At 30.5% G+C, this 51,257-nt stretch overlaps 6 protein-coding genes across 6 annotated transcripts; all 6 read left to right on the top strand.

The window, feature by feature from the left end:
• Positions 1–765: 765 nt before the first annotated feature.
• LOC123203920 (ankyrin repeat-containing protein BDA1-like) lies at positions 766–2,398 on the top strand. The gene is made up of 2 exons (XM_044620409.1): positions 766–1,445; positions 1,519–2,398. Exons 1-2 carry the CDS (start codon positions 795–797, stop codon positions 1,777–1,779), a joined length of 912 nt encoding a protein of 303 aa, XP_044476344.1. The 5' UTR covers positions 766–794; the 3' UTR covers positions 1,780–2,398.
• Positions 2,399–11,037: 8,639 nt separating this feature from the next.
• Positions 11,038–12,792, top strand: LOC123203917 (ankyrin repeat-containing protein BDA1-like). The gene is made up of 2 exons (XM_044620406.1): positions 11,038–11,796; positions 11,875–12,792. The coding sequence occupies exons 1-2, from the start codon at positions 11,038–11,040 to the stop codon at positions 12,622–12,624; spliced, it is 1,509 nt and encodes a 502-aa protein (XP_044476341.1). The 3' UTR covers positions 12,625–12,792.
• Positions 12,793–16,793: 4,001 nt separating this feature from the next.
• On the top strand, positions 16,794–18,490 carry LOC123203919 (ankyrin repeat-containing protein BDA1-like). Its single transcript, XM_044620408.1, has 2 exons — positions 16,794–17,550; positions 17,630–18,490. Exons 1-2 carry the CDS (start codon positions 16,819–16,821, stop codon positions 18,320–18,322), a joined length of 1,425 nt encoding a protein of 474 aa, XP_044476343.1. The 5' UTR covers positions 16,794–16,818; the 3' UTR covers positions 18,323–18,490.
• Positions 18,491–26,413: 7,923 nt separating this feature from the next.
• On the top strand, positions 26,414–28,172 carry LOC123203918 (ankyrin repeat-containing protein BDA1-like). The gene is made up of 2 exons (XM_044620407.1): positions 26,414–27,182; positions 27,261–28,172. Exons 1-2 carry the CDS (start codon positions 26,457–26,459, stop codon positions 28,002–28,004), a joined length of 1,470 nt encoding a protein of 489 aa, XP_044476342.1. The 5' UTR covers positions 26,414–26,456; the 3' UTR covers positions 28,005–28,172.
• A 21,234-nt stretch (positions 28,173–49,406) lies between these two features.
• LOC123204355 (ankyrin repeat-containing protein BDA1-like) lies at positions 49,407–50,045 on the top strand. Its single transcript, XM_044620960.1, has one exon. It carries the CDS (start codon positions 49,407–49,409, stop codon positions 50,043–50,045), a length of 639 nt encoding a protein of 212 aa, XP_044476895.1.
• On the top strand, positions 50,041–50,841 carry LOC123204354. Its single transcript, XM_044620959.1, has one exon. The coding sequence runs from the start codon at positions 50,125–50,127 to the stop codon at positions 50,839–50,841; it is 717 nt and encodes a 238-aa protein (XP_044476894.1). The 5' UTR covers positions 50,041–50,124.
• Positions 50,842–51,257: the final 416 nt, after the last annotated feature.

The following is a 51,257-nucleotide window of genomic DNA, read 5'->3' as shown; positions in this document are numbered from 1 at the left end:
TTTATTATATTTTTCCTCCTACATTTAAAAATTTAACAAATTTATGAAATCAAAAGTTTGAAAAATAAACATTTTCCCTCAAGAGTTTTCCAACCACCACTGTCATCTAAGTTCTCTCCCCTTCTTGGTTTGTCTCTCCATAATGGTCCATCCACGACCATAGTTGATCAACGAAAACTTATCTTTGTCGTATAATTATATATTAGAGGGTGAATAAACATTAAGGTCTTTTTACCATAGGGTAATAGGAAATTTGGAGAAAAAAATTTAGATCTTTTGAAATTTTCAAAATATCATTCTACCCCAATAGTTTTAAATATTGATAATTATACATTAAATGATTGAACAAAATATAACCAATTATAAATGTAAATGTTATATTATAATTATTGGAGTGATATAATACTTTTAAAATATACGAAGATTTGAAAAGATTTTAAAGATTAATAAATAAATTTTTAAATATTTTTAAAGATTAAACTATTATGTTTTAAATGTTTGCGTTAAGTGAAAAATTAATGTATGTTAAAATTATTATTTCAACATTAAACTGCGAGTATTTTCAAATAAATTTTAATTTTTTATGAGAAAATATTATTTATGTCAAATCAGAGGAAAAAACTGTTTTTAATCCAAACCTTTGGGTGAGAAAATGCTACGTATGTATATTTTTTGAGAGCTGTAAGATAACACGTACCAAGTTCTCTATAAAAATGAAGAATGCGTTCCTTGTTCTCTGGTACTACAAGATTTGCAATATTGTTGACTACCCTAATTTGAAGAAAAATTGTAGAATGAGAATCAACTGCTTGGAAGATCAAAGGTTGAAGGGGTTACAGGATCTGGCCGAGTTAGGAGACGTCGATAAATTATTTTCAGTACTCACGAAGGATCTATATGTTTTGGAGGATGTTGAAAAGATACCATTAGTGACTACTCCCTTACACACAGCTGTAAGCCAAGGAAAGATCCATTTCGCCAAGGAAATAGTAAACTTAAAGCCATCATTTGCTTGGAAGCGAGACGAACGAGGGCTTAGCCCCCTCCATTTGGCTTTGGAAGGGAAGCGCCTGCAGGAACGGCAGGATCCTCGTGATCAAAATTTGGAGTGGGAGTTCCAGGAACTTATAACTTGGTTGATTAAACATGACAGTGGGCTTGTCCGTGTTAAAGCAATGGGATTGGTTACTCCTTTGCACTATGCAGCTCAAGTAGACGATGAATCCAGCTTGGCTGAGTTTTTGCATGCTTGTCCATCATCAATCGAAGATTTGACTGTTAAATCTGAAACTGCTGTCCATGTCGCCATAAAAAAGGGGAGTCTCAAAGCCTTTAAAGTCTTGTTAGGATGGCTTCAACGCGTCCACAAACTGGGGATCCTGTACAGGGAGGACGAAGAAGGAAACAATGCATTGCATACAGCAGTATCTGCAAGTAAACCTGAGGTAAGCATCCGATATTCCTTCTCATTTTCTTTACATAAGCTTCTAATATTTCATTTTCTCCTCAATAATGAAGATGGTGAAGCTGTTGCTTCGACATATGGGAGTGAATGAAAGGAACAGTAAAGGCTTGACAGCTTTGGACATGTTTAACGATCGCCAAGGTCAAGGTTCGGTAGATGCAGCAGTTGGGGACATTCTACTTGCTGCTAAAGCTAAAACTGCATCTCAACTCCATCGTCCTTCACAAAAAAGTTCACTAGGCGAGAAGTTTTCAGGTGGCTTATCGTATTCAGAAAAACTTCGGCTAACCTTTCGTGGATTACCAACGCGCTGATAAAACTTCTCTTGAAGTCCGAAACGTACTGCTTGTGGTAGCTGTATTGGTAGCCACAGCGACCTATCAAGCTGCACTAAGCCCCCCCGGAGGATTTTGGCAAGACGACGGCAATCTGCAGCCAGCAGCCAACAACGCTAGTATCAGTAACACCAGCACCAGCACCAGCGTCTTTGGTACAGAGCCTCCTGAACACCGTGCAGGGAAAATGATTCTGGGGTCTCCACTCCAATTATTATTTTTGACAACTAATTCTTTGGCCTTTGTAACGTCTTTGTGCTTAATTTACACTCTCGTAGCTGGGCTCCCATTTTACGCTTTAATTATGGCAATGATAGGTTGGATGGCACTTTCGTATTGTTGTTCTATTTTAGAAACTTTTTACTCCACCGACAGTATCGTTGCAACGACTTGCTTTTCCATTTTTCTGTTTGTAAGTGCTCTTGCTGTACCTTTTTATGCCTTTATTTTAAATGCCTTAGAATGATACTGCCACGAGACGTGTAAACTTAGGAACCTAGGAAGAAAAGTGAATTTATTTTTAGCAGCCGCTCGATTATATTTTGTTGTTAGAGTCGGCAATACTGTTCGTAATGTTATTGTTGCCCGTGCTTTTAATATATTTAATGAAGTTGTTTCTTTCACCGTTTTGATGGGATTTCAACACGTATCAAAATTTTATAAGTAGGATAAAATCTTAAACCTAAACTTTTATTTTAGAAATTATAATATTTTATTAATTTTTAAAGTGGTTATATCTTAATTTTTAAAGATATTGTTTGTTTTTTTTTAAACCTCAGGAAAAAAAAAAGGATTATAAAACAGATGTATTTGAGTAAAATTACAAAATCTTATTGATTTTTGAGGCTTTTTATTTTTTCAAACGTGTTTATTTTATGAAGTTTGACTCTTTTAAATGAGTCTATTCTTTTTTTTTATTGGTTATTATATTACATTATTTTAAAATGAATGGTTTGATACGGAAAATAAACAAATTAACATGATCCATGCAATTCCAATTTGTGCTTAAATTTAATAAAAAATGTTCTTAAATTAATGATAGTAAAAAAAACAAATGAACCTTTCACATATTAATTGCAATATAATGAATAAAAAATAGGCCAAAGGGCTTATTCACATCCAAGGCTTAGTACATTATTAAACTTTTATTTACAAGATTTTAAAAATTCAAATACTTATTTTTATATTAGAATTCTCAGTTATCATTAAAAATAAAATTATCTTTTAATAAAATATTTAAAAACCTAAAATTTATCTCATTTTTTTCTTTTTAATTTAAAAAATTAATAATTTTTCTTTATCTAAAGGTTTGAAAAATTATTATTTTCTCTTAGGGTTTTTTTTTTGTCACCTTTTTTGTTTTGATTGATAACTAACACTTTTCATCCATCTTTCCATTCCAGCTATTGGGGAGGAGTTGTCAGCATATATAAACAAATTATATAATATGAATCACTAAACCATAAAAATAAGTTTAAAAAAGGATTAAATAATTGCATAATAACTAATTATTATTAAATAATAGAGCACTAATTTAAGGTTTGAGTGAAACCATAAATTTCTTCTTGGGGCTCATCCTCGTATGAAAATTGAGTAAGAAAACACAAAGGGGGTTTTCCTGCTGTTGAAGAGGATGTCGAGGCATAGGAGATCGATAATCATCCACTGGTAGAGTGAGTGAATTGGGGATCTGTATACTGAAGGGGAGCAATCTTAGCTGTAGAAGTTTGAATTTGTTTGTAAGCAGTATACCATCTTTTTGGGATCAATTCTTCAAGTTTTTCTTTAGGCATCTACTTCGGGACAAGAGTATAATATGCCTTTCGATTTGTGTCAACTGTGAGGAAAATTGCATCATGAGTATTTTCAAGGGTAGCAATATCAAGAAAATGATTCTGCACCCAATAAGCCATCTGGTAGTGTATTTTTGCCATGAGAGTCTGGCCTTGAGGAACTGCACCAATGACTTGCACATGAAACTTAAGAGCGTGACATAATAATGGATCATGAAGTGACAAACAAAAGTTGGGAAACAAAGTAACCATGACAGTGTCAGCATTGAGAGTGGTTTGGATAGTGCCCAGATTGGCATGCTCAAACTTAGGAAACCGTGTGTCTAGAAGAGTGATTCTGGAGGTCGTTGGAAGACCTTTGCGTTCATGGAAAGTTAAGGCAAATCTGATGGCACCAAAGTGGAGGTGGGTATAGCCTTTAGAGATCCATTCCTATGTGAAATGAGCAAGATATTCCAGGGTGACATACTGTTCTGCAGTTGGAATCTCTAGAATTGGGAAGACAACAATTGCAAAAGTTTTTTACAACAATATAGCTTATCAATTTGAAGGTCATAGCTTTCTCACCAGTGTTGGAGGAATCTCAAGGAAACCTCAAGGCTTACTTTAGCTGCAAGAAACTCTGCTTTTTGAGGTGCTTGGAGATAAACAGATTAAGCTGTTTGATACTCAAGAGAGGAATGGATGTGATAAGAAGTTGGCTTGGCTGCAAAAGGGTTCTTCTAGTTCTTGATGATGTTATCAGATAAAAAAAATTAAAAGCGTTAACCGGAGAGCGCAACTTGTTCGGAGAAGGAAGTAGAATTATTACAACTTGTAGAGATGAAAGTATGCTTGTTGATCATGCAGTGGAAAGTGTTTACAGGGTTAAGGAATTGAATATGAATGATGCAGTTCAACTTTTCAGCTGGTATACATTTAAGAAGCATTGTCCTGGAGAAGGTTATGAGGAGCTTGCATACAGAGCAGTGAACAATGCTAACGGCAGTCTATTAGCTCTCAGATTGTTGGGCTCTAAACTTCGTGGTCGAAGCATTTTTTAACGAAGAAGTGAATTAGGTAAACTAGAAAGATTTCAGAAGAAATAATCTGAGGAGAAACTCGAAAGATTTCAAGGAACTGGCATGATCAAGTAAAGATTAGTTTTGCTTCATATTGAATAGTACTTCCAATGAGGGGATCTAATGGCGGATCTTAAAAGAAAGTGTTTGTTAGAATAGACAACTACTTTATCTATAAGATTTTATATTGACACATATGAAATCCACTATTAATCATCCAAGCTCATAAATGATGTTTAACTATCCGATCATTATCATGCACAGATAAAAGGTCACTTGTGACGTTAATACTATAACAAATACATTCATGGTAACAAAAATATATATAAAAATACCTGATTTTAAATAAATTAAGATAAATTCTGCATGTTTTTTTTTTTATTGTGTAACTATTTATCTTGTTAATCTCATACACACAATTTTCATTAAAAAAAAAAAAAACTTGTATCATTACAATATCAATTATGGAGAGATTATTTAAAAAAGCTAGCTCAAAGTATGAGATCTCCACGCATACTTATATGCTAACACCTAATTTTTCCTCACTGATGTGAAACAACCTAAGTTTTATATAATTTTCTGAAGATCCACACTCAAGTTAACAGTGGCTCTTGGTTCCTTTCACTTTCATATCTTACAAATAAGAGATTAAATAATTCAGTAGGAAGGATTTCAGGGCATCCAAGAAGTACATTGGCAAGTTTTTCACTTTGACTACTTATACAATTTGTCAATCAAAATGGTATCCACCAAAACAGAACATATTGCCTTGGAAACAAAATGACAATATTGGATACTCAACATTCAACTTTAGATTGTTAAAATAAAAGTAGAAACTATGTTGGGAACCTGCCCACTCATCCATTTATTTCATTTCATTTCATATGCTCCCGGGGGTAGTGACTTTCAAGCCTTAAGAGAATGAAAAGGATAAATTGTAAGATGTTATATGCTAACTAGGGTTGGATTCGAACCGAGCCTGTTCGAGCTCGAGCTCGGCTTGAACGAGCCTGAAAGAAGCCAGCCCTATACAAGTTTGCTCTAGCTCGAGTTACTCGCTAAATTTGCCAATTAAAAATTTTGATACAAAATAACATCATTTTGACTAATATGTATTAAAACGACGGTATTTTAATAATGAAATAGTTCAAAACTCAAGCTCGAAATGAGCCGAGCCAAGGTCGAGCTTAGCTTCTATGAGCTCAACGAGCTCGAGCTTTAACTCAAACTCTATTATATACAAATTGAGTCGAGTTCGAATTCTATTTTATCCGAATCTAACCTCGATGTTAATTGTCCCGTTGTCAACTTATACGACATTTAACAACCCCTACACTAAGTCAGCCTTAATAGCCGATACTACTCCCAAAACAGTCCCATTGCTTGGTGAATAGCGGAAGCAATTTATGAACACACAGTCTACGCAAAGATATAAGGCGAAGCAATGCGCTAAAAAATGTTAATTGTATTACTTGAACAATTGCTTGAGTACAAACGATAATATATAGGCATCTTCCCTATGCCCTAGAATATCTATTCATGTACAATGAATTTACATTCCCCATAGCACAGCTCCCCGTAGCTGGCTGCCCCAGGTAACAAAGACAAGAATTACACCTTACAAGGCACCACACCCTTGGACTGCCTTGGATATTTTGCTGGAATATTATGAAACACTCCAGAGCCTTTGCTGCTGGATTCCTCGGCCCAAACACCCCTGCTGGCCTTGCTGAACAAACCTGGCCTTGCCCCCTGGGCAGTTCTGCTGCACTCCTTCTGACCTGTATTCACACTGTGGCAAGCTGAACCCGCGGTCATACCGCCTGCTGCCACTGATTTGCGCTGTGACAGCCCCGCCCTGCACCCGCACCAATCCGTCCGTGACAAAGATCTCTAAATCCTTAGCTTAATGAAATATTCATCATGCATTTTTTAAATTTATAATATAATAAAAACATTTCCTCATGTATCATGATTCCAAGTAAAGAAAAATAATATTAAAATAACATATGTAAATTCAACTAGCTTCTATGAATAATCATTTACTGATAATTGTAATAGTTGATCTTTTTTACTAACAAAAAAATATATTTAATTTAATTAACCAGTATATGGGTGCTCATAATAAATTGTCTTAGTTTTTGATGAAAAAATAAAACAAACGAAAATATTATAAATATGAACTATAGATCCTCTGCTATGTAAATCTAAGCTCTCTGTGCATTAATTTCAATATATCCAACTATTTTTCAAAGAATAAAGAGAAATTCAGTACTATTATCACTATTCTTTTTCTCTCAGCCTTCATTTTCTCTCTATATAAAAATTTCATCGACATCATCATAAAGTTGGATTATTCTTTATTTAAGTTAGTCTAAATATAAGTGTTTAAATTATTTATTTATTATAAGTATAGTTTTGAGATTAGACTAAAATTTGGATGAAAAATAATTTTTTTTCCCAGCAAAATAATTGACAACTATCAATGATAAATAACTCCTATAATCGGTGTAAAGTTGAATTTTACTTAGAGTCAATGAAAAGAAATTCACAAAATGGAATATCTTTGTAATATTTACAAGATTTTTTTTCATATTTTATATCCTTAAGGAAAAGCTATTGCTTTCTTTTTTTTTTAGTTTAATTATAATAAAAATAGATTTTCGTAAAAATATTTATATTTAATTATTTGAATATAACTCCCCTAATTTATTTTATAAATATAAAAAATCAATACAAAAGAATTGAGAGATACAAAAACACGATAAAACCAAAAAGAATGGTTGAGTTAAGTTTAAATCAATGCAAAAGAATAGAGAAACACAAAAGCATAATTAAAAAAAAGAAATGGTTGTGTTGAGTTTATTCTAGGGGTGGCAATGGGGAGAGGCGAAGAAAGGATCTCAATCTCTGTCTCCATCCTTGTAGAAGATATTAATCACCGTCTCTATTACAAGAATAAAAATGATTTTTTGTCCTCTCTTCACGAAGAAAAATCTTCTCTCCGTTCTCATAGGAGAAACTCATTTTTTCGTATCTGCAAGGAAAAATTCTTTTTTATACTCCATTAACACAATATAAATATATTAAATAATAAAATTATTATGTTTTAGTTTAATTAGAATATAAATATATTAAATACTCTCAATTATTTGAATGTAACTTTTTTATTTGTCTTATAAATATCAAGAAGTAATACATATAAGTTGAGTGACACAAAAGGAGAATAAGAAAAAAATAAAAAAAGCAAATGGTGGTTAAGTTTAGTTTATCACTTCTCTAGAGCCTAAGATTGGACAAAAAAACCCTTGTAGAAATCTATTTATCTATTTAAGATTTTTGTGCAAAATAAAGTATTTTTTAAAACAAATATTATTTAATCCACGACACAAGTTTATGACTACAAAGTTGAACTTTCATAAAATGGTTGAACGTGTGTTCTATTTTTTATATTTTATTAATCTCTAATAAAATTGTTTAACTGAACTTCGGCATCATTATCATAACCTATATGATATATGGTAAGTAATATATCATAACCAATATTTATATACAATAAACTAAAATTGCCTATATATTTATATACAAAAAGTTCTGCCAAATCAATGGTGGGCTTCATTGTCCACTTGCATATATCCACCTAAGGTATAATATTATACCTTTAATAATAAATTATTAAAATAGATTATTAATAATAAGTCAGAATTTTTAATAATCAAAATATTTATTTATAATAAATTAAAATCCATTAAAAATTTTAATTAAGATTCAGAATAAAATTATTATTTAATAATAATATTTAAAAAAATAAAAATTAACATTAAAGCACATTTTTATCTATCAATAATTTAGAAATATATCTTTTATTTAGAATCAATGAAAAGAATTTTACAAATATTTCTATAATATTTACAATATTTTTTTCTTATTCTCTTTTGTCCATACCCATAAGGAAAAACTATTGTTTTTTCAAATTTAATTAGAATAAAAAAATATTCTAATTAAAAATACTTATATTTAATTATTGGAATATAACTCTTCTAATTTATTCTATAAATATAAAGAATTAATACAAAGAAATTGAGGGATGCAAAAGCAGAATAAATAATAATAATAATAATTGAGTTGAATTTATCACATCACTAGATACTAAAATCCATTTAAAAAAAAGCTCTTACTGAAATCTATCCACCACAAGTAATAACATACTGCAATTCCACTGTATCCACCACAATTGTGGAGAGAGATAGACATCCTTTTCTCTGGCATAACAGGCCCGACATCATCATTACTTTGTTCAATGATTCAATGCAATATTGGATCCACTATTGTCACTTGTCAAATCGATGTGGAAAATGAAGAAAAAAACAAAAAAAAAAGATAAAACTGCACTGTTCTTCATCTACTGCTTATTCTACTCTGTGAAGAATACATTTTTCATCGAAGAAGATCTGATGGTTCGTATTGGGTATTTTTGTTGATCTATTATATATGTCTGATTGAACGGATCTGAAGTTTTTTCACCCGGATTGCCGCACTGACATCTTGTGTACTATATAAACAATTTTAACCCTAAATTTTCTTTTGATGAATAAAATATTCATTTATTCCATAATTTTCGCGTGTTTTTCTCATATTGATTAGTCAATATTCTCTATTTTCTAGCTAATAATCCAACAATCAAGAAAAATAATTAATTTTTTAAAATGAGATATAATTCTTCCACTTTTATGATCTCGGTGCTTAAATTCATGAATAAAGATTAAAGATGGGCATACATGCACATTAAAAGTGACTGAAGTTGTGGTAGGGACCAAAAAATAGGTCCCCCTCATGCTTATGCCACATTGTACATTTCTAACCATATAACTTATTCAAATGGATGATCTCATTTCCCATTTTTATAACCCACTTGAAACGTTGTGTTATTAGTGTCACCGTCTCCAACACTTGGTGCGTGTTCAATTGTATTTTCCTTCATTCATATATCTTTGACACAAAAAAAATCTATCATTAACCCCGATATGGATAATACCAAAATAAGTTACTGTAATTATTATATTTTAATTTAATTAGGATATAAATAAATTTTAATAATTATATTTAAAATAAAATTAGATAAATGTGATTATTTTAATATGATTCTTTCATTTTATACTAAAAATACGAAGAACCAATATAAAAAAAGAAAAGAAAAAACACAAAAAGAGAATAAAATTTAAAAAAATGGTTGAATTGAATTGATCACTTCACTAAATCCTAACGTTGAACATAAGAATTTTGTAAAAATCTATAAATCTTTCTTAGGACCTTCATCTAAAATTAAACTTTTTTTAAAAATAAATTTAATTATATTTATAATAATTAATAATATACTACATATGATTATAAGTTTTCAACTATTAAGTTGAACTATCAAAAAACAATTCTATATATTATATTTTTTTTATAATTTATTTACCTCTGATTATAATATATAGTAAAATTGAGTCACCGCAATTATCACAACTCAGCTCACATAATACTCTTAAGGCCAAACGGCTATTTCCCACACACAAGGTTTGATACAAATATAATTTTTTATTCATTAATTATTGAAAATTTAAATATTTATTTGTCTAATAAATTTTATTTTTATTATCAAATATAAAATTGTTATTTATCAATATATTTAAAAAATTAAAATTTTATTACATTTTCTCTCCTACGTTTAAAAATTTAACAAATTTTTTCAAATTAAAAGTTTAAAAAATAAACATTTTTCCCCAAAAGTTTTCTAACCACCACTGTCATCTAAGTTCTCTCCCCCTCTCGGCTTGTCTCTCCATCATGGTCCACCCACAACCATAATTGATCAATGAAAATTTATCTTTCGTATAATCATATATTAGTGGGTGAATTTAATTTTCATAAACATTAGGGTCATTTTACCATAGCGCAATAGGAAATATGGAGAAAATTTTTTAGATCTTTTGAAAGTTTTAAAATATTATTTTACACCAATAATTTTAAACATTGATAATTATACATTAAATGATTGAACAAAATATAACAAATTATAAATATAAATGTTATATTATAATTATTGAAGTGATATAATACTTTAAAAATATACGAAGATTTTAAAAGATTTTAAAAATTAATATATGAATTTTTAAATATTTTTAATGATTAAATTATTATGTTTTAAATGTTTGAGTTAAGTAAAAAATTAATATATGTTAAAATTATTATTTCAACATTAAACCGCGAGTATTTTCAAACAAATTTTAATTTTTTATGAGAAAATATTATTTATGTCAAATTAGAGGGAAAAAATGTTTTTAATCCAAACCTTTGGGTGAGAAAATGCTACGTATGTATGTTTTTTGAGCAGTAAGAAGATGACACGCACCAAGTTCTCTATAAAAATGGAGAATGCGTTCCTTGTCTCTGGTTCTACAAGATTTGAAAATATTGTTAACTACCCTAATCCGAAGAAGAATTGTAGAATGAGCATCAACAGCTTGGAAGATCAGAGGTTGAAAGGGTTACAGGATCTGGCCGCTGTAGGAGATGTCGATAAATTATTTTCAGAACTCACGAAGGATCTATATGTTTTGGAGGATATTGAAAAGATACCATTAGTGACTACTCCCTTACACACAGCTGTAAGCCAAGGAAAGATCCGTTTCGCTAAGGAAATAGTAAACTTAAAGCCATCATTTGCTTGGAAGCGAGACGAACGAGGGCTTAGCCCCCTCCATTTGGCTTTGGAAGGGAAGCACCTGCAGAAATGGCAGGATCCTCGTGATCCGGATTTGGAGTGGAAGTACCAGGAACTTATAACTTGGTTGATTAAACATGACAGTAGGCTTGTCCGTGTTAAAGCAATGGGGTTGGTTACTCCTTTGCACTATGCAGCTCAAGTGGACGACGAATCCAGCTTAGCTGCGTTTTTGCATGATTTTCCATCATCAATCGAAGATTTGACTGTAAAATCTGAAACTGCCGTCCATGTCGCCATAAAAAACGGGAGCTTCAAAGCCTTTAAAGTCTTGTTAGGATGGCTTCGACGCGTCTACAAACTGGAGATCCTGAACAGGGAGGACGAAGAAGGAAACAATGCATTGCATACTGCAGTATCTGCAAGTAAATCTGAGGTAAGCATCCGATGTTCTTTCTCATTTTCTTTACATAAGCTTCTAATATAATATTTCATTTTCTCCTCAATAATGAAGATGGTGAAGCTGTTGCTTCCATATATGGGAGTGAATGAAAGGAACAGTAAAGGCTTGACAGCTTTGGACATGTTCAACTATCGCCAACGTCAAGGTTTGGTAGATGCAGCAGTTGGGGACATTCTACATGCTACTGAAGCTAAAACTGCATCTCAACTCCATCGTCCTTCACAAAAAAGTTCACTAGTCGAGAAGTTGTCAGGTGGCTCATCGTATTTAGAAAAAATTCGGCTAATCTCTGGTCTGGATTACCGATACGTTGATGAAATTTCTCTTGAAACCCGAAACATACTACTTGTGGTAGCTGTATTGGTAGCCACAGCCACCTATCAAGCTGCATTAAGCCTCCCTGGAGGATTTTGGCAAGATGACCGCAATCTGCAGCCAGCAGCCAACAACGCTAGTATCAGTAACACCACCACCACCACCACCACCGTCTTTAGTACAGAGCCTTCTGAACACCATTCAGGGAAAATGATTCTGAGGTCTCCAGGCCAACTATCATTTTTGACATCTAATTCTCTAGCTTTTTTTACGTCTTTGTGCATGATTTCGGCTCTCGTAGTTGGGCTTCCATTTGAAAATTTCAGTTTGGCAATGATAGGTTGGATGGCAGCTTCGTATTATTCTTCTATGCGTGAAAGTGTGGACTTCACCAAATGGCCCTTTGCAGAGTTTTTGCTTTCCACTTGTCTGGTTGTAGGTGTTTTGGCAGCATGTGTTTTTAACCGTTTGGTACGCAAAGCTTAAAAAGATACTACTACGTAAGGTGTAAACTTAGGAACCTACGAAGAAAAGTGAATTTATTGGTAGCTGCCGCTTGTTTATGTTTTGTTGTTAGAGTCGGCAATATTGTTTGTAATGTTATTTTTGCACATGCTTTTAATATATTTAATGAAGTTGTTTCTTTCACCATTATAATGGGATTTCAACTCAATCACCTAAAGCACTCGGTAGATGATTATTGTAAGAATGTAGCTTGTTATCCAACCGTCTTATAAGAGGTGAATTTGTCCATAGAATATAACTCCATTTATGCAATAAATGTTTTTAAAATCATATTAATGTTTTGAAAATTGGTAAATTTTACTGATTTATAGTTTGATTAGTTTAATTGAGAAATCTCAAAAAAAAATAAATATTTCAAAAAAATTTAAAATTTGATCAAATTGGTTGAGTCAATTGGTTTGGTTTGGTTTAATTTGGTTTTAAAATCGTTGGTTAAGACTATTTAAATAAATATGGCCAGTTAGGAAGCATCCAAGGCCAATTATAAAATTAAAAAAATTACGTATATATTTTTGTATATATAATTAAGTAGACAGATTATATTTGTCATGTGGTAATTTGATTACCACTATTATCTTAAGTATTTAAAAATTACTAAGGTAATCTTGATTTTATTATAATTATATTATTATTTATTAATTTTTTGGGACAAAAATAAATTTATTTTTAATTAACATGATAAATAATATAAAAATATTTAAAAATAATTATATTCAAGGGCATTTAAGTAAAATAATTTATTAGTAATTTTTTATTACTTTTAACCAAACACAATAATTATTTATACCTACCAAATTTGATCAAATATAGTAATCATTTATACCTAGTAATCTTTTAAGTAATCTATCCTCAAGTTAATTTTTTTATTTTGGTAATAAAACGTTATCCAAACTAAACGGCCCATTAAGGTGATTATATCCTAATTTTTAAGGATATTGTTTGTATTTTTTTTTTTTTTTAAGAGAAGCACAAGGATTATAAAACAGACAGTATTTGAATAAAATTATGAATGGTTATTAATTTTTGAGGTCTTTTACTCTTTCAAACATATTTATTTTATGAAGTTTTGATTCTTTCAAATGAGTCTACTCTATCTTTTTATTGGATACTATACTACACTATTTTTTAGTAAATGGTTTGACATGGAAAATAAGCAAATTAACCTGATGCATGCAAGTCCAACTTGTGTTTAAATTAAATAAAAAATGTCTTAAATTAATGATAGTGAAAAAAAAAACAAATGAACCTGTCACAGATTAATTACACTATAATGAAGAAAAGAAAGGCCAAGGTTTAGCACACTATTATGAAGAGTTTGCATACAGAGCAGCGAACAATGCTTAAGGCAGTCCGTTAGCTCTCAGATTGTTGGGTTCTAAACTTCATGGTCGAAGCATTTCTCAATGGAGAAGTGAATTTTGAAAACTAGAAAGATTTCGAAACAAATAATCTGAGGAGATACTCAAGGGATTTCGGTGGACTGACACAATCAAGTGAAGACTATTTTTGCTTCATACTTCCAACCACTTTGTCTTTAACACTATACATGGATGCATACAGAGTCTACTACTAATCATCCAAACCTGTAAACAATGTTTAATATGTAGCGGATAAAGTGATACTTGTGGCTTAAGTTTATATCATAAGGAGTTGTTTTAAATTTTCCCTAAAGAATAAAAATTCTATCAAGGTTTTTTTCTAGTAATTAAATTTTAATAGGAGTTGGCTTAAGAATGATCCTTATATAAATGAACATATTATTCTCTTGTATGTTAATGATAATAATATTATAATAAATACATTCATTATAACAAGAGAATAGGAAAAAATATTGAATAATATTGATTTTGTTGAACATAACCTAATTTTAAATTAATTAAGATATATTGTGTATGTTTTTTATTTATTATGTAAATATTTACGTTGTTAATCTAATACATATATTTTTTATCAAAAGAAACTTGTGTCATCACAACATCAATTATAGAAAAATGTTTAAAAAAGGCTAACTCAAAGTGTAAAATCTTCACATACATTTATACATTAACACCTAGTTTTTTCTAAACGATATAAAATAATCAAAGTTTTGTACAATTTTTTGAAGATCCACATGAAAAGTTAACATTTCCACTCAACTATGGCTCTTGGATCCGCTCACTTCCATATTTTACAAATAAGAGATTAAACAATTCAGCAAGATTTCAGGGATTAAACAACGTTGCCACATCCCAGTACTATTTTCACCATTTTTTTTTCTCTTTGCCTTCATTTTCCATCTGTACGAATATTTCATCAAAATCGTCATTAAGTTAGATTCTTCTTTATTTACTCTGATAAGAATGTTAATACCAAACCAAAGAAGCCAGTGAACAAACACCAATAATATCAAAATTAGAATGATATATTTTGAAATATATAAATAATATTTTATTATATAATTAAATAATTTAAATTAAAAATAAAATAGATTTTATTATATATTAATATATTATTTATATATCTAATTATGTATTAAAAATATATATTCATAATATTACTATATCAACAATGAGTATGGATAAGATTAAAAATCCTTATTGTTAGAAAAATAATTAATAACTATTAATGATAAATGACTCTTATAATTGGTGTCTCTACAGTTTTATATAAGGTTGAATTTCTTTGATCGAAATCTAAAATATTTTAATATTTAATAATGGAGCGAGACAAATATAATATTTGAAATATTGCCCACCTGTATATGTAGACAAAAGAAATATTTTAATATTTTAATATTTATATAAAGTTGAAATATTCTTTTGTATATACCTTCAGGGAAAAGCTATTGCTTTTTTTTTTTTTTTTTTCAGTTTAATTATAATAAAAATAGCTTTATGAATTATTAGCTGGCTTTGCTTATTAGTGTTGTAATAATTGTACTACGTCTAATCTTTTGCCAGGTAAAGTTGTTTAAAGTTATCTGTAAATTGATGTAGGCACGACGTTTTTAGACCGTAAATTGTTTAAAGTTGTAAAATTTCATGCAAGGAGCCTTTCCTTCTTGGCGAAGGCATCCAGAAAAAATTCGATTAATAAATGTCCTTTTTCCATCTAAAGAAAAGAGAATACTTTACGTTTGCCTATATCAGGATTCTATACAGTTACGGGGCCATACTAGTCTTCAAAAGAGATCCGATTGAGAGCACTACAATGACAGTAAAATAACGCAAGCGGGCATATAGCATAATTATATATTAAAGAAAAGTCCCCTTCAGCATCTTGATAACCTGGATTCCCATTGATTTAATATGATAAAGAAATGATTACCAAGCTAAATAAATCAAAGTATTAATCCAATAATAGAGAAGAGTTATTAATTTTTTAAAATGAGATATGATTCTCTCTTTTTTATGATCTCGGTGTTTAAATGCATGAATAAAGATGAATACATATGCATGTTAAATGTGAGTGAAGTAGTGGTAAGGTCCAAAAAAGTAGGTTTCCTCTCATGATTATGCCACGTTACATATTTTTAGTCGTATAACTTGATCAAATGGTTGACCTCATTTTTTATCTTTCTAATTTATTTGAAAGGTTGTATTATTAGCATTATTGTCTCCTACACTTAATGCATATTCAATTGTATCTTCCTTCATTCATATATCTTTAACGTAAAAAAAATATAACATTAACCACATATAGATAATACCAAAATGAGTTGCCGTATTTATTATATTTTAATTTAATTAAAATATAAATAAATTTTACTAATTATATTTAAAATAAAATTAGATAAATTTAATTATTTTAATACGATCCTTTCATTTTATCCTAAAAATACGAGGAACTAATATAAAAAAAAAGGAAAAAGCACATAAAGAGAATAAAATGTAAAAAAACTTTATAAAAACCTTATAAAATTTAAAAAAAAAAACTTTATAAAAACACAAAAATTAATGGATGTTAAAATTATTATTTTAACATTAAATCGCATGTAATTTCAAACAAATTTTAATTTTTTATGAGAAAATATTATTTATGTCAAATCAGAGGGAAACAATGTTTTTAATCCAAAACTTTGGGTGAGAAAATGCTACATATATATATATATATATATATATATATATATTTTTTTTGAGCAGTAAGAAGATAATACGTACCAAGTTCTCTATAAAAATGGAGAATGCGTTCCTAATTCTCTGGTACTACAAGATTTGCAATATTGTTAACTACCCTAATCCGAAGAAGAATTGTAGAATGAGCATCAACAGCTTGGAAGATCAGAGGTTGAAAGGGCTACAGGATCTAGCCGCGGTAGGAGATGTCGATAAATTATTTTCAGTACTCACGAAGGATCTATATGTTTTGGAGGACATTGAAAAGATACCATTAGTGAGTACTCCCTTACACACAGCTGTAAGCCAAGGAAAGATCCATTTCGCCAAGGAAATAGTAAACTTAAAGCCATCATTTGCTTGGAAGCAAGACGAACGAGGGCTTAGCCCCCTCCATTTGGCTTTGGAAGGGAAGCACCTGCAGGAAGGGCAGGATCCTCGTGATCCGGATTTGGAGTGGAAGTACCAGGAACTTATAACATGGTTGATAAAACATGACAGTGGGCTTGTCCGTGTTAAAGCAATGGGGTTGGTTACTCCTTTGCACTATGCAGCTCAAGTGGACGATGAATCCAGCTTAGCTGAGTTTTTGCATGTTTTTCCATCATCAATCGAAGATTTGACTGTTAAATCTGAAACTGTTGTCCATGTCGCCATAAAAAAGGGGAGTTTCAAAGCCTTTAAAGTCTTGTTAGGATGGCTTCCACGCGTCCACAAACTGGGGATCCTGTACAGGGAGGACGAAGAAGGAAACAATGCATTGCATACAGCAGTATCTGCAAGTGAACCTGAGGTAAGCATCTGATATTCCTTCTCATTTTCTTTACATAAGCTTCTAATATAATGTTTCATTTTCTCCTCAAAAAATGAAGATGGTGAAGCTGTTGCTTCGATATATGGGAGTGAATGAAAGGAACAGTAAAGGCTTGACAGCTTTGGAGATGTTCAACCATTACCAATGTCAAGGTTTGGTAAATGCAGAAGTTGGGGACATTCTACGTGCTACTGAAGCTATAACTGCATCTCAACTCCATCGTCCTTCACAAGAAAGTTCACTAGTCGAGAAATTTTCACAAAAAATTCGGTTTATCTCTGGTTTGGGTAATCGAGGCGTTGATGAAATTCCTCTTGAAACCCGAAACATACTACTTGTGGTAGCTGTATTGGTAGCCACAGCCACCTATCAAGCTGCATTGAGCCCCCCCGGAGGATTTTGGCAAGATAACTCCAATCCGCAGCCAGCAGCCAACAACGCTAGTACAGAGCCTTCTGAACACCATGCAGGGAAAATGATTCTGAGGTCTCGAGGCCAATCAATATTTTTGGCAGCTAATTCTCTAGCTTTTTTTACGTCTTTGTGCAAGATTTCGGCTCTCGCAGTTGGGCTCCCATTTGAAAATATGAGTTTGGTAATGATATTTTGGATGTCAATTTCGTATTATTTTTCTATTCATGAAACTATGAACTTCACCGAAGGGTCCCGTCAAAAGAATTTGCTTACCACTTATCTGGTTGTAGGTGTTTTTGCAGCATCTGTTTTTAACCGTTTGGTACGCAAACCTTAAAAAGATACTACTACGTAAGGTGTAAACTTAGGAACCTACGAAGAAAAGTGAATTTATTGGTAGCTGCCGCTTGTTTATGTTTTGTTGTTAGAGTCGGCAATATTGTTTGTAATGTTATTTTTGCACGTGATTTTAATATATTTAATGAAGTTGTTTCTTTCACCATTACAATGGGATTTCAACTCAATCACCTAAAGCACTCGGTAGATGATTATTATAAGAATGTAGCTTATTATCCAACCGTCTTATAACAGGTAAATTTGTCTATTGAGTATCACTCGATCTGCACAATAAACGTTTTAAAAATAATATTAATGTTTTTAAAATTGGGAAATTTTACTGATTTATAATTCAATCAATTTGATTAAGAAATTTCAAAAGAATAATTAATATTTCAAAAAATTTTAAAATTTTGATCAAATAGGTTGAATTGATTGGTTTGGTTTTAAAATTATTGGTTCAGACTACTTAAATAAATTGGCTAATTAGAAAGCATTCAAAGCTAATTATAAAATTAATAAAATTACATATATATATTTTTGTATATATAATTAAGTAGACAGATTAGAATTGTCATCACGTGATTAGGGGAACTTTGCAGAGGGAGAAAAGTATTCTAATCACTTCCTGAGAGAATTCGTCCGCACCAGGGCCCCAGAGGTTATGCCATCAATCAACAGCTTCTTTGCTGACCCTAAATGAAGCAATTCAGTGATGTTCAAAACTAATGTCCTTGTTTCTTTCATTGTTGGTTGTGATTGAGGTTTGCGTCAACTTTGCTTTTCTGTCAAATGGAAATAAGATCTGAATAACTATAAACTGTGATTGGAGTTTGTATGGTTTGGACTTGGCAGTCTTGCATCTGGAAACAACATAAAGTTAGTAGATATAGTTCTCTTTACTGTTTTGGTGTTCTCCATATTTCTGGCCATCACTTGAAGCATGAATGATAGTCTAATTATTAGTTTTGTAACAATTCACATTTTCACCTTTATTCTGCAGCTTAAAAATCTGAATTGAAGAATACAAAACGGGTTAATCACAGTTGGTTGAATTTCTGGTATCAAAATCTTTATGAGACTGGATCATGCCCGTGCAGGTGGATAGAATTTTAATATGCTGCAGCCTCACTTACGGCCAGAAAAATAGCAAATATGAAGAAATTACATATCTCCTCAAGTTAAAAAGTTTCAAGAACAGCATAGTAAGACGGAAATGCCATCAAAGACGGAACCCAATTTTGAGAATCGAAGTTAAACACAGACGGAAATGCCAGGACTGCAGAGCAGTGAACAATGCTTAAGGCAGTCCGTTAGCTCTCAGATTGTTGGGTTCTAAACTTCATGGTCGAAGCATTTCTCAATGGAGAAGTGAATTTTTTAAACTAGAAAGATTTTGAAACAAATAATCTGAGAAGATACTCGAGGGATTTTGGTGGATTGACACGATCAAGTAAATGCTATTTTTGCGTCATACTTCCAACGAGAAGTTTCAATGCCAAAACCCAATGTTGAAATTGACAATCATTTTGTCTTTTAAGGTTATACATGGACGCATATAGAGTCCACCACTAATCATCCAATCATCCAAACCCATAAATGATATTTGACTATCTACTCTTTATCATGTAGAGGATAAAGTGATATTTGTGGCTTGAGTTTATATCATAAAGGGTTGTTTTAAATTTTCCCTAAAAAATAAAAATCCTATCAAAATTTTTTTTAGTAATTAAATTTTAATAGGAGTTGGCCTAGGAATGATTCTTATATAAACAAATGTATTATTCTCTTGTATTTTAATAATAATAATATTATAATAAATATACTCATTATAAAAAAAATATGAAAAAATATTAAATAGTATTGACGGTTGAACATAACTTGGTTTTAAATAAAATAAGATAAATTATATATGTTCTTTCTTTTTATTATGTAAGTATTTACTTTATTGATCTCATGCACATATTTTTCATCAAAAGAAACTTGTATTATCACAACAATTAAAAAAAAGATATTAAAAAAAACTAGCTCAAATTGTGAGATCTTCACGCACATTTATGCATTAACACCTAGTTTTTCCTAAACGTTCTGAAATAACCCAGGTTTTATACAATTTTTCGAAGATCCACATGAAAAGTTAACACTTCCACTCAAGTTAACAGTGGCTCTTGGTTAGTCTCACTTTCATATCTTACAAATAAGAGATTAATAATTCAGCAGGGTTTCAGGGCATCCAAGAAGTACATTGGCAAGTTTTTAACATTGACTACTTAAAAAAATTTTCAATCAAAATGTTTTCCACCGAAACAGAACATATTGCCATGGAAACAAAATGACAATATTGAATACTCAACATTCAACTTTAGATTGTTAAAATAAAAGTGGAAACCGTGTTGGAAATCTGCCCACTCATCTATTTATTTCATTTCATTCCATACGCGCCCAGGGGTAGTGACTTTCAAGCCGTAAGGGAATGAAAGGGCAAAATTCTGAGCATGTACTCTCCAGCATATATACAAGATAAGATGCCACAGGCTAACCGTCCCATCGTCAACCTGTGCGGCATTTAGCAACTCCTGTGCTAAGTTAACCTTAATCTCCGGTCCTACCCCCAAAACAGTCCCGTCGCTTGGTGAATAGCGGAAGCAATTCAAGAATACACACAGAGTCCACACAAAGACATAAGACAAAGCAATATACTGAAAAATATTAGTTATATTACTTGAACAATTGCTTGAGTACAAACCACACAATGAAGCCTTAGTTTTAGGCATCTTCCCTATGCCCTCGAATATCTACCCATGTACAATGAATTTACATTCCCCATAGCACAGCTCCCCGTAGCTGGCTGCCCCAGGTAATAAAGATAAGAATTACACTTTGCAAGCCATCAGATTCACACCCTTGGACTACCTTGGACATTTTGCTGAAATATTATGGAACACTCCCAGAACCTTTGCTGCTGGATTCCTTGGCCCAAACACCCCTGTTGGCCTCGCTGAATAATGGGCTCGACGTCCACTGAGTTGCTGTGCAAACCTGGCCTTGCCCCCTGGGCAGCTCTGCCGCACTGCTTCTGACCTGTTTTCACACTGTGGCAAGCTGAACCCGCCGTCATACCGCCTGCTGCCACTGATTTGCGCTGTGACAGCCCCGCCCTGCACCCGCACCAATCCGTCCGTGACAAAGATCTCTAAATCCTTAGCTTAATGAAATATTCATCATGCATTTTTATTATTTATAATATAATAAAAACATTTCCTCATGTATCATGATTCCAATTAAAGAAAAATAATATTAAAATAACACATGTAAATTCAACTAGCTTCTATGAATAATCATTTGCCGATAATTGTAATAGTTGATCTTTTTTACTAACAAAAAAATATATTTAATTTAATTAACCAGGTGCTCATAATAAATTATCTTAGTTTTTGATGAAAAAATAAAACGAACGAAAGTATTATAGATATGAATTATAGATCCTCTGTTCTGTAAATCTAAGTTCTTTGTGTATTAATTTCAACATATCAAACAATTTTTCAAAGAATAATGAGAAATTCAGTACTATTATCACTATTCTTTTTCTCTCAGCCTTTATTTTTTCTCTGTATGAAAATTTCATCGACATCATCATAAAGTTGGATTCTTCTTTATTTAAGTTAGTCTAAACATAAGAGTTTAAATTATTTATTTATTATAAGTATAATTTTAAGATTAGACTAAAATTTAGATGAAAAATAATTCTTTTCCCAGCAAAATAATTGACAACTCTCAATGATAAATAACTCCTACAATCGGTGTAAAGTTGAATTTACTTGACCGAAATCTAAAATATTTTAATATTTAGCAATAGATCGAGACAGATATAATATTTGAAATATTGCCCACTTGCATATATAGACAAAATAGGTAGTTCTGGAAGTGGTATTAGTTTCTTTGTTATGAGACATTAAAAAAAAAATAAAAACAAGATTAAGGTTATGTTGTTAGGTTGTTATGTTGTTAGGTATTCTACATAATTGGCATATGTTATATTGTGAAATTTCTTCTTATTCGAGTTTGTTTGTTTGATATCTAGTAAGTTATAACCATCAAATTATCATAATAATGATAAAATACATTTTTTATTTATCAGTCATTCAGAAATATATCTTTTATTTAGAGTCAATGAAATGAAATTCACAAAATGGAATATCTTTGTAATATTTACAAGATTTTTTTCATATTTTATATCCTTAAGGAAAAGCTATTGCTTTCCTTTTTTTTTTTTAGTTTAATTATAATAAAAATAGATTTTTTGTAAAAATATTTATATTTAATTATTTGAATATAACTCCCTAATTTATTTTATAAATATAAAAAATCAAGACAAAAAAATGGAGAGATACAAAAACACGATAAAACCAAAAAGGATGGTTGAGTTAAGTTTAAATCAATACAAAAAATAGAGAAACACAAAAGCATAATTAAAAAAAAAGGAATGGTTGTGTTGAGCTTATTCTAGGGATGGCAATGGGGAGAGGTGAATAAAGGATCTCAATCTCCGTCTCCATCCCTATAGGGGATATCAATCTCCGTCTCTAACCCATCTCTGTTACAAGAATAAAAATGATTTTTTATCCTTTCTTTGTAAAGAAAAATCTTTTCTCTGTTCTTATAGGAAAAACTCATCTCTTCATAATTACAAGGAAAAACTATTTTTTATATTCTCTAAACACAATATAAATATATTAAATAACAAAACTATTATATTTTAGTTTAATTAGAATATAAATATATTAAATACTCTCGATTATTTGAATGTAACTTTTTTATTTTGTCTTATAAATATGGAGAACTAATACACATAAATTGAGTGACACAAAAGGAGAATAAGAAAACAAAAAAAAAAAAGCAAATGGTGGTTAAGTTAAGTTTATCACTTCTCTAGAGCCTAAGATTGGACAAAAAAACCCTTGTAGAAATCTATTTATCTTTTTAAGATTTTTGTGCAAAATAAAGTATTTTTTAAAACAAATATTATTTAATCCACTACACAAGTTTCTAACTACAAAGTTGAACTTTCATAAAATTGTTTAACGTGTGTTCTATTTTTTATATTTTATTAATCTCTAATAAAATTGTTTAACCGAACTTCGGCATCACTATCATAACCTATATGGTAAGTAATATATCATAACCAATATTTATATACAATAAACTAAAATTGCCTATATATTTATATGCAAAAAGTTCTGCCAAATCAATGGTGGGCTTCATTGTCCACTTGCATATATCCACCAAAAATATCTAGTTGGGAATCAAACCATAATAATAAATAAGAGGCCTGAAGACTTTACTCCACCTAAGGTATAATATTATACCTTTAATAATAAATTATTAAATAGATTATTAATAATAAGTCACAATTTTTAATAATCAAAATATTTATTTATAATAAATTAAAATCTATTAAAATTTTTAATTAAGATTAAGAATAAAATTATTATTTAATAATAATATTTTAAAAAATAAAAATTAACATTAAAACACATTTTTATCTATCAATAATTTAGAAAGATATCTTTTATTTAGAATCAATGAAAAGAATTTTAAAAATATTTCTATAATATTTACAATATTTTTTTCTTATTCTCTTTTGTCCATACCCATAAGGAAAAACTATTGTTTTTTCAAATTTAATTAGAGTAAAAATAAATTTTAATAAAAATATTCTAATTAAAAATACTTATATTTAATTATTGGAATATAACTCTTCTAATTTCATCTATAAATACTAAGAATTAATACAAACAAATTGAGGGATACAAAAGCAGAATAAATAATAATAATAATAATAGAGTTGAATTTATCACATCACTAGATACTAAAATCCATTTAAAAAAAAAGCTCTTTCAGAAATCTATCCACCACAAGTAATAACATACTGCAATTCGACTGTATCCACCACAATTGTGGAGATAGATAGACATCCTTTTCTCTGGCAAAACAGGCCCGACATCATCATTACTTTGTTCAATGATTCAATGCAATATTGGATCCACTATTGTCACTTGTCAAATCGATGTGGAAAATGAAGAAAAAAACAAAAAAAAAAGATAAAACTGCACTGTTCTTCATCTACTGCTTATTCTACTCTGTGAAGAATACATTTTTCATCGAAGAAGATCTGATGGTTCGTATTGGGTATTTTTGTTGATCTATTATATATGTCTGATTGAACGGATCTGAAGTTTTTTCACCCGGATTGCCGCACTGACATCTCGTGTACTATATAAACAATTTTAACCCTAAATTTTCTTTTGATGAATAAAATATTCATTTATTCCACAATTTTCCCGTGTTTTTCTCATATTGATTAGTCAATATTCTCTATTTTTTAGCTAATAATCCAACAATCAAGAAAATAATTAGTTTTTTAGAATGAGATATAATTCTCCCACTTTTATGATCTCGGTTCCTAAATTCATGAATAAAGATTAAAGATGGGCATACATGCACATTAAAAGTGACTGAAGTTGTGGTAGGGACCAAAAAATAGGTCCCCCTCATGCGTATGCCACATTGCATATTTCTAACCATATAATTTGTTCAAATGGATAATCTCATTTCCCATTTTTATAACCCACTTGAAACATTGTGTTATTAGTGTCATTGTCTCCAACACTTGATGCGCGTTCAATTGTATCTTCCTTCATTCATATATCTTTGACGCCAAAAAAATCTATCATTAACCCCGACATGGATAATACCAAAATAAGTTACTGTAATTATTATATTTTAATTTAATTAGGATATAAATAAATTTTAATAATTATATTTAAAATAAAATTAGATAAATGTGATTATTTTAATATGATTATTTCATTTTATACTAAAAATACGAAGAACCAATATAAAAAAAAAAAAGAAAAAACACAAAAAGAGAATAAAATTAAAAAAAATGGTTGAGTTGAATTGATCACTTCACTAAATCCTAACATTGAACATAAGAACTTTGTAAAAATCTATAAATCTTTCTTAGGACCTTCATCTAAAATTAAACTTTTTTAAAAATAAATTTAATTATATTTATAATAATTAATAATATACTACATATGATTATAAGTTTTCAACTATTAAGTTGAACTATCAAAAAAACAATTCTATATATTATATTTTTTTTATAATTTATTTACCTTTGATTATAATATATAGTAAAATTGAGTCACCGTTATTATCACAACTCAGCTCACATAATACTCTTAAGGCCAAACGGCTATTTCCCACACAAGGTTTGATATAAATATAATTTTTTATTCATTAATTATCGAAAATTTAAATATTTATTTATCTAATAAATTTTATTTTTATTATCAAAGATAAAATTGTTATTTATCAATATATTTAAAAAATTAAAAATTTATTACATTTTCTCTCCTAAATTTAAAAATTTAACAAATTTCTTCAAATTAAAAATTTTAAAAATAAACATTTTCCCCCAAGAGTTTTCCAACCACCACTGTCATCTAAGTTCTCTCCCCCTCTCGGCTTGTCTCTCCATCGTGGTCCACCCACAACCATAATTGATCAATGAAAACTTATCTTTCGTATAATTATATATTAGAGGGTGAATTTAATTTTCATAAACATTAGGGTCATTTTACCATAGGGCAATAGGAAATATGGAGAAAATTTTTTAGATCTTTTGAAAGTTTTAAAATATTATTTTACACCAATAATTTTAAACATTGATAATTATACATTAAATGATTGAACAAAATATAACAAATTATAAATATAAATGTTATATTATAATTATTGAAGTGAAATAATACTTTAAAAATATACGAAGATTTTAAAAGATTTTAAAAATTAATATATGAATTTTTAAATATTTTTAATGATTAAATTATAATGTTTTAAATGTTTGAGTTAAGTAAAAAATTAATGTATGTTAAAATTATTATTTCAACATTAAACCGCAAGTATTTTCAAACAAATTTTAATTTTTTATGAGAAAATATTATTTATGTCAAATTAGAGGGAAAAAATGTTTTTAATCCAAACCTTTGGGTGAGAAAATGCTACGTATGTATGTTTTTTGAGCAGTAAGAAGATGACACGCACCAAGTTCTCTATAAAAATGGAGAATGCGTCCCTTGTTCTCTGGTACTACAAGATTTGAAAATATTGTTAACTACCCTAATCCGAAGAAGAATTGTAGAATGAGCATCAACAGCTTGGAAGATCAGAGGTTGAAAGGGTTACAGGATCTGACCGCGGTAGGAGATGTCGATAAATTATTTTCAGAACTCACGAAGGATCTATATGTTTTGGAGGATATTGAAAAGATACCATTAGTGACTACTCCCTTACACACAGCTGTAAGCCAAGGAAAGATCCGTTTCGCTAAGGAAATAGTAAACTTAAAGCCATCATTTGCTTGGAAGCGAGACGAACGAGGGCTTAGCCCCCTCCATTTGGCTTTGGAAGGGAAGCACCTGCAGAAATGGCAGGATCCTCGTGATCCAGATTTGGAGTGGAAGTACCAGGAACTTATAACTTGGTTGATTAAACATGACAGTGGGCTTGTCGGTGTTAAAGCAATGGGGTTGGTTACTCCTTTGCACTATGCAGCTCAAGTGGACGACGAATCCAGCTTAGCTGCGTTTTTGCATGATTTTCCATCATCAATCGAAGATTTGACTGTAAAATCTGAAACTGCTGTCCATGTCGCCATAAAAAACGGGAGCTTCAAAGCCTTTAACGTCTTGTTAGGATGGCTTCGACGCGTCTACAAACTGGAGATCCTGAACAGGGAGGACGAAGAAGGAAACAATGCATTGCATACTGCAGTATCTGCAAGTAAACCTGAGGTAAGCATCCGATGTTCTTTCTCATTTTCTTTACATAAGCTTCTAATATAATATTTCATTTTCTCCTCAATAATGAAGATGGTGAAGCTGTTGCTTCCATATATGGGAGTGAATGAAAGGAACAGTAAAGGCTTGACAGCTTTGGACATGTTCAACTATCGCCAACGTCAAGGTTTGGTAGATGCAGCAGTTGGGAACATTCTACATGCTACTGAAGCTAAAACTGCATCTCAACTCCATCGTCCTTCACAAAAAAGTTCACTAGTCGAGAAGTTGTCCGGTGGCTCATCGTATTTAGAAAAAATTCGGCTAATCTCTGGTCTGGATTACCGATACGTTGATGAAATTTCTCTTGAAACCCGAAACATACTACTTGTGGTAGCTGTATTGGTAGCCACAGCCACCTATCAAGCTGCATTAAGCCTCCCTGGAGGATTTTGGCAAGATGACAGCAATCTGCAGCCAGCAGCCAACAACGCTAGTATCAGTAACACCACCACCACCACCGTCTTTAGTACAGAGCCTTCTGAACACCAAGCAGGGAAAATGATTCTGAGGTCTCCAGGCCAACTAACATTTTTGACAGCTAATTCTCTAGCTTTTTTTACGTCTTTGTGCATGATTTCGGCTCTCGTAGTTGGGCTTCCATTTGAAAATTTCAGTTTGGCAATGATAGGTTGGATGGCAGCTTCGTATTATTCTTCTATGCGTGAAAGTGTGGACTTCACCAAATGGCCCTTTGCAGAGTTTTTGCTTTCCACTTGTCTGGTTGTAGGTGTTTTGGCAGCATGTGTTTTTAACCGTTTGGTACGCAAACCTTAAAAAGATACTACTACGTAAGGTGTAAAATTAGGAACCTACGAAGAAAAGTGAATTTATTGGTAGCTGCCGCTTGTTTATGTTTTGTTGTTAGAGTCGGCAATATTGTTTGCAATGTTATTTTTGCACGTGCTTTTAATATATTTAATGAAGTTGTTTCTTTCACCATTACAATGGGATTTCAACTCAATCACCTAAAGCACTCGGTAGATGATTATTGTAAGGATGTAGCTTGTTATCCAACCGTCTTGTAACAGGTGAATTTGTCCATAGAATATAACTCCATCTATGCAATAAATGTTTTTAAAATCATATTAATGTTGTGAAAATTGGGAAATTTTACTGATTTATAGTTTGATTAGTTTAATTGAGAAATTTCAAAAAAATAATTAATATTTCAAAAAAATTTAAAATTTGATCAAATTGGTTGAGCCAATTGGTTTGGTTTGGTTTAATTTGGTTTTAAAATCATTGGTTAAGACTATTTAAATAAATATGGCCAGTTAGGAAGCATTCAAGGCCAATTATAAAATTAAAAAAATTATGTATATATTTTTGTATATAAAATTAAGTAGACAGATTATATTTGTCATGTGGTAATTTGATTACCACTTATATCTTAAGTATTTAAAAATTACTAAGGTAATCTTGATTTTATTATAATTATATTATTATTTATTAATTTTTTGGGACAAAAATAAATTTATTTTTAATTAACATGATAAATAATATAAAAATATTTAAAAATAATTATATTCAAGGGCATTTAAGTAAAATAATTTATTAGTAATTTTTTATTACTTTTAACCAAACACAATAATTATTTATACCTACCAAATTTGATCAAACATAGTAATCATTTATACCCAGTAATCTTTTAAGTAATCTATCCTCAAGTTAATTTTTCTATTTTGGTAATAAAACGTTACACAAACTAAACGGCCCATTAAGGTGATTATATCCTAATTTTTAAGGATATTGTTTGTATTTTTTTTTAAGAGAAGCAAAAGGATTATAAAACAGACAGTATTTGAATAAAATTATGAATGATTATTAATTTTTGAGGTCTTTTACTCTTTCAAACATACTTATTTTATGAAGTTTTGATTCTTTCAAATGAGTCTACTCTATCTTTTTATTGGATACTATACTACACTATTTTTTAGTAAATGGTTTGACATGGAAAATAAACAAATTAACCTGATGCATGCAAGTCCAACTTGTGTTTAAATTAAATAAAAAATGTTCTTAAATTAATGATAGTAAAAAAAAAAAAAAAACAAATGAACCTGTCACAGATTAATTACATTATAATGAATAAAAGAAAGGCCAAGGTTTAGCACACTATTATGAAGAGTTTGCATACAGAGCAGCGAACAATGCTTAAGACAGTCCGTTAGCTCTCAAATTGTTGGGTTCTAAACTTCATGGTCGAAGCATTTCTCAATGGAGAAACGAATTTTTAAAACTAGAAAGATTTCGAAACAAATAATCTGAGGAGATACTCAAGGGATTTCGGTGGACTGATACAATCAAGTGAAGACTATTTTTGCTTCATAGTTCCAATAAGAAGATTTAATGCCAAAACTCAATGTTGAAATTAACAACCACTTTGTCTTTAACACTATACATGGATACATACGGAGTCTACTACTAATCAGCCAAACCTGTAAATAATGTTTAACATGTAGCGGATAAAGTGATACTTGTGGCTTAAGTTTATATCATAAGGAGTTGTTTTAAATTTTCTCTAAAGAATAAAAATCCTATCAAGATTTTTTTCTAGTAATTAAATTTTAATAGGAGTTGGCTTAAGAATGATCCTTATATAAATGAACATATTATTCTCTTGTATGTTAATGATAATAATATTATAATAAATACATTCATTATAACAAGAGAATAGGAAAAAATATTGAATAATATTGATTTTGTTGAACATAACCTAATTTTAAATTAATTAAGACATATTGTGTATGTTTTTTTTTTATTATGTAAATATTTACGTTGTTAATCTAATACACATATTTTTTATCAAAAAAAACCTGTGTTATCACAACATCAATTATAGAAAGATGTTTAAAAAAAGCTAACTCAAAGTGTGAAATCTTCACATACATTTATACATTAACACCTAGTTTTTCTTAAACGATATGAAATTATCAAAGTTTTGTACAATTTTTTGAAGATCCACATGAAAAGTTAACATTTCCACTCAAGTTAACTATGGCTCTTGGTTCCGCTCACTTCCATATTTTACAAATAAGAGATTAAACAATTCAGCAAGATTTCAGGGAATCCGAGAAGTACATTGGCAAGTTTTTAACATTGAGTACTTGAACAATTTGTCAATCAAAATGTTTTCTATCGAAACAGAACATATTGCCTTGGAAACAAAATGACAATATTGAATACTCAGCATTCAACTTTAGATTGTTAAAATAAAAGTGGAAACTGTGTTGGAAACCTGCCCACTCAACCATTTATTTCATTTCATTCCATACGCGCCCAGGGGTAGTGACTTTCAAGCCTCAAGGGAATGAAAAGGCAAAATTCTGAGCATGTACTCTCCAGCATATATACAAGATAAGATGCCACAGGCTAACTGTCCCATCGTCAACCTGTGCGGCACTTAGCAACCCCTGTGCTAAGTTAGCCTTGATCCCCGATGCTACCCCCAAAACAGTCCCGTCGCTTGGTGAAGAGTAGAAGCGGTTCAAGAATACACACAAAGATATAAGAAAAAGCACTGTGCTGGAAAATATTAGTTGTAGTACTTGAACAATTGCTTGAGCACAAACCATACAACGAAGCCTTATATATAGGCATCTTCCCTATGCCCTCGAATATCTACCCATGTACAAAGAATTTACATTCCCCATAGCACAGCTCCCCGTAGCTGGCTGCCCCAGGTAATAAAGATAAGAATTACACTTTGCAAGCCATCAGATTCACACCCTTGGACTACCTTGGATATTTTGCTGAAATATTATGGAACACTCCAGAACCTTTGCTGCTGGATTCCTTGGCCCAAACACCCCTGTTGGCCTAGCTGAATAATGGGCTCGACGGCCACTGAGTTGCTGTACAAACCTGGCCTTGCCCCCTGGGTATAGCAAAATCTAATTAAAAAAAAAGGCATGAGTAGTTCAAGTTTTACATTAATAATTAAAAAAAACAATCAATTAAAAATATGCTGTACAAACCTGGCCTTTCAAGTTTTACATTAATAATTAAAAAAAACAATCAACTAAAAATCTACGCTACCGTGAGGAGTTCTCATCAGTAAGTTAAAGCACCAACTCAAATGTCTTGTTGAATCTTCTAAAAAGATTGAAAAGCATGTCAAGTGTGGTTGATGCTTTAGTCTCATTTGCGATTCAGAGGCTTGGGGACTATCTCATCCAAGAAATAAAATTCTTGCGAGGAGTGAAAGGCGAAGTGGAATTTCTGAAGAAAGAGTTGGAATGGTTGCATTGTTTCATAGATGATGCACAAAAAAGGCAAATTAACAGGCCTCTGATACGGAAGTGGGTACTTGATATGAGGGACATCGCTTACGATTGTGAGGATGTCTTGGATGAATTTATTTTCAAAGTCCATGATGAAGGGAATCCAGATACGCTCAGAGTCGACCATGGGACTCCTTCAGAGCGAAGGCAGAGACTCTTTGCTTTCTTGAAGAAGCTTTCTTGCATTATTTGCAGCAAAACCCAGGAACAGATGGATTTATTTGGCATTGGCGAACAGATTGAAAGACTAAAAGGTCGACTCAAAGGTGCCTCTGATAGAAGTGTACGGTATAATCTCCAAAATATTAAAGACAAGACAGAGGGAGAGAGCTCGGCTCGTACCAGATTGAAGGATCTAAGAAGAACCACCTCCTTCCAGCTTGAAGAAATTGAAGTTGTTGGCTACGATCAGGATGCTCGCACATTATTGGATCAACTACTTGATAAGCAGAAGCCACAACGTTCCGTAATCTCAATCTTTGGCACCGGTGGTTTGGGTAAAACAACTCTCGCTGGAAAACTTTATAATCATCCAGAAATCAAGAATAATTTCAGTTATCGTGCCTTGGTTTCTGTGTCTTAAGAGTTGGTACATGTTGTCGTCGACATCCAAATTAAAATCCTAAATTTCTATAACAAAAATATAATAAAGGAAAACAGAGAACGCTCCCTCGAAGAGCGTTGATTAGTATGTCGTCACAAAAAAATCGAAACAAGGAAATAAGGAGGGTTTTGAATTGAATACAAATTTTAATTAAAAATAATAAATAAAAATTCAAAAAAATAATGTAAAACAAATAATCAATTAAGCAAACTTTGGTCTACGGTCATATTCATTATTGGAACTACGATTAATCATCAAAACCAAAAAAATCAAATTAATTATTTAAATATTTATTGTGGTATTAAATTTATCTGTCATTCTTTATAATTAGTTAACCAAAAATATGTATTCCAATTAGCTCTTATTGATTAATAATTCAGATACGATCTTGAATTTAATTAAACAATAACATTATAAATTAGAAAGACCAATGAAACAAGACAACACAAACATACGATGTTGCATTTAATCCAGTTGATTATTTTTCCTAGGATTTACAATTCCTGACGTAGCAAACGATAAACCTAGTTGCCACTTCGATTAGATGGATTGAATAATTACGGATTCAGCACCTAAACTAACAGTAGATTATATTAATTGATAAAGTAATCGCACCCCTTAGCAATCAACCAACATAATCATGAGAAATAATTCAGAAAGATAATCAATATTCGAATAATTAAAAAGATGCATTAAAGAACAAAAATAAATCTCACAATTATTGTAGTTCCATGGTTTCAGATCCCTTCAACTAAGAGAAAATATTCAGCCACTGTAAACTATATTTAGCTCTCTAATCCTCCAAATTACAATGATGAATAATTTTCCCGCAAAAATAAAAAAAATAAAAGTATATATATTTTCTCCCTACTAAAATCTGGAAAATAAAAGTCAATTCTAATCTCCTAATCCAACTAAACAAAAGTGATACATATCTTCTCAAAAAGAAAGAAAAAAATATATATTTTAATGTATATCCTTCCTCCAAAAATATTCTTCTTTATCTATCTTAATTAATCTCTTTTTCCAGCTAGTAATTATTCATTTTCTAGGAAGCAAATCTTGATATTTTGTGGATCTATGCAGTTGATATGGACGTCTAGATTTAATTTCTGAATTCTGCTTTTGTCATTTCACGTGCCCACGCTTAGTCAGCGTCACCGAATTTGTAGATTAACAGGTGTGCTCCAATTTTTTATCTTTTTGGCCCAACTTACTCCAAAAATACACAAAACTTCCTAAATACAAAAGGATAAGTAATTTTATTAGATTGAATTAAATTTTCATATAAAATAAAGAAATTAAAACTCAAAATAATAACAATTAACGGTGTTATCAAGAGTACAATACTAAAGATCTTCTTGAAAGAATTATACAGTCTTTCAAGAGGACTCTACACATGCTAGAAATGTCACAGGAGGATATGACAAACGAAGATTCAATAGGGAGTTATCGTAGAAAATCCTTGAAAGGACAAACATATTTGGTGGTGATTGATGATATATGGCGTAAAGAAGCTTGGGATTGTCTTAAAAGAGCCTTTTCAGATGAGAACAACGACAACAGGGTGATTATGACCACTCGCAATGAAGACATCGCTAGGGGAAAAGATGACAGTACTTTTCCTTATCCACTTCGATTTTTAACGCCAGATGACAGTTGGCAGCTATTTTGTATGAAAGCTTTCAAGAATCCAAAAGTGGACCGAGGATCGAAGCCGCAGGAATGGGAAATGGTGAAAAAATGTGGTGGTCTACCACTCGCCATTGCTGTATTTGTTGGAAATAACAAACCAGAACTGTTATTTCCTGGTCTTCCGTCGAAAATCAATTTGACTTCTTATCCTCTGTTTCTATTTCGTTTTGCTAGCTGATTTTTTGCTGATTTTCTGGATTAGTTTGTTGTTAATCTTATCCAATAAAGTTGCTTGTAACTCCCTTATAAAAGGGTGATGTAGTGAAATAAAACAATAAGAGTATTCAGCTTGTTTCAGATTTAGAGTTCTTTTCTGTCTAAACTAAAAGGAACCAACAGTGGTATCAGAGCTTCACTACAATCTGGAAAAATCATGGCTTCCAACTTGGTGCAACTCCATGTACCTATGTTGACCAAAGACAACTTTGGAAAATGGTGCATTCAATTCAAGGCATTATTTGGCTCACAAGACTTATGGGATATTGTCAGCACTGGCTATGTGGATCCTACTCTAGAAGAAGAAGAGGCGTACACTCCAGAACAGAAGAATACTCTCAAGGATCAATGCAAAAAAGACAAGAAAGCTCTTTTCTTCCTTTATTAAGGACTGGATGATGACACCTTCGAGAAAATCTCAGAGGCCACCACTAACAAGGCAGTGTGGGACAAACTGGCCATTATTCACAAAGGCGTGGAACGAGTAAAGAAGGTACATCTGCAGACATTACGAGGAGAATTTGAGGCAGCCCACATGAAGGAAGGAGAAACCGTGTCTGATTATCATTCAAGATTAATCAGCATTTTCAATCAAATGCGCAGGAATGATGAACAGCTTGAGGATGTACGTGTGATTGAAAAGATGTTACGCTCCCTTACTCCAAGTTTCGAGCATGTAGTCACGGCTATGGAAGAGTCGAAAAATTTAGAGATCATGACAATTGAAGAGTTACTAGGGTCACTTCGAGTCCATGAATTGCGCATTCGAAAGTACGCTAATAATGCAGATTGTGAACAAGCTTTGGAATTGAAAATGACTTCTGAAAATAATGGTGGCAGATGGGGAAGAGGTCGTGGAAGCCTCGCTCATCGAGGTCGTGGACGCGGACGCGGACGTGGACGTGGACGTGGAAATCCAATTAAGCCAAGAAGCTTACAATTTGGTGAAGGAAAATCAACTGTGCAGTGTTGGAATTGTAAACAGCTCGGCCATTATGCCTCTGAATGTCCAAGTAATAATGACAACCTTGCAAATATTGCTGAAGGATCGAAAAATATCGAAGAAGAACCGACGCTTTTGTTTGTTCATGATGCAACACTTGAAGGCAGCAATATGTGGTACCTAGACTCAGGTGCGAGCAACCACATGTGTGGAAGAAAGGAAGTTTTTGCTGAGCTACAAGAACATAAATGCGGACCTGTTAGTTTGGGAGATAATTCAAAGTTAACGGTTGCTGGAAAAGGAAAGGTGGCCATTTATCAAAAAAAGGAACCATGACATTCATATCTGATGTTTACTACGTCCCAAATATGAAAAGTAACATCTTAAGCCTCGGACAATTGCTACAGAAGGGTAATGTGATTCACCTGGAAAATAATTTCTTAGAATTAAGAGATCCACAAGGAAGACTTATCGCTCGAGTAAGAATGACAAAAAATCGAATGTTTCCGTTGTATTTGAATAGCCAGTCGGAATGCTGTCTTGTCGGTCTGATTAATAGTGAAATTGAGAAGTGGCATCTACGTTTTGGACATCTCCATTTCCATGGTCTGAAGTTATTATCCACGAATGGCATGGTACGAGGTCTACCAAATTTAAAAATGACAGAATATGTGTGTGCCACATGTATGCTTAGCAAACAAGCACGGTTAGCCTTTCCTGTTAGAGTCTCGCGGAGAGCACAAGCACCTCTACAACTTGTACACACTGACATTTGTGGGCCACTTGAATCTATATCTTTTGGAGGTAACAAATACTTCATAACATTTATCGACGATTTTAGCAGAAAAGTGTGGGTCTATTTTCTTAAGGAGAAATCTGCTGTATTGGAAATGTTCAAAAAATTCAAAGCTTACACTGAAATAGAATGTGGAAGCAAGCTTGTAATGCTCCGTTCAGACCGAGGTGGAGAATACACCTCCATTGCATTCCAAAATTTTTGCAAAGAGCAAGGGATACGACATCAACTTACAGCGGCTTACACTCCGCAACAGAATGGAATTGCAGAAAGAAAGAACCGAACAATTTTAGATATGATCAGAACACTTCTCAAAGAAAAAGCATTGCCAAAAGTTTTTTGGGCTGAAGCAGTGGCATGTTCGGTATACTTGTTGAATAGGTGTCCAACAAAGAGTCTTGTCAATAAGACTCCACACGAAGCATGGAGCGGATTTAAACCAATTATAACACACCTAAGAATCTTTGGTTGCATTGCCTATGTACAAGTTCCTGCTGCAAGAAGACTGAAGCTTGATGACCATGGAGAAAAATGCATATTCGTGGGATATAGTGAGGAATCCAAAGCCTACAAATTGTATAATCCTCAAACAGGAAAATTGGTGGTGAGTCGAGATGTTATTTTCGACGAAGCAACCATGTGGAAATGGGACAACATTGAAACACAAACACATGTAGGAAACACAAAGGCAATGTCTGAAACCATTACTCATGCATCAACAACTCTTTCACCTTTTGAATCACCTCCTCCAAATGGTGAGCACATTCTGGAAGAAGTTGCCACATCTACATCACCAACTCCTTGACCTCACATTTTGAGTAGTCCATCCTCAAGTGAAACACCACCTCTCAAAACAAGGAGATTACGTGAAATATATGATACTACCAATGAGTTAAGAGATGATGATGATAATGAGACAAATTTATTTTGTCTTTATGCAGACCATGAGCCTTTAAATTTCCAGGAGGCAAGTGAAAAAGAATGTTGGAATATTGCTATGGAAGAAGAAATGCAAGCCCTTAGAAAAAATGATATTTGGTAACTGACTGAACTCCCACCACATCAAAAGGCAATTGACGTCAAGTGGGTATATAAAATTAAAAAAAATTCTGATGGTAGCATAAATCGTTACAAAGCAAGACTCGTGGCGAAAAGGTATAAACAAAAATATGGAATTGATTATGAAGAAGTATTTGCTCCGATTGTCCGACTCGATACAGTGAGATTAATAATCTCATTGGCTGCAGCCCACAAGTGGAAAATTTATCAACTTGACGTCAAGTCAGCCTTCCTTAATGGGATGCTTGAGGAAGAAGTATATGTTCAACAACCTGAAGGGTTCATCGTTTCTGGTGAAGAGCGCAAAGTGTATTGCTTGAAGAAAGCATTGTATGGGCTCAAGCAAGCTCCTAGAGCCTGGAACGCACGGATTGATGGATATTTACTAACACATGGATTTGTAAAATGTCCATATGAGCATTCGTTATACACTAGAAAAGGTGAGGATGGAGAATTTATGGTGTTATGCATTTATGTTGATGACTTGCTTTTTACAAGAAACAGTGAAAATCTATTTGCTCAGTTTAGGCAAGACATGTTCAGAGAGTTTGAAATGACTGATAATGGACTCATGTCCTATTTTCTTGGCATACAAGTGCACCAAATGGCTGCAGGAATTTTTATATCACAGAAAAGGTATATGGGTGAGATACTTGATAAATTTGGAATGAGCAATTGCAGTGTTGTCAACACTCCTATTATAGTGAATCACAGAATATCAAAAGATGATGAAGGAAATGTTGTGGACTCAACTAAATATAAAAGCCTTATTGGGAGTTTAAGGTACCTCACAGTTACAAGGCCTGATTTAGTATACGGAGTAAGCTTATTAAGTTGATATATGGAAACTCCAAAAGAATCACATTGGCACGCAGCAAAAAGAATTTTACGGTATATCAAAGGAACAATGAATTTTGGGTTGTTTATGCATATGGGGAAAAGCTGGAATTGATTGGTTATTCTGATAGTGACTGGGGTCGAGATCCTGAAGAAAATAAAAGCACTACAGGCTATGTATTTTTTTGTTCTTCAACTGCATTCTCTTGGTCTTCGAAAAAACAAAGCATTGTTACACTATCCTCATGTGAAGCAGAGTACGTTGCAGCTGCCTCCACAGTTTGTGAAGCAATTTGGTTGAGAAATTTACTCTCTACTCTTGACCATCCACTGCAAGATGCAATCTTCATTTACGTAGACAACAAATCTGCAATTAAGCTAGCAAAGAATCCAGTACAACATGGGAGGAGCAAACACATTGACACCAGATTCCATTTCCTTCAAGATCATGTTAAACAAAAAACAGTGGAGCTAGCTTACTGTCACACACTTGAACAAGTAGCTGACATCTTTACCAAACCACTACCTTTTAAGAGTTTTTCATTGTTAAGGAGTATGTTTGGGATGAAAGAAGTTCAACGTGAAGGAGAGTGCAAACAGTTCTAGTTTGAAGGAGAGTGTTGGAAATAACAAACCAGAACTGTTATTTCCTAGTCTTCCGTCGAAAATCAATTTGACTTCTTATCCTCTGTTTCTATTTCGTTTTGCTAGCTGATTTTTTGCTGATTTTCTGGATTAGTTTGTTGTTAATCTTATCCAATAAAGTTGCTTGTAACTCCCTTATAAAAGGGTGATGTAGTGAAATAAAACAATAAGAGTATTCAGCTTGTTTCAGATTTAGAGTTCTTTTCTGTCTAAACTAAAAGGAACCAACAGTATTGGGTGGATTATTAGCCATAAAGAAGCCGAACGAATGGTCCAAGATTCGTAACAACATCTGGAAGGATATGGGGAACCATAATATTGGAATCAAGTATTTATTGGATTTAAGTTTCGATGATCTACCTTCGGAGTTGAAGGTGTGCTTCCTTTACCTGGGCCTCTTTCCAGAAGATCATGAAATTAAAATAAGGATACTAATCCGATTGTGGGTGGCTGAAGGTCTCATATCGCAAGAGGGAGATAACACAATGCAAGAGTTGGCTGAGGATTACTTGAATCAGTTGATTAAAAAAAGCCTAATTCAATTAGGCCAAATTAGACGAGGCAGAATTTTTACATGTCGAGTCCATGATCTTTTGCGGGATTTAGCAATTCAAAAGGCGAAAGAGCTCAACTTTATTTGCACCGAGCATGAAATCGAAAATTCAGCTGAGTCATCAAAATCACGACGACACGCTTTCTATCTTGGGAGAAATACGTCTTTGCTTCTTCAACATTGTAATCCACCCTCTCGTTCTCTTTTGTTCTTCAGTCAATACTTCCATCATCAACCAACCTTTTTGGAAGGTTTATTATCAGAAGTTTGCAGAGGGTCTCAAGTGGTAAGAGTTATTGACTTTGATAGTTTCTCCTGCAAAAATTTATACAGATCACCAGAAGAGATAGGAAAGTTGATTCACTTGAAGTATTTAGGATTAAGAAAATCAGGGATTGCTGATGTTCCGTCTTCCATTGGCAAGTTGTTGCACCTACAAACTCTGGACTTACCAACAAGGCTTGAGAACTCTGCTCCTTCATTACCTTCTGAAATAGGTATGCTAACGGAGTTGAGGCATCTTATTGGATTTTTATATACGGAATTGAAGATTGACGATTTGACAAAACTTCAGACCTTGAAGAACGTAAGCTATTGGCTTTGGAATACAATTAGTACAGAAAAACTGGTTAATCTTCGAGAGCTGAAAATAATTTCGTTTAATGTTTATCTTCGAGAGCTGAATATAATGTTGCACCGTGATTCTCGTCCAGGGCTGACAATAACTTCGTACGGTGATACAGAGAAAAAAGAGTTTACTTTCGATTCCATTGCCAACCTGAAAAGCCTGCGGATTTTAATGATTGAACTACTGTACAATGATGTCTTTATTTTGGTTCTCCGGAACCCCTTTCTCATTGTGAACATCTTCGGGACTTAAACTTAAAAGGGAAGATACAAGACCTACCAGGAAACCTGCATGAGCTAGTGCCAAATCTTGAATGTCTATCATTACATGGGTCAAATCTGAATGATGACCCGATGCCTAAATTAGAGAAGTTGTTGTATCTCACGCATCTCCAGTTGGGCAAAGACTCTTATCACGGAAGCAAGATGACATGCTCAGCTAATGGTTTTCCTCAGCTTGAAATTCTAAATCTTTGTTCGGAGCATATGTTTCATATGTTGAAAGTAGAAGAAGGAGCTTTGCTAGCGCTCAAGAAATTGAAAATCAGAGCACCCTCTTCACGGGCACCTGTACTAAAGCGCTCTATCAAAACTTCAAATTAGGGAAATTGAAATTTTTAGCACTTTTTTATTCCGTGTATACAAAATTGCCACCTATCCTAAAGCTTTCACAAATATACCACAACAGTACTCACCTTCCCTAAAATACCCCTCTTCAATCTTTTATGCATAAATTCTCTCTCCTTTTCTCTGCAACTTTTTTTTCTCTTCTTCCTCTTCTTCCAAAGTTATAAAGAAATCATTCTCTCTTCTCCCTCATCTTCAAAAACAAAAACAGGAAGGAAACAACCAAATTCTTCAAATTAAGAATTCTTCAAAGTAAGGATTTAAAAAAAAAAAAGGGGAAAAAAAAGAGCAACCTACAAGATAAAAAATGACCATCGAAGAAATGACTATGTAAGATTATCATGTAACAGTATTTAACTGGAAAAAGAAAAAAAATTGCTATTTAAGAATTTAAGTGAAACAAAAAAAACTGGGCATTTAACTTAAAAAAAAAAAAAGGTTGGCGTGAAAGTTACCGTGTAACGCCAACCCTTAATATATGTATATAATATTAAATAATATTATTATATTAATATAATATATTATATACTATAATATTATAATATATTATAATTTATATAATTAAATTATAATATTTTATAATATAATATTATATATATAATATAAAATATATTATATATAATATATATAATTATTACAGGGGTTGGTTGGCGATGCCGCCAACCCCTGGTAATATATATTATATATATAATAGTAATATTATATTAAAATATTATAATTATATTATATAATTATATATTATATACTATAATATTATCATATAATAATATATTAATATAATATATAATATATTATAATTTAAATAATATTATTATAATATAATATTACATATATAATATAATATATAAAAAATATATTATATATAATTATTACCAGGGGTTGGCGGCATCGCCAACCCTACGCCAAGGGTTGGCGATGCCGCCAACCCCTGATTATATATATTATATATATAATATATAATATTATATTATAATATAATTTTATATTTTATAAAATATATGTAAAAGGAGTCTGGGTTGGCGATAAGGGGAAATTGGCCTATAGCATTAATGTAGGGTGGGCCCACCCTTTATAAAGCAAAACATGATTTATATTATATATATAATTATTTAATTCTATATATATTATTTAATTCTATATATATGTATATATATATATATATATATATTAATATATGATATATTATATTATATTTTAATTAGAATATTATTATTATAATTATTATTTTATTATAATAGTATATTAATATTAAAATATATTATTATAATATTAAAGATATTATAATATTAAATATATTCTAGTATTAATAATTATATATTATAATATATAATATTATATATATTAATATAATATATATAATATTATATTAATATATTTTTTTGCCAGGGTTGATGGAATCGCCAACCCATGACTTATATATATAATTAAATAATTATATATATATAATTATATTATATATTAATATATAATATATTATATTTAATATATTATAATATATAATTATAATTATATATTATATATTAATATATATAATATTATATATAAAATATTATATATATATATATTATAATATTATAATAAATAATATTATATTATTAATATATATTAATATTATAATATATAACATATTATAATATAAAATATTATATATATAATATTATAATATTATATATAATTATATATTATAATATATTATATATAATAAAATATATATTAATATATTATTATATATTATAATATATATTATTAATAATATTCATATATTATATATAATATAATATATGTATATATTATTGCCAGGGTTGGTGGAAACCCTTATCAGTTTATTTTATATATTAATTTATATAATATTATAATATAATTATAATTTATATTAATATATAATATGTTATATAATATAATATATTAAAATTATATTATAATATATTTTATATATACCGCCAACCCTTTATATTAATATATATATTATATTATATTATACATAAAATATATTATATATATTATTATATTAATTTTATATATTATTATAATATATTATATTATATTATATATTATTATTATAAAATATATTATTAATATTATTTATATTCGTACTTATACTATTATCAATATGTTAAATATTATTGAAATGCTGCCAATATAATAGCTAAAGAGGATTGTTTTTAAAGGTAGATCAAAATTGACCTAAAATCAAATTGACAAAAAAAATTATTAGGATTTTGACAGTTAATTAATATTTTTATATAAGAAGAATAGTAAAATTAATTAATATTGTTAGATTATATTATTATATTAATATTATTAAATAATATTATATATAATATATTAATATTATATATTATAATATATAAAATAAAATAATAATATTTTATATTATATAATATATATTATAATATATATAATATATAAAAAATGTATTATATATATTATTAAATATATTATAATATATATTTTATATATTATATATAACAATAAAGGTTGGCGGATTCTGTCAACCCTTATTAAGTATTATAATATATATATATATATATATATATATATATATATATATATATATATATATATAATATTAATTATACTATATAATTATAAATAATATATATATTATATAATATTATATATTATTTATATAATATTATTATTTTTATATATTATATATAATATTATAATAAATAATATATATATATATATATATATATTATATATTATAAATTATATTATATATTATATATATAATATTTATATAATATATAATATATAATTACCAAAGGTTGGCGGGGTCGCCAACCCTTGGCGTCGCCAAAGGTTGGCGATGCCGCCAACCTTTGGTATTATATATATATATATATATATAATATTTTATTATAAATATTATATATAATAAATTATATATTATTATATATTATAATATATAATATTATAATATATTTTATATATTATTATTAATATTAATATATTATATATAATATTTATATAATATAATATATGTATATATTATTGTCAGGATTGGCGGAAACCCTTATCAGTTTATTTTATATATTAAATTATATAATATTATATTATATTATAATATAATATATTATATATTATATATTATATTATAATTAAAATATAATATAATTATATAATATATAATAATATAATATAATTATATTATATTATAATATAATATAATGGGTTGGTGTCTAGTGACGCCAACCATTTGCTTGTAAAAAAGTATTATGGTTTGGCGGAAACGCCAACCCCCAAAAATTATAAAACGCCAACCCCTATCAACTATTTTTAGTTTTTTTTTTCCAGTTTTCTTTTTAATTAAATACCCAATCTATCGATAAGATTTCCAGTTTTCTGAACTCTGAAATCTACCGAATAAGATTTGCCAATCAGTTTTTTTCTTCAGTTTTTTTTTTTTGACAACCTTTTTTCACTTTTTTTTCAGTTTTTTTTTTTAGTAAAAAATTGTTAATCTGAAATCTATTTCCCTTTTCAGTTTTTTCCTTTCTTCTTTTATTTTTGAAACATTTATTCTATTTTCTACATGATTATTTTATCACTTGAAAGATGAGAAAGAGGAGAGAAAAAAGTTGCAGAGAAGAAGAAAGAGAGAATATATGCTTGAGAGATTAAAGAGGGGTATTTTGGGGAAGGTGATTACTGTTGTGGTATATTTGTTTAAGTTTTAGGATATGTGACATTTTTATATACACGAAATAAAATAGTGGTAAAAATTTCAATTTTTCTTATTTTTTAAGTTGTGGTTTCCTGTGAATTGTAATTTGTAATCAATGTGATGAGTTTGAGTAATTTGAGTAATTTGTTCTGTTTTCCTATAATAATTGAGTAATTTGTTGCAGCTTGAAATGGGCCGACGCTTTTTTGAAAGGAGTTTACAAAAGGACCGCATTTTGCGAACCATTAAGGTAAACTGACATCATTTGTTAAAAATGAATACCATATATATTTATTTTTGTATATAATTTATATATTATTTGATTAGATATTATTTTATTTAATTTAATATTATATAATCAGATAATAATATATTATATATGTACATAAATTAAATATTAAAAATGTATATATATAATTTTATCGTTTGTTAAAGGTAATGTTATGTGTACCAATTTGTGGTATACAAATATGTATACACATAAATATATTATTTTATAATTAAATATTATTTTATCATTAATTCAAAACTACTCAATCGTATAATAACACATTCATGTGTGTATATATTTGTCTATCGAAAATATGTATACATAGTTTTATTGATTTATTAATAAGTTATAAATTCGAATAATGAGTTTGAACTATTGATCTGAGTTATGAATGTCTTCATCATTGTTTAGGTTTCTGAACGACAAAGTTCGTTGTTCAGACAAACCTTTCATCGTCTTAATTGACAAAGGTTGCTAGATTGTGTGAGTGAAGAGCCGCTAAGCCATTGTCATCGTTAAAGAAAAAGATGGTTCGGCCAAAGCCCATTATTGGAAAATATAAACAAGGTTTTAAAACCTGTTATAAATTTTTAAAAACTTAATCTAAAGAAAAAATTATTAATTTTCTAAACTGATGAGAGAAAATTATATAAATTTTGTAGAGTTTTGTGATTGTGATAAAATAATAATTTTATCTTTATGACACGTGATACATTTCAACATGTACCTAAGCACCTCGATCAAACCAATTCTCTCACTTTTATGATCTCGATTCGGAACTCCATGAATAAAGATTGACATGCATGCACGTTATATGTGATTGAAGGCAGAAGAAGTCATGGCAGGGACCAAAAAGTAGGGCCCCCTATGATCGATGCCCCCCATGATTGATGCCACATTGCACTATTTTAGCCATTTAAAATGATCAGACGGCTGTTCTCATCTCCCATCTCCCTGACCTAACTGAAAAGTTGTATTGTTAGCGTCACTGTTCTTACACGTGGCGCGTTCAATTGGATATTTTATCTTCCTTCACGCACATATCGCAAAATATCGCTAACATTAACTCGACATGGCCAATGTCTTATCACGAGCCTTTTATGGTCTTTTCAACCTTACACGTGTCGCCTCGTGATTTAGACGCCATTTATTTCATTTTAGGATTATTTTTTTGTCCCATTATAAATGCATAAAATAATAAAGATGTAAACTAATTTATCCTTTTAAATTTACAAGTTTCTTTCCATGGTTTAAAACTCCAACCAATCAATTTAACAGGGAATTGATGACAAATTTGATTTAGATTATGGTTATGGTTAGACAATAAAATTTTATATATATATATATATATAATTTAGATATATAAATAGTATATTATTATGTAGTCGAATAATTTTAAAATATAGATAAAATAATATCCATTTATATAATTACATGTTATTTATGTATTTAAATTATATGTAAAAAATATGTAAATATAACATTATTCTATGGTAAAGGCCATTTAAAAATTTTATTAAACAAAAGTGGAATTGAATCGGGTGAATTATATTATGGTTAAATTGTTCGGCTAAATCGGATTAATTATCGTGTTAGATGTCAACATTAGTAAAACTCATTTTAACATTTTATTAATATCATATTGATATTATCAATCCATTGGATCGCTCAATTTATGAATCGACTATTTGAATAGGTTAAAACTTAATTCAAATCTAAATATATTGATTTTAATAGTAAGTTTGCACTTAATTTCGTTTAAATCAAACAAATTTCAAAGTTTCAACCATAATATAATTTATTTAGTAGTAATTTTTAAAAATATAAGACATATTCTTTAATATTTTTAACCTAAAAAAATGTCTATACAGATTTCGGAACAAATATAAAAATGAATTCTGCAAGTCAAAATGGATGACAACGAGACATACACATATTTTAATGTGAACAAATTAGTCAACGAAAGTAATAAAGATATTTTTTTCATTTTAGGGTTATTTACTTTTTTGTCCCATTATAAATGCATAAAATAATAAAGTGTTATAAACAGCCCAACAGATATTGTCCGCTTTGGGCTTCAAGCCCGCACGGTTTTATTCCTAAAACGCGTCTCTGTAGGTAAAGGGACTTCAGGCCCGCCTACAAGATATTGTCCGCTTTGGGCCTATTAGCTCTCACGGATTTGTCTACTGAGTAGCGCGTCTCTTGGGTAAAGGGCTTCTGGCCCCTGTTTATATACAAACTCAGTAGACTGCACGGGAGCGATGTGGGACTTCAGGTCACAACACACCCCCCCATCGCGAATCGTGCTGATAACGTGTTATAAACAGCCAAACAGATATTGTCCGCTTTGGGCTTCAAGCCCGCACGGTTTTGTTCCTAAAACGCGTCTCTTGGGTAAAGGGCTTCTGGCCCCTGTTTATATACAAGCTCAGTAGACTGCACGATTCGCGATGGGGGGGTGTGTTGTGACCTAAAGTCCCACATCGCTCTCGTGCAGTCTACTGAGCTTGTATATAAACAGGGGCCAGAAGCCCTTTACCCAAGAGACGCGTTTTAGGAACAAAACCGTACGGGTTTGAAGCCCAAACCAGATAATATCTGTTGGACTGTTTATAACATAAAGATATTTTTTCTATTTTTATAATTTAATATTTGCAGAAGCTCAGATTATTGACTCATCTATCCTTTAATAAAAAATTTGCTATATGATGTAAACTAATTTATCCTTTTAAATTTACAAGTTTCCATCCATGGTTTAAAACTCCAACCAATCAATTTAGCAGGGAATTAATGACAAATTTGATTTCGGTTATGGTTAGATAATAAAATTATTTATATATATATTAATATATAATTTAGATATATAAAATATATCATTATATGATAAAATAATTTTAAACTATAAATAAAATAACATTCACTTATATGATTATACGTTATTTATATACTTAAATTATATATCAAAAGTATATAAATATAGTACTAATATATGGTAAAACCCATTTAAAAATTTTATTGAACAAAAATGGAATTGAATTGGGTGAATTATATTATGGTTAATTTCTTAAGTCAAATTGATCTAATTGTGGTGTTGATGTCAGCATTAGTAAAACTTATTTTAAAATTTTATTAATATCATATTTATATTATCAATTCACTAGATCAATCAACTTGTGAATCAACTCTTTGAATGGGTTAAGATTAATTCAAGTCTAAATAGATCAGTTTTCATATTAAGTTTGCACTTAATTTCACTTAAATCACTTAAAAATTTAGCCACCGTCCTTGAAGAGGTCTGCCCAATCAAAGGCAGGCTTTAGATCATGATGATGATTGAAGCTGACATCATGCAAAGGTCATGCCACGTGTTCATGCACGTGGAAGGCTACTAAACCCTGGACGGTGGCGTTTTGTTGGTTAGTCATTTGTCTGGTCCCAACAACAACTTTCAAAATATTATTATCATCTTCTTTTAAGGAATGTTGTGTTTTCCTGTTCAATCAACATCAACTCAATCACCTCAAAATATATATATTTTACAATTAGAGAGTAATTTGTATTTATCAAATTGATAAATTTAAGTAAATTAAAATTTTATAAATATAATAAAATCTTAAATCTAAATTTTTATTTTAAAAATTATAATATTTTACTAATTTTATTAATTTTAAACATAATTATATCCTAACTTTTAATGATATTGTTTATATTTTTTTAAACCTAAGAAAATAAGAAAGATTATAAAAGAGGCGTATTTGAATAAGATTATGAATTGTTATTCATTTTAAGGCTATTTACTCTTCTAAATAGATTTATTTTATAAAGTTTGATTCTTTCAAATAAGTCTATTCTATCTTTCTATTGGATATTATATTACACTATTTTTTAGTGGATGGTTTGAGATGGAAAATAAACAAATTAACTTGATCCATCCAAGTCCAACTTGTGCTTAAATTTAATAAAAAATGTTCTTAAATTAATGATAGTTAAAAAAACAATATAATGAATAAAAAATAGGCTAAAGGGCTTATTCACATCCAAGGCTTAGTATATTATTAAACTTTTATTTATAAGATTTTAAAAATTCAAATACTTATTTTTATATTAAAATTCTCAGTTATCATTAAAAATAAAATTATCATTTAATAAAATATTTAAAAACTTAAAATTTATCTCATTTTTTTCTCTTAATTTAAAAACTTAACAAACTTTTTATTTAAATATTTAAAAAATTATTATTTTCTCTTTAGTTATTTTTTTGTCACCTTCTCTGTTCTAATTAACAAATAACATTTTTCATGAATCTTTTCATTCTAGCTATTGGGGACGAGTTGTCAGCATATATAAACAAATTATATAATATGAATCACTAAACCATAAAAATAAGTTTAAAAAAGGATTAAATAATTGCATAATAACTAATTATTATTAAATAATAGAGCACTGATTTAAGATTTAGGTGAAGAAGCAAATTATAATAATTTGAATAAGTCATATCAACATTAACATCACCTCCGAGCAGAAATATAAACAAATTAACCTGCCTCATGCAACTTGTGATTAAATTAATGATCTAAAAAAAAAAACAAATTAACCTGACGCATATTAATTACATTATAATGAATAAAAAATAGGCCAAAGGGCTTATTCACATCCAAGGCTTAATATATTATTAAACTTTTATTTACAAAGATTTTAAAAATACAAATACTTACTTTTATATTAGAATTTTCAGTTATCATAAAAATAAAATTATTATCTAATAAAATATTTAAAAACCTAAGATTTAGGTGAAAAAGCAAATTATATTAGAGGGTGAGTTATAATTTTCATAAACATTAGGGTCTTTTTACCATAAGGTAATAGGAAATTTGGAGAAAAAATTTCGGATCTTTTTTAATTTTTAAAATATCATTCTACCCAATAGTTTTAAACATTGATAATTATATATTAAATGATTGAACAAAATATAACAAATTATAAATGTAAATGTTATATTATAATTATTGGGGTGATATAATACTTTAAAAGTATACAAAAATTTTAAAGATTAATACATGAATTTTTAATGATTAAATTATTATGTTTTAACTGTTTGAGTTATGTAAAAAAATAATGGATGTTAAAATTATTGTTTCAACATTAAACCATGAGTATTTTCAAACAAATTTTAATTTTTTATAAGAAAATATTATTTATGTCAAATCAGAGAAAATATATTTTTTGAGCAGTAAGAAGATAGCCCGTATCAAGTTCTCTATAAAAATGGAGAATGCATTCCTTATTCTCTGGTACTACAAGATTTGCAATATTGTTAACTACCCTAAATCCGAAGAAAAATTGTAGAATGAGCATCAACAGCTTGGAAGACCAGAGGTTGAAAGGGTTACAGTATCTGGCCGCGGTAGGAGATGTCGATAAATTATTTTCAGAACTCACAAAGGATCTATATGTTTTGGAGGATATTGAAAAGATACCATTAGTGACTACTCCCTTACACACAGCTGTAAGCCAAGGAAAGATCCGTTTCGCTAAGGAAATAGTAAACTTAAAGCCATCATTTGCTTGGAAGCGAGACGAACGAGGGCTTAGCCCCCTCCATTTGGCTTTGGAAGGGAAGCACCTGCAGGAAGGGCAGGATCCTCGTGATCCAGATTTGGAGCGGGAGTACCAGGAACTTATAACTTGGTTGATTAAACATGACAGTGGGCTTGTCCGTGTTAAAGCAATGGGGTTGGTTACTCCTTTGCACTATGCAGCTCAAGTGGACGACGAATCCAGCTTAGCTGAGTTTTTGCATGTTTCTCCATCATCAATCGAAGATTTGACTGTTAAATCTGAAACTGCTGTCCATGTCGCCATAAAAAACGGGAGCTTCAAAGCCTTTAAAGTCTTGTTAGGATGGCTTCGACGCGTCTACAAACTGGAGATCCTGAGCAGGGAGGACGAAGAAGGAAACAATGCATTGCATACTGTCTGCAAGTAAACCTGAGGTAAGCATCCGATGTTCTTTCTCATTTTCTTTACATAAGCTTCTAATATAATATTTCATTTTCTCCTCAATAATGAAGATGGTGAAGCTGTTGCTTCCATATATGGGAGTGAATGAAAGGAACAGTAAAGGCTTGACAGCTTTGGACATGTTCAACCATCGCCAATGTCAAGGTTTGGTAGATGCAGCAGTTGGGGACATTCTACTTGCTAGTGAAGCTAAAACTGCATCTCAACTCCATCGTCCTTCACAAAAAAGTTCACTAGTCGAGAAGTTGTCAGGTGGCTTATCGTATTTAGAAAATATTCGGCTAATCTCTGGTCTGGATTACCGATACGTTGATGAAATTCCTCTTGAAACCCGAAACATACTACTTGTGGTAGCTGTATTGGTAGTCACAGCCACCTATCAAGCTGCATTGAGCCCCCCCGGAGGATTTTGGCAAGATAACTCCAATCCGCAGCCAGCAGCCAACAACGCTAGCACAGAGCCTTCTGAACACCAAGCAGGGAAAATGATTCTGAGGTCTCAAGGCCAACTAACATTTTTGACAGCTAATTGTCTAGCTTTTTTTACGTCTTTGTGCATGATTTCGGCTCTCGTAGTTGGGCTTCCATTTGAAAATTTCAGTTTGGCAATGATAGGTTGCATGGCAGCTTCGTATTATTCTTCTATGCGTGAAACTGTGGACTTCACCAAATGGCCCCTTGCAGAGTTTCTGCTTTCCACTTGTCTGGCTGCAGGTGTTGTTGCAGCATTTGTTTTTAACCGTTTGGTAAGCAAACCTTAAAAAGATACTACTACGTAAGGTGTAAACTTAGGAACCTACGAAGAAAAGTGAATTTATTGGTAGCTGCCGCTTGTTTATGTTTTGTTGTTAGAGTCGGCAATGTTGTTTGTAATGTTATTTTTGCACGTGCTTTTAATATATTTAATGAAGTTGTTTCTTTCACCATTACAATGGGATTTCAACTCAATCACCTAAAACACTTAGTAGATGATTATTGTAAGGATATAGCTTATTATCCAGCTGTCTTGTAACAGGTGAATTTGTCTATTGAGTATCACTCGATCTGTGCAATAAATGTTTTTAAAATCATATAAATGTTTTTAAAATTGGGAAATTTTACTGATTCATACTTCGATTAATTTAATTGAAAATTTTCAAAAAAATAATTAATATTTTAAAAAAATTTAAAATTTTAA

Source organism: Mangifera indica, chromosome 20 (genome assembly GCF_011075055.1).
Source record: "Mangifera indica cultivar Alphonso chromosome 20, CATAS_Mindica_2.1, whole genome shotgun sequence".
NCBI lineage: Eukaryota > Viridiplantae > Streptophyta > Magnoliopsida > Sapindales > Anacardiaceae > Mangifera > Mangifera indica.
The sequence above is the reverse complement of the archived record's forward strand: the minus strand, read 5'-3'. Positions and strand labels throughout refer to the sequence as shown.

Bases quoted from the DNA above. Each gene is read 5' to 3' on its own strand.
- LOC123203920 (XM_044620409.1), top strand. From the start codon at position 795: ATGAGAATCAACTGCTTGGAAGATCAAAGGTTGAAGGGGTTACAGGAT. The intron at 1,446-1,518 runs GTAAGCATCCGA...TCAATAATGAAG, and splicing joins TATCTGCAAGTAAACCTGAG to ATGGTGAAGCTGTTGCTTCG.
- LOC123203917 (XM_044620406.1), top strand. From the start codon at position 11,038: ATGACACGCACCAAGTTCTCTATAAAAATGGAGAATGCGTTCCTTGTC. The intron at 11,797-11,874 runs GTAAGCATCCGA...TCAATAATGAAG, and splicing joins TATCTGCAAGTAAATCTGAG to ATGGTGAAGCTGTTGCTTCC.
- LOC123203919 (XM_044620408.1), top strand. From the start codon at position 16,819: ATGGAGAATGCGTTCCTAATTCTCTGGTACTACAAGATTTGCAATATT. The intron at 17,551-17,629 runs GTAAGCATCTGA...CAAAAAATGAAG, and splicing joins TATCTGCAAGTGAACCTGAG to ATGGTGAAGCTGTTGCTTCG.
- LOC123203918 (XM_044620407.1), top strand. From the start codon at position 26,457: ATGCGTCCCTTGTTCTCTGGTACTACAAGATTTGAAAATATTGTTAAC. The intron at 27,183-27,260 runs GTAAGCATCCGA...TCAATAATGAAG, and splicing joins TATCTGCAAGTAAACCTGAG to ATGGTGAAGCTGTTGCTTCC.
- LOC123204355 (XM_044620960.1), top strand. From the start codon at position 49,407: ATGAGCATCAACAGCTTGGAAGACCAGAGGTTGAAAGGGTTACAGTAT.
- LOC123204354 (XM_044620959.1), top strand. From the start codon at position 50,125: ATGAAGATGGTGAAGCTGTTGCTTCCATATATGGGAGTGAATGAAAGG.